Source organism: Oncorhynchus mykiss, chromosome Y (assembly GCF_013265735.2).
Source record: "Oncorhynchus mykiss isolate Arlee chromosome Y, USDA_OmykA_1.1, whole genome shotgun sequence".
NCBI classification, from domain to species: Eukaryota; Metazoa; Chordata; class Actinopteri; order Salmoniformes; family Salmonidae; genus Oncorhynchus; species Oncorhynchus mykiss.
The window spans coordinates 36,904,901-36,967,599 of NC_048593.1; the positions used below are offsets into that span (position 1 = coordinate 36,904,901).

The 62,699-nt window shown below is 42.9% G+C and overlaps 2 protein-coding genes and 1 long non-coding RNA gene across 6 annotated transcripts; all 3 read right to left on the reverse strand.

Annotated features, from left to right (window-relative positions):
- Positions 1-25,372: 25,372 nt before the first annotated feature.
- Positions 25,373-30,434, reverse strand: LOC118945293. Its single transcript, XM_036967718.1, has 3 exons — positions 30,414-30,434; positions 29,010-30,362; positions 25,373-28,901 (listed from the first exon to the last, which is right to left on the reverse strand). The coding sequence occupies exons 1-3, from the start codon at positions 30,432-30,434 to the stop codon at positions 25,524-25,526; spliced, it is 4,752 nt and encodes a 1,583-aa protein (XP_036823613.1). The 3' UTR covers positions 25,373-25,523.
- LOC110510200 (sodium-dependent phosphate transport protein 2A) lies at positions 30,409-45,222 on the reverse strand. 4 transcript variants are annotated; one of them, XM_036967970.1, is made up of 12 exons: positions 45,044-45,222; positions 44,226-44,362; positions 43,870-44,016; positions 43,545-43,688; positions 42,841-42,952; positions 42,522-42,717; positions 41,879-41,974; positions 41,658-41,778; positions 41,293-41,460; positions 39,057-39,173; positions 32,570-32,694; positions 30,409-32,308 (listed from the first exon to the last, which is right to left on the reverse strand). In XM_036967970.1, exons 2-12 carry the CDS (start codon positions 44,359-44,361, stop codon positions 31,541-31,543), a joined length of 2,130 nt encoding a protein of 709 aa, XP_036823865.1. In that variant the 5' UTR covers position 44,362; positions 45,044-45,222; the 3' UTR covers positions 30,409-31,540. The 4 variants fall into 4 exon arrangements, with proteins under 4 accessions (XP_036823865.1, XP_036823863.1, XP_036823864.1 ...); XM_036967968.1 differs by having other exon boundaries at positions 43,855-44,016; XM_036967969.1 differs by having other exon boundaries at positions 44,226-44,842.
- A 2,716-nt stretch (positions 45,223-47,938) lies between these two features.
- On the reverse strand, positions 47,939-57,358 carry LOC110510199. Its single transcript, XR_002471537.2, has 5 exons — positions 56,939-57,358; positions 50,695-50,851; positions 50,517-50,594; positions 48,544-48,597; positions 47,939-48,424 (listed from the first exon to the last, which is right to left on the reverse strand). It is a non-coding gene; the product is annotated as an uncharacterized LOC110510199 (long non-coding RNA).
- Positions 57,359-62,699: the final 5,341 nt, after the last annotated feature.

Sequence of the window (62,699 nt, forward strand, 5' to 3'; positions counted from 1 at the left end):
TATATCATTTTTTTATGTTGTATATATTTATTTTTCTTCGGGAATTGTATCATTCTCCCACGACCGCATTTTCATATCAGGCGACCCCATATGGGATTGAGACCCCTAGTTTGGGAACCTCTGCAGTACTCATACATATAGTACAGATACAGTTGAAGTCGGAAGTTTACATACACCTACATAGACTTAAACTCAGTTTTTCACAATTCCTGACATTTAAACCTAGTAAAAAGTCCCTGTCTTAGGTCAGCTAGGATCAACACTTTATTTTAAGAATGTGAAATGTGAGAATAATAGTAGAGAGAATGATTTATTTCAGCTTTTATTTCTTTCATCACATTCCCAGTGGGTCAGAAGTTTACATACACTTAATTAGTATTTAGTAGCGTTGCCTTTAAATTGTTTAACTTGGATCAAATGTTTCAGGTAGCCTTCCATAAACTTCCCACAATAAGTTGGGTGAATTTTGGCCCATTCCTCCTGACAGAGCTGGTGTAACTGAGTCAGGTTTGTAGGCCTCCTTGCTCGCACATGTTTTTTTCCTACCTCATGATGCCATCTATTTTGTGAAGTGCACCAGTCCCTCCTGCAGCAAAGCACCCCCACAACAAGATGCTGCCACCCCAATGCTTCATGGTTGGGATGGTATTCTTCGGCTTGCAAGCATCCCCGTTTTCCTCCAAACAGATCGATGGTAATTATGGCCAAACAGTTATATTTTTGTATCATCAGACCAGAGGACATTTCTCCAAAAAGTATGATCTTTGTCTCCATGTGCAGTTGCAAACCATAGTCTGGCTTTTTATGGCGGTTTTGGAGCGTTGTCTTCTTCCTTGTTTAGCGGCCTTTCAGGTTATGTCGATATAGGACTCATTTTACTGTGGGTACAGATACTTTTGTACCTGTTTCCTCCAGCATCTTCACAAGGTCCTTTGCAGTTGTTCTGAGGTTGATTTGCACTTTTCTCACCAAAGTACGTTCATCTCTAGGAGACAGAATGCGTCTCCTTCCTGAGCGGTATGATAGCTGCGTGGGCCCATGGTGTTTATACTTGCGTACTATTGTTTGTACAGATGCACGTGGTACCTTCAGGCGTTTGAAAATTGCTCGCAAGGATGAACCAGACTTGTTGAGGTCTGCAATTTATTTTCTGATGTCTTGGTTGATTTCTTTTGATTTTCCCATGATGTCAAGCGAAGAGGCACTGAGTCTGAAGGTAGGCCTTGAAATTCAGCCACAGTTACACCTCCAATTGACTCAAATGATGTCAATTAACTTCTAAAGCCATGACATAATTTTCTGGAATTTTCCAAGCTGTTTAAAGGCACAGTCAATTTAGTGTATGTTAACTTCTGACCCATTGGAATTGTGATACAGTGAATGATAATCTGAAATAATCTGTCTGTAAACAATTGTTAGGAGAATTTCTTGTGTCATGAACAAAGTAGATGTCCTAACCGACTTGCCAAAACTATAGTTTGATAGAAGAAATTTGTGGAGTGGTTGAAAAACGAGTTTTAATGACTCCTACCTAAGTATATGTAAACTTCCAACTTCAACTGCGCATACAGTACACAGCGAGGGTCTCCTTCCATGCATGTTCTATAAAAGCAGTAAGTATACACAGATTTGAAGAATACATGTTGGCGTACTCAGACTTTAGATGATGTGGGGGGTGGGGTATATTTACAGCTCAGGTATGAAAAAATGCAAGATGTTCAGTACAATTTCAGTTAAAAACTATGAATTACTTATTGTTGGGTTTGGACATCGACTAGGTTTGTCTACCCAAGTGGACCATTGTGCTACAGTGGAATGAGAAATGCCTGAGCACATCCCATGGTCAAGTAGACTGCTGGCAGTGTGCATGATGTTTTAATGCATAAATTCCAAATAACAAATATAATTTTCTCTGACTGAAATGAACATTGCATTGAATCAGGCCCCCTAGGGCTGAGACTGATTCTTCTGGCTACTTTCACAGTCACATGGCTGGGCTCTTGTTGTGGAGTTACCCTTCCCTCTGTATAATGCTGAGACATTTACCTCTGTTTCTTCATTCCCCCAGAGAATTTCACCAAATCCATAAATATCTTCTCTGTCTCCCACATCTGAAAACATTAACTATACAAAGAGCTAGCACCACTGTTAATCTCAAATCTCTCCCTTCCCCTCCTTCTTTATCTCTCTCTCTCTCTCTCTCTCTCTTTCTCTCTCTCTCTGTCTCTCTGTCTCTCTCTCTCTCTCTTTCTGTCTCTCTCTCTCTCTTCCTCTCTCTCTCTCTCCCCTTTCTCTGCAAGCTGAGATATTTCAGGCCACACATAAATCAATTTAATGTTCATATAATATTCCCTGTTATTCTGGCAATGACCCAGTCTTTAAAGGCCACCAAAGCAAACAGACTCTCAAACAAAATGAACTGTACAGTCGTGGCCAAAGGTTTTGAGAATGACACAAATATTAATTTTCACAAAGTCTGCTGCCTCAGTTTGTATGATGGCAATTTGCATATACTCCAGAATGTTATGAAGAGTGATCAGATGAATTGCAATTAATTGCAAAGTCCCTCTTTGCCATGCAAATTAACTGAATAATCCAAAATAATTTCCACTGCATTTCAGCCCTGCCACAAAAGGACCAGCTGACATCATGTCAGTGATTCTCTCGTTAACACAGGTGTGAGTGTTGACGAGGACAAGGCTGGAGATCACTCTGTCATGCTGATTGAGTTCGAAAAACAGACTGGAAGCTTCAAAAGGAGGTGGTGTTTGGAATCATTGTTCTTCCTCTGTCAATCGTGGTTCACTGCAAGGAAACACGTGCCGTCATCATTGCTTTGCACAAAAAGGGCTTCACAGGCAAGGATATTGCTGCCAGTAAGATTGCACCTAAATCAACCATTTATCTGATCATCAAGAACTTCAAGGAGAGACGTTAAATTGTTGTGAAGAAGGCTTCAGGGCGCCCAAGAAAGTCCAGCAAGCACCAGGACCGTCTCCTAAAGTTGATTCAGCTGCGGGATCAGGGCACCACCAGTACAGAGCTTGCTCAGGAACGGCAGCAGGCCGGTGTGAGTGCATTTGCACGCACAGTGAGGCGAAGACTTTTGGAGGATGGCCTGGTGCAAAGAAGGTCAGCAAAGAAGCCACTTCTCTCCAGGAAAAACTGGAGGCTGATATTCTGCAAAAGGTACAGGGATTTGACTGCTGAGGACTGGGGTAAAGTCATTTTCTCTGATGAATTCCCTTTCCGATTATTTGGGGCATCCGGAAAAAAGCTTGTCCAGAGAAGACCAGATGAGCGCTACCATCAGTCCTGTGTCATGCCAACAGTAAAGCATCCTGAGACCATTCATGTGTGGGGTTGCTTCTCAGCTAAGGGAGTGGGCTCACTCACAATTTAGCCTAAAGACACAGCCATAAATAAAGAATGGTACCAACACATCCTCCGAGAGCAACTTCTCCTAACCACCCAGGAACAGTTTGGTGAATAACAATGCCTTTTCCAGCATGATGGAGCACCTTGCCATAAGGCAAAAGTGATAACTAAGTGGCTCGGGGAAAAAAACATCGATATTTTGGGTCCATGGCCAGGAAACTCCTCAGACCTTAATGTTATTGAGAACTTGTGGTCAATCTTCAAGAGGCGGGTGGACAAACAAAAACACACAAATTCTTTATTTAAAAAAAAAATTGTAATGATTTTTTACCCCCTTTTTCTCCCTAATTTCATGGTATCCAATTGTTTAGTAGCAACTATCTTGTCTCATCGCTACAACTCCTGTACGGGCTCGGGAGAGACGAAGGTTGAAAGTCATGCGTCTTCCGATACACAACCCAACCAAGCCGCACTGCTTCTTAACACAGCGCCATCCAACCCGGAAGCCAGCCGCACCAATGTGTCGGAGGAAACACTGTGCACCTGGCAACCTTGGTTAGCATGCACTGCGCCCGGCCCGCCACAGGAGTCGCTGGTGCGCGATGAGACAAGGATTTCCCTTCCGGCCAAACCCTCCCTAACCCGGACGACGCTAGGCCAATTGTGCGTTGCCCCACGGACCTCCCGGTCGCGGCCGGTTACGACAGAGCCTGGGCGCGAACCCAGAGTCTCTGGTGGCACAGCTGGCGCTGCAGTACAGTGGCCTTAACCACTGCACCACCTGGGAGGCAAAACCCACAAATTCTGACAAACTCCAAGCATTGATTATGCAAGAATGGGCTGCCATCAGTCAGGATGTGGCCCAGAAGTTAATTGACAGCATGCCTGGGCGGATTGCAGAGGTCTTGAAAAAGAAGGGTCAACACTGCAAATATTGACTCTTTGCATCAACTTCATGTTTGTGAAACTTTGTGAAAATTAAATATTTGTGTCATTCTCAAAACTTTTGGCCACGACTGTAGATGGAAACGTGATCTGTAGTGTACCTGGCTGCTTTTTAAGGCATTTCCTGACCTAGTTTCTGGACTATACATATATTTAATTTGTACTCGTTTCAGTCACTATTACTGTACTTACGAAACAGTGGAAATAAATCATCCTTCAACACTACAGTAGCTGTACCTAGTTTATCTATCTGCTAAGCCTAAGAAGTGGACTCTTTAGCGAGGGCAGAATAACTATGCCTGCATAATGACCACATTTTTAACAAAGAAACAACTTTTCTCCAATCATGAGCAGAGCTAGGCTCTCTATTTGTATTTTGGGATCCAATCACAGTTTCATACAATACAACACAACACATTAGTACACACTACTCTACCAAAAAAAATTCTACAATACAAAATCAATAAAACAGAAAAATAACAATATGAAAATGTGTGTGTGTGTTAGCATGTGTTTGAGAATGCTGTGCGAGTGTGTGTGTGTGTGTGTGTGTGTGTGTGTGTGTGTGTCTCTTCAAAGTCTGCGCTGTTCCATATGGTCTGTTTTTAAATAAGATTTTACTTCTTGACTGAGTTACATGATGTGGAATAGAGTTCCGTGTAGTCACGACTCTATGTAGTAATGAGTGTTTTCCAGAGTCTGTTCTGGACTTGGGGAATGTGAAGAGACCTCTGGTGGAATGTCTTGTGGGGTATGTATGGGTGTCTGAGCTGTGCGCTAGTCACTTAAACAGCTCGTAATTTCAACATGTCAATACCACTTCCAAAGACAAGCAGTGATGCAGTCAATCTCTCCTCCACCCTGAGCCAGGAGAGACAATTATCAGTCATCAGTCATCTATGTTGAATGCCCTTCCCTATAAGCATGCTGAATGTTAGTTGTTAATTTGTTTACTGTGAAATAGCATTGTATCTGGTCAAATACAACTTTTCCCAAAAGTTTACTAAGGGTTGGTAACATGCTGATTGGTCAGCTGTTTGAGCCAGTAAACGGGGCTTTGTTATTTTTGAGTAACGGAAGGACTTTTGCTTCCCTCCAGGTCTGAGTGAGATTCACTTTCCTGTAGGCTTAGATTGAAGAGGTGACAAATAGGATTGGTAGTATAGTCCACTATCATCCTCAGTCATTTTCAGTCCAAGTTGTCAGACCCAGCTGCCTTGTCATTGTTTCGCACTCACTTTACGGAATTCAAAATCACAGCGCTTGCCTTTCATAATTTGGTCAGTTATGGATGTGTACAGTATGTTCAGAATTTGTTGTTGTCAATCATGCCTAAGTTTGCTAATCTTGCCCAATAAAAAAATCTATAAAGTCGTTTTGTGGGCTTTGTGATGAATGAGCCATCTGATTCAATAAATGATGGAGCCGAGTTCGCCTTTTTGTCCAAAATGTCATTTAAGGAGCTCCAAAGCTTTTTACTATCATTCTTTATTGTCCCACCCTGATCTATTTCACCTGTCTTGTGATTGTCTCCACACCCCTCCAGGTGTCGCCCATCTTCACCATTATCCCCTGTGTATTTATACCTGTGTTCTCTGTTTGTCTGTTGCCAGTTTGTCTTGTTTGTTCAAGTCAACCAGCATTTTGTGGTTCAGCTCCTGCTTTTTCCAGTCTCTCTTTTTTCGCCCTCCTGGTTTTAACCTTTGCCTGTCTTGACTCCGAGCCCAACTGCCTGACCACTCCGCCTGACACTGAGCCTGCCTGCCAACCTGTACCTTTGCCCCCTTCTGAATTTCAGACCTCTGCCTTTCCCTGACCCTGAGCCTGCTTGCCACACAGTACCGTTGCCCCACCTCTGGTTTACTGACCCCCGCCTGCCTTAGCCTGTCTGTTGCTGTCACGACTTCTACCGAAGGTGGCTCCTCTCTCTGTTCGGGCGGCGCTCGGCGGTTGGCGTCGCTGGTCTACTAACCATCACCGATCTCTTTTTCCTTTTCTGATTGTTTTGCCTATGGTGCTTTTTCACACCTGGTTTCATTTGCGTTAATTTCTGTGTGTATATATGTACCCTGTTGCCTGCCTAAGTTTGTGCAGGATTGGTCTTTCATTGTGATGTGCTTCGTGAGGTTATGCCGTTATTTGTTTTCACGGATTCTTAAGTGTGTGATTGTCGGAACTTTGTTTGTTCCTCCGTGCATTTGTACGGGTTCGCTGTTGTCGACGGCGTTGTACCTTTTTCGATTGTGCCATTCCTGTGTTGGTGAACTTTCTTATTAAAACATGCTTCTCAGGCATCCTTGCTCTCCTGCGCCTGACTCCTACACCTAACACCTAGACGCAACATTATCACAATTGCCTGCCTCTGTGGCAATATTAAACATATTGTTTATTCAACATGGTCTGCATCTGAGTCTTACCTTCATACCTGATATGTTATATAATTTATCTTTGTTTCATAGTACAGTTTCTTTTTTTTGTTAAGTTTAGTGACATGATTTATCCATTTATTTATTTGCCAATCGGTTGTGCAGCCAGACTTATTTGCCATTCCTTTTGCGACATCTCTCTCAACCATAAAATGATTGAATTCCTTATCAATCCACAGAGATTTAACTGTTTTTACAGTCATTTTCTTAATGGTGTGTGCTTATTCGTAACTGGAATAAGCCATTTCATAAATGTGTCAAGTGCTGCATCTGTTTGATCCTCATTACACACCACATACCAGCAAATATTATTTACATCTTAAACACAGGAATCACTACAAATTCTCTTGTATGACCTCTTACAGTGCCTTGCGAAAGTATTCGGCCCCCTTGAACTTTGCGACCTTTTGCCACATTTCAGGCTTCAAACATAAAGATATAAAACTGTATTTTTTTGTGAAGAATCAACAACAAGTAGGACACAATCATGAAGTGGAACGACATTTATTGGATATTTCAAACTTTTTTAACAAATCAAAAACTGAAAAATTGGGCGTGCAAAATTATTCAGCCCCTTTACTTTCAGTGCAGCAAACTCTCTCCAGAAGTTCAGTGAGGATCTCTGAATGATCCAATGTTGACCTAAATGACTAATGATGATAAATACAATCCACCTGTGTGTAATCAAGTCTCCGTATAAATGCACCTGCACTGTGATAGTCTCAGAGGTCCGTTAAAAGCGCAGAGAGCATCATGAAGAACAAGGAACACACCAGGCAGGTCCGAGATACTGTTGTGAAGAAGTTTAAAGCCGGATTTGGATACAAAAAGATTTCCCAAGCTTTAAACATCCCAAGGAGCACTGTGCAAGCGATAATATTGAAATGGAAGGAGTATCAGACCACTGCAAATCTACCAAGACCTGGCCGTCCCTCTAAACTTTCAGCTCATACAAGGAGAAGACTGATCAGAGATGCAGCCAAGAGGCCCATGATCACTCTGGATGAACTGCAGAGATCTACAGCTGAGGTGGGAGACTCTATCCATAGGACAACAATCAGTCGTATATTGCACAAATCTGGCCTTTATGGAAGAGTGGCAAGAAGAAAGCCATTTCTTAAAGATATCCATAAAAAGTGTAGTTTAAAGTTTGCCACAAGCCACCTGGGAGACACACCAAACATGTGGAAGAAAGGGGCTCTGGTCAGATGAAACCAAAATTGAACTTTTTGGCAACAATGCAAAACATTATGTTTGGCGTAAAAGCAACAGCTGAACACACCATCCCCACTGTCAAACATGGTGGCGGCAGCATCATGGTTTGGGCCTGCTTTTCTTCAGCAGGGACAGGGAAGATGGTTAAAATTGATGGGAAGATGGATGGAGCAAAATACAGGACCATTCTGGAAGAAAACCTGATGGAGTCTGCAAAAGACCTGAGACTGGGACGGAGATTTGTCTTCCAACAAGACAATGATCCAAAACATAAAGCAAAATCTGCAATGGAATGGTTCAAAAATAAACATACCCAGGTGTTAGAATGGCCAAGTCAAAGTCCAGACCTGAATCCAATCGAGAATCTGTGGAAAGAACTGAAAACTGCTGTTCACAAATGCTCTCCATCCAACCTCACTGAGCTTGAGCTGTTTTGCAAGGAGGAATGGGAAAAAATGTCAGTCTCTCGATGTGCAAAACTGATAGAGACATACCCCAAGCGACTTACAGCTGTAATCGCAGCAAAAGGTGGCGCTACAAAGTATTAACTTAAGGGGGCTGACTAATTTTGCACGCCCAATTTTTCAGTTTTCGATTTGTTAAAAAAGTTTGAAATATCCAATAAATGTCGTTCCACTTCATGATTGTGTCCCACTTGTTGTTGATTCTTCACAAAAAAATACAGTTTTATATCTTTATGTTTGAAGCCTGAAATGTGGCAAAAGGTCGCAAAGTTCAAGGGGGCCGAATACTTTCGCAAGGCACTGTATAAACTATATTAGGCCCAGCTTTTGGAACTTTGGTTTTCCAAGTTATGTCTATTATATTATTATCAGACATTTGATGGATTTGGATACTGCCTTAGAGCAGATCAATCAATCAATCAAAGCTCTTCTTACATCGGCTGATGTCACAAAGTGCTGTACAGAAACCCAGCCTAAAACCCCAAACAGCAAGCAATGCAGGTGTAAAAGCAGCATTAGTAAAGATGTGGTCAATGGAAGTGGATGATTTAGTTCCTGTTCTGTTTGTAAATACCCTGGTAGGTTGACTGATAACCTGAACCAGGTGGCAGGCACTGGTTACAGTTTGAAGCGTTTCCATGAGTGGACAGCTATTAAGCCAGTCAATATTAGGTCCCCAAGGAAATATACCTCTCTGTTGAGATCATATACTGTACATTATCATGCATTTCACACATATTACCCATATACTTACTGATAGCACTTCGTGGTCTATAGCAGCTCCCACACAAATGGGATTTAAGTGAGGCAGATGAACCAGTAGCCATATTACTTCAACAGCATTTGACATGAGATCCTCTAAGCTTTACAGGAATATGACTTTGAATATAAACAGCAACACCTCCCCCATTTACATTCCTGCCTCTTCTGTAGATATTATAACCATGTATTGCTACCACTGTATCAAATTAATTATCTAAGTGAGTTTCAGAGATAGAATATGATTGTCATTTGTTACTAGCAAGTTATCGATTTCATGAACCTTGTTTTTTGGGCTACATATGTAGTATAGGGTAGGCTATTTCTTGCACATTTCTGGGATTCTTGATAGTTTTATTGCTTTACTGGGAGGCTTATCAGAGGTAGACATGACAGTCAAATCAAATCAAAATAAAATAACATTTATTTATATAGCCCTTCGTACATCAGCTGTAATCTCAAAGTGCTGTACAGAAACACAGCCTAAAACCCCAAACAGCAAGCAATGCAGGTGTTGAAGCACGTTGGCTAGGAAAAACTCCATAGAAAGGTCAAAACCTAGGAAGAAACCTAGAGAGGAACCAGGCTATGAGGGGTGGCCAGTCCTCTTCTGGCTGTGCCGGGTGGAGATTATAACAGAACATGGCCAAGATGTTCAAATGTTCATAAATTACCAGCATGGTCAAATAATAGGTCTGGTGAACAGGTCAGGATTCCATAGCCGCAGGCAGAACAGTTGAAACTGGAACAGCAGCACAGCCAGGTGGACTGGAGACAGCAAGAAGTCATCATGCCAGGTAGTCCTGAGGCATGGTCCTAGGGCTCAGGTCCTCCGAGAGAGAGAAAGAAAGAGAGAATTAGAGAGAGCATACTTAAATTCACACAGGACACTGGATGAGACAGGAGAAGTACTCCAGATATAACAAACTGACCCTAGCCCCTCGACACATAAACTACTGAGGCTGAGACAGGAGGGGTCAGGAGACACTGTGGCCCCATCCGATGATACCCCCGGACAGGGCCAAACAGGAAGGATATAACCTTATAGGTTATAGCCAAAGTACAGCCCCCACACCACTAGAGGGATGTCTTCAACCACCAACTTACCATCCTGAGACAAGGCCGAGTATAGCCCACAAAGATCTCCGCCACGGCACAACCCAAGGGGGGTGCCAACCCAGACAGGAAGATCACATCAGTGACTCAACCCACTCAAGTGACGCACCCCTCCTAGGGACGGCATGAAAGAGCACCAATAAGCCAGTAACTCAGTCCCTGTAATAGGGTTAGAGGCAGAGAATCCCAGTGAAAAGAGTGGACCCGGCCAGGCAGAGACAGCAAGGGCAGTTCGTTGCTCCAGAGCCTTTCCGTTCACCTTCACACTCCTGGGCCAGACTACACTCAATCATGTGAACCACTGAAGAGATTAGTCTTCTGTAAATACATAAAGGTTGAGACCGAGTTTGCATCTCTCACATGGGTAGGCATACCATTCCATAAAAGTGGAGCTCTATAGGAGAAAGCCCTGCCTCCAGCTGTTTGCTTAGAAATTCTAGGGACAATTAGGAGGCCTGCGTCTTGTGACCGTAGAGTATGTGTAGGTATGTACGGCAGGACCAAATCAGAGAGATACAGTGCCTTGCGAAAGTATTCGGCCCATGTAATGCTTTGTAGGTTAGCAGTAAAACCTTGATATCAGCCCTTGCCTTGACAGGAAGCCAGTGTAGGGAGGCTAGCACTGGAGTAATATGATCAATTTTTTTGGTTCTAGTCATGATTCTAGCAGCCATATTTAGCACTAACTGAAGTTTGTTTAATGCTTTATCCGGGTAGCCGGAAAGTAGAGCATTGCAGTAGTCTAACCTAGAAGTAACAAAAGCATGGATACATTTTTCTGCATTTTTAAACAGAAAGTTTCTGATTTTTGAAATGTTACGTAGATGGAAAAAAGCTGTCCTTGAAACAGAGATAAAGTACTAAAACACTTGAGTGTCTCTCTTGATCCTAGGTCCTGGCAGAGTTGTGCAGACTCAGGAAAACTGAGCTTTGAAGGAATATGCAGATTTAAAGAGGAGTCCGTAATTTGCTTTCTATTAATCATGATCTTTTCCTCAAAGAAGTTCATGAATTTATTACTGCTGAAGTGAAAGCCATCCTCTCTTGGGGAATGACGCTTTTTAGTTACTGTAGCTTTGCGACAGTATCAAAAATACATTTCGGATTGTACTTATTTTCGTCAAATAAGTTGGAAAAATAGGATGATCGAGCAGCAGTAAGGGCTCTTCGATACTGCACGGTACTGTCTTTCCAAGCTAGTTGGAAGACTTCCAGTTTGGTGTGGCGCCATTTTTGTTCCAATTTTCTGGAAGCTTGCTTCAGAGCTCGGGTATTTTCTGGATACCAGGGAGCTAGTTTCTTGTGGGAAATGTTTTTAGTTTTTAGGGGTCCAACTGCATCTAGGGTATTGTGCAAGGTTAAATTGAGTCCCTCAGTTAGGTGGTTAACTCATTTTTGTCCTCTGACGTCCTTGGGTAGGCAGAGGGAGTCTGGAAGGGCATCAAGGAATCTTTGTGTTGTCTGTGAATTTAGCAGATTTAGCAGATTATTTGTTGCAATTGCAAACGTAATAAAATGGTGGTCCGATAGTCCAGGATTATGAGGAAAAACATTAAGATCCATAACATTTATTCCATTGGACAAAACTAGGTCCAGAGTATGACTGTGACAGTGAGTAGGTCCAGAGACATGTTGGACAAAACCCACTGAGTCGATGATGGCTCCGAAAGCCTATTGGAGTGGGTCTGTGGACTTTTCCATGTGAATATTAAAGTCACCAAAAATGTGAATATTATCTGCTATGACAACAAGGTCCGATAGGAATTCAGGTAACTCAATGAGGAACGATGTACAAGGCCCAGGAGGCCTGTAAACAGTAGCTATAAAAAGTGATTGAGTAGGCTGCATAGATTTCATGACTAGAAGCTCAAAAGACGAAAACGTCTTTTTTTTGTTGGTAAATTAAAATTTGCTATCGTAAATGTTAGCAACACCTCCGCCTTTGTGGGATGCACGGGGGATATGGTCACTAGTGTAACCAGGAGGTGAGGCCTCATTTAACACAGTAAATTCATCAGGCTTAAGCCATGTTTCAGTCAGGCCAATCACATCAAGATTATGATCAGTGATTAGTTAATTGACTATAATTGCCTTTGAAGTAAGGGATCTAACATTAAGTAGCCCTATTTTGAGATGTGAGGTATCACAATCTCTTTCAATAATGACAGGAATGGAGGAGGTCTTTATCCTAGTGAGATTTCTCAGGCGAACACCGCCATGTTTAGTTTTGCTAGAGGAGTTAGAGCCCTGTCTATGTTGGTAGATCAGATGAGAGTACCCCTGCAGCTAGGATGGAGTCCGTCACTCCTCAGCAGGCCAGGCTTGGTCCTGTTTGTGGGTGAGTCCCAGAAAGAGGGCCAATTATCTACAAATTCTATCTTTTGGGAGGGGCAGAAAACAATTTTCAACCAGCGATTGAGTTGTGAGACTCTGCTGTAGCACTCATCACTCCCCTTAACTGGGAGGGGGCCAGAGACAATTACTCGATGCCAACACATCTTTCTAGCTGATTTACACGCTGACGCTATGTTGCACTAGGAGACCTCTGGCTGTTTCATCCTAACATCGTTGGTGCCGACATGGATAACAATATCTCTATACTCTCTACACTCGCCAGTTTTAGCTTTAGCCAGCACCATCTTCAGATTAGCCTTAACGTCAGTAGCCCTGCCCCCTGGTAAACAGTGTATGATCGCTGGATGATTCGTTTTAAGTCTAATACTGCGGGTAATGGAGTCACCAATGACTAGGGTTTTCAATTTGTCAGAGCTAATGGTGGGAAGCTTCGGCGTCTCAGACCCCGTAACGGGAGGAGTAGAGACCAGAGAAGACTCGGCCTCTGACTCCGACCCGCTGCTTAATGGGGAAAAGGGTTGAAAGTTTCTGTCAGCTGAATGAGCGACACCGGTTGAGCATTCCTACAGCATTTCCCTCCAGAAACCATGAGAAAGTTGTACAGCTGCAGGGACTGTGCGAGGGGATTTATACTAACGTTACTATCTGTACTTACTGGTGGCACAGACGCTGTTTCATCCTTTCCTACACTGAAATTACCCTTGCCTAACGATTGCGTCTGAAGCTGGGCTTGCAACACAGCTATCTTCGCCGTAAGGCGATCGTTCTTCTGGATATTATGAGTACAGCGACTGCAATTAGAAGGCATCATGTTAATGTTACTACTTGGCTTCGGCTGTTGGAGGTCCTGACGAACCAAGTCCAGATAAAGCGTCCGGAGTGAAAAGTTGAATGAAAAAAAGTTGAGTGAAGGAAAAACTAAAAATATAAACGGTAATTAAAAAGTAAAAATCGTAAAGTTGTCAGGTAGCAAAGTAAGGTTGGCAACAAAACGCACAAAACGCACATCAACACGTAAACAAGTCTGCAAGTTGTGACCGGAAATTAGTGATATTTATGTTTGAGCTGATAGTGCAGGTTGCACTGCTCACAGTGGCTTCCTACTAGGATAAAACGTCTCAGTGCTAACAGTATAACTCAGGTTCATCAGCACATGATTACTGCTGACAATAGCTGTAGGATTGACAGATGCATTTAGAGGAACATAAAATAGGTTACTTACAGTATGACTGTCAACACCCCTGAGAAAACGGGCATTTGCAGTAGCACTAGACAACTCAGTGTCACAATGGTGGGGATTATCTGAGCAGGGTCACTGATAGGTCATTGTCTCAACACAGCTTTGAAATGCAAGGACAGGATCCAGGTACCAATATGATTTAGATGGACTTTCCAAAATGTATCTATATTAATTATGCCAACAGAGTGTGCTAGTCTATGTCAGTTTCAGAGACTTTACTTCCAAATCACTTTGATTAAATCATAGTCAAGTTTATACATCCAGACAACCTTGGCATGACACTGTCCTGAGGGGATTTGCATTCCAGACACACAGCATGTCATCACTAAGATATTTTCACTAGAAAGTTTAGTGTTTCATTCTGCTATCATCAACTAAAGCACAGTCCAACAATGCTGACAGGCTGACAGTGCAGTAAAATGTATTATCATAAGAAGGGAGAGATGAGGAGAAGCATTTGTGATGATTCTACTGATTGATATATTTCAGTGTGAAGAACAAAATAGCCTATCAATCAACCCTGTAGAAGAGAAAGTTGACCCCCATGATTGACAGTCCAGAATGGTCATGAAAGGCCTCAGGCCTAATGTGAGAGTAGAAAATATGGTCCTAGTGAGCCAGCACAGAGTCACCCAGCGCCGCATGAGTTATGTTGCCTGCTGTAGTCTGACACACAGCCCAATAAATTTCTGTGCTTTTTCAGAGAAAAATACATTTATTTCACATAGGCGTGATCGGTTCCAGTGGTGACCATGGAAACGGCTGGGATACTCTCTGCAGACTCAACTCATGCAGACGATAGCTAGGTGCCCCCGCGCCTCAAGGTTTCACATTGATTTAACACACATCAAACCTCCACAATAAAAGCCTTTGATTTGCTGAGGAGGAATCCGAGATGAAAGATTCAGTTGCATTTCAATGGTATCATCTTTTCATTTTAGGCTCTGAAACATATCAGATGACAATAGGAAACATTTTACGGTAACCACAGATCTCTCTCTCTCTCTCTCTCTCTCTCTCTCTCTCTCTCTCTCTCTCTCTCTCTCTCTCTCTCTCTCTCTCTCTCTCTCTCTCTCTCTCTCTCTCTCTCTCTCTCTCTCTCTCTCTCTCTCTCTCTTTAGGACTATAACAGTGCAATGAGGTTCAAACTTTATTGCAGAAAGACACTGCTGTCATATTACTGAGAGAATGAAACTACTGAAAGGCACTGTTCAGATTTAAAATGTTAAACATATCAGCTGAGTGAGATTTTTTTGAACGGGGTATTGCAGTAGGTGCCAGGTGCACCGGTTTGTGTCAAGAACTGCAACGCTGCTGGGTTTTTCATGCTCAACAGTTTCCCGTGTGAATCAAGAACAATCCACCACCCAAAGGACATCCAGTCAATTAACACAACTGTGGGAAACATTGGAGGGGGGGGGGGGGGGGGGGGGGGGGGGGGGGCGCAACTCAATATTAGGTCATTCTTAATGTTTTGTACACTCAGTGTACATTGTATTCCCAGAGCACTAATACTTTATTAAAATAATAGTTTCCAAAGTGTTCCTTGATCACAGTACAGATGATTAAATATTGTACGCTGTGTGATAAGAAGTTGCAGGACAGAACTGGCTGATAGAGAACATGAGGAGGAACATGAGGAGGATGGATGGTTTGGAGGAGAATGTCCCGATCGTTGTTGTAATAAACGGACCAAGGCGCAGCGTGCGTAGAGTTCCACATGTTTATTTAAATGAAACTCACAGAAAACAATCAAGCGTAAACCGAAACGTGAAGCTAATGTAGTGCTCGCAGGCAACTATACATAGACAAGATCCCACACCAAACAGGTGGGAAAAGGCTGCCTAAATATGATCCCCAATCAGAGACAACGATAGACAGCTGCCTGATTGGGAACCATACCAAGCCAACCTAGAAATAAATAAACTAGAATGCCCACCCTAGTCACACCCCGACCTAACCCAAAATAGAGAATAAAGGATCTCTAAGGTCAGGGCGTGACAGAGAATGGATGGTTTGGAGGATGGATGGATGGTTTGGAGGATGGATGGATGGATGGTTTGGAGGATGGATGGATGGATGGATTTATGGATGGATGGATGTATGGTTTGGAGGATGGATGGATGGTTGGTTTGGAGGATGGATGGATGGATGGTTTGGAGGAGGATGGATTGGTGGATGGTTTAGAGGACAGATGGATGATTTGGAGGATGGATGGATGATTTGGAGAATGGATGGTTTGGAGGAGGATTAATGGTTTTGAGGATGGGTGGATGATTTGGAGGAGGACGGATGGTTTGGAGGACGGATGGATGATTTGGAGGAGGATGGATGGTTTGGAGGACGGATGGATGATTTGGAGGATGGATGGATGATTTGGAGGAGGACGGATGGTTTGGAGGAGGATTAATGGTTTTGAGGATGGGTGGATGGTTTAGAGATTGTGCTGCCCCATACACCGTTCACAAATAGCAATAGCCAAAGGCAAAGCATCCTGTGTGTAATTAATGAATTATGCAAGTTAAGAAAAATAACAAAATCTGTTTAGCGTGTAATTTAAGTGGGTAACATCACTAATCCATCCAACAAATATTTTTGAGTTAGGAGCAGAGGATGCAGGCGCGATTGCCGTATTAGAATATTTTCCTCCAATCTCTAATCTTCATGATTATGTTGTCATTTAGTGCTGTCCAATCTGGTGCTTTGTGGATAAGTATGTTTATCAAATGAGTGACAACATAACAAATATTTAAACACATACAGTATGATGATGTGGCCAGTGACACTTTGCTTCTAAAAGTCCAATAGCTTGAAAACTAGACTGCTGACAATGCATAATTTTTTAGGACTGTAACAACAGTGAATGAATGAAAAAAAATATGTATATATTGTTTTTGAGTGGAGTTTCCCTTTAAATCATAGACAGTATAGGGGGTGTAGTGAACAATTATGAGCACTAGCCTTCTGAGTGTTGGTTTCTAAAAACAAATCCACTGGGCCACTAATACGAGTAGGAGGAATCTCATTACGGTCGAGGATGCTTGAACAAACAGCACAAACCACAAAGGTTACCTCAGTAATTACAGTGGATTATGGAGGACAGCATGCTAAATAAAGTGTTCAGTTCTGTATCAAGATGCGTGAGATTATTATAGGTTAATTACAACTGTAGAACCAGAGAAGTGGAAAGACAGTTGAGAAAGGTTCATCTAATTATGTCGACAGAGTCATAATAAAAGGTCATACAGACTTCTAGATTGGAGGTTTTAATTAATACATATATATATATATATATATATATAAGGCAGGCGAAAGGCAGGCGAAAATAAAGCCATTGAGTCACATTCGACATGTTTTGAGTGTCCATTCAGTGACCTTTGAATATGTTTGCACGCATGACTGACTGTAAGTCGCTTTGGCCACTAAATGGACACTCAACATGCTGAATGCGACTCAATGGCTTTATTTTGGCCTGCCTTTCAGTCAACTGAACGGCAGGCACAGCAGTGAGAACGCTTCATGCAAACTGTATCAAACCTTGAAATCAGCATCGCTTCATTCATATGAGATCATCTTTTTGAAAGATTTTACATTCTGGGGCTAGGCAGGCTATAAACATCATGCTCTGAAACGTGCAACAGGAACTGCACAGAGATCTGTCTCTATGGGAAATCAACAGTATTAATCTGTGACTGGGTCTATAGACTTCAATTCAAGGGCAGGGAAAGTTTCCCCCTCGTGTGTAATTACTGGTTTTTGGTTCCATAACATTGCTCTGACTCCACTGAAGGCATAGTGATGGGCACGGTGATGGGCACGGCCATGATGGGCACGGTATTATTTTACATTACAGTTAATGGCACCACCTAACAGTTGAGAGTTGTGATAGGTAACTGTATGTGTGTTGCGTGTAGAAGCTCTATCGTTGTAGCCATAAACGGCTATAAACAATTCTCTGACAAAATTGCTTTTCATTCATAGAAAAGCTAAATTCCCTTCTTAACACAATACAAAAAGCTTTTGGCTCCGTGGGATGGAAAGGTACGCTTGAATAGTAGAATCATGGTATGTGGGCTTTAGAAAGCCTGTTAAATAACCAGAAGGAATAGAATGGATAGATGACTGCAGATACCTTTTCAACCCGGCAGCCAGAAGAGGACTGGCCTCCCCTCAGAGCTTGGTTCCTCTGTAGGTTTCTTCCTGGGTCCTGTATTTCTAGGGAGTTCCTCCCACTGTGCTTCTGCCTCTACATTGCCTTCTCTTTTGGGGTTTAAGGCTGAGTATCTGTAAAGCACTTTGTGACAACTGCTGATGTAAATTGTGCTTGATTGATTGATTGGACCTGTCAGTCACCCCCACTGATATGTCCCCTGAGTTCTGTTATGGGTTATCAGAAGGACATACCTTTATTAATCCTCCTCATGTCCTCCCCTCCTGCAGCTAACTCTTCTCACTCACTATCAGACAGACATAGTTGACCCAGGCAGGTTTAATAAAGGCTGAATGGAGACCAATTCCCTGGTGGAGCTCAGTTGCCATTGGCCAGCAGGAGGACTCTTCATTAACACACATCACATATAACCAGCAATTTAAACACCACTCGCCACGGTTACTGAACCTGCTTGGGCTCAAATTATATGCAAAGCCCAAAAGCCTTGACAACAAATGGATGATCCCAATTTGCTGTTGAGGACTGTCAAGCCTTTTTGACAGTAAAAGGGAACTTGTCCAAGAGAGTCACATGGTCAGCTGCTTCTTTGATTCAAGGATCAGAATATTCTCTGAGTGTGTCTTGAGTTGTTCTTGCTGGCAGCGTCTGCGTTACCAAGTCTCAACCAGGTGGGATTGAAAAGCACTTATCAAGCCTTCTCAATATGACTGGAACAGAGTAAAGGTGAAGGCACACATTCTGCAACAATTTATTTAGCTAATAAATAGTTATTTAAAAAAAAAAGAGAGACGACTAAATGCATTGTCATACTTTCTCTTTGGCGACTCAATAGTAGAAAAACGAGACGACCGGAGTTAAAACGAGACGACCTGAGTTAATGTACCATAGCCCTGGTTTTAACGAGACACTGCCTATTCACACCACTACCATCTAGAAGGTGAGTTCAGTGCAGGTGCATCAAAGCTGGGACCGAGAGACTGAAAAACAGCTTCTATCTCAAGGCCATCAGACTGCTAAACAACAATCACTAACTCAGAGGGAACTTGTCCTTCTGTCTACGTTGAGACCCAATCACTGGCCACTTCAACAAATGTATCACTAGTCACTTTAAACAATGGCACTTTAAATAATGCCACTTTAATAATGTTTACATATCTTACATTACATTACTCATGCCATATGTATACTGTATGTTTATACCATCTATTGCACTGCCTATGACACTCGGCCATCGCTCATCCATATATTTATATGTACATATTCTCATTCACCCCTTTAGATTTGTGTGTATTGGGTAGTTGTTGTGAAATTGTTAGATTACTTGTTAGATATTACTGCATGGTCGAAACTAGAAGCACAAACATTTTTCTACACTCGCATTAACATCTGCTAACCATGTGTATGTGACCAATAAAATTTGATTTGATTTCAAACCTGGAGCAGTCTGTATTAGAGTATTTTATAATGATGTTTAAATCTGTTTCTCTGTGGGAACACAACATACTACAAGACAAAGAAAAAATCTATTTAAGTATTTCTCTAATATAATTCAAAACTTCCATAATTCATAGCTCGCAATGGCTAATGACCAGTGAAAGAGGAATTCATTTTTTATTTTTATATTTTTATCTACAGACAGAATAGATGATTTGCATGTCAAACTGAAAGTTCTGAGGTCAATGTAATTTTCAATCGCTGGGGGGCATTTTGTAATATATTCTATGAAGGAGTGACTATTGTTGTGTGGGAGAGTATGACGACCGTCCTCATAGATATTGTATTCTATACCAGTTAGTACTTCAATTGAGGACTCCTAAATAAGTGAAGCGAATTGACACGAAGGATATACTGCTTTCTCGGGAACGGGCCCAAATCCCCTTCATTTACATGAAGAAAAGATAGAGAAAAAGGGCCTTCTGAAAATTCATAGACGATTGTGTAAACCCCCACTGCCATCCGTTCTATTGGCTAACGTGCTCTCATTGGAAAATAAAATAAAATATTATACTACCAACGGGACATTAAAAACTGTAATATTTTTATGTTTCACCGAGTCGTGGCTGAACGACGACACAGATAATATTTACATTTGGATTTGTATTTATTTGTATTTATTATGGATCCCCATTAGCCAATAGATCGGATGGCAGTGGGGGTTTACACAATCGTCTATGAATTTTCAGAAGGCCCTTTTTCTCTATCTTTTCTTCATGTAAATGAAGGGGATTTGGGCCCGTTCCCGAGAAAGCAGTATATCCTTCGTGTCAATTCGCTTTGCCTATTTGGGGCGGCAGGGTAGCCTAGTGGTTAGAGCGTTGGACTAGCAACCAAAAGGTTGCAAGTTCATATCCCCGAGCTGACAAGGTTGTTCTGCCCCTGAACAGGCAGTTAACCCACTGTTCCTAGACCAGTTAACCCACTAGGCCGTCATTGAAAATAAGAATTTGTTCTTAAATAAAGGTAAAAAGCAGCAGCTACTCTTCCTGGGGTCCAGCAAAATTAAGGCAGTTCATAAAATTTTAAAAACATTACAATACATTCACAGATTTCACAACACACTGTGTGCCCTCAGGCCCATACTCCCCACCCAACCACATATCTACAGTACTAAATCCATGTGTATGTACAGTGCGTATGTTATCGTGTGTGTGTGCATGTGTCTGTGCCAATGTTTGTATTGCTTCACAGTGCCCACTGTTCCATAATACGTTTTTTAAGTCTAATTTTACTGCTGGCATGACTTACTTGATGTGGAATAGTTCCATGTAGTACTGTGTGTCTCCCATAAATCTGTTCTGGACTTGGGGACTGTGAAGAGACCTCTTGTGGCATGTCTTGTGGGGTATGTGTGAGTGTCTGAGCTGTGTGCTAGTCATATGAAAAGACAGCTCGGTGCATTCAACACCTCTCATAAATAAGAGTAGCGATGAAGTCAATCTCTCCTCCACTTTCAGCCAGGAAAGATTGACATGCATATTATTGATATTAGCTCTCTATGCACATCCAAGGGCCAGCCGTGCTGTCCTGTTCTGAACCAATTGCAATTTTCCTAAGTCCTTTTTTGTGGCACCTGACCTCACTTCTGAACAGTAGTCAAGGTGCGACAAAACTAGGGCCTGTAGGACCTGCCTTGTTGATAGTGTTGTTAAGAAGGCAGAGCATCACTTTCTTATAGACAGACATCTCCCCATCTTAGCTACTACTGCATCAATATGTTTTGACCATGACAGTTTACAATCTAGGGTTACTCCAAGCAGTTTAGTCATCTCAACTTCCTCAATTTCCACATTATTTATCACAAGATTTAGTTGAGGTTTGGGGTTTAGTGAGTGTTTTGTTCCAAATACAAAGCTTTTAGTTTTAGAAATATTTAGTAAAGAGCTGGTGGGTTTTGCCATGCACCGGCAGGACAGAGAAGCAACATCTGGTAAGACGAGGTGCAGGGGTGTGTGTCTATTTGTCTATAACAGCTGGTGCACAATGTCTAATACTAAAGAAGTCTCAAGGTCATGCTCGTCAAGGTCATGCTCGTCTGAGGTAGAGTACCTTATGATAAGCTGTAGACCACACTATCTACCAAGAGAGTTCTCATCTATATTATTTGTGGCCGCCTATTTACCACAGCAAACATGACTCACATCAAAAGCATCTTACAGGATACCCTAGACCCCCAACAGATCCACAGCTGACAATCGTACCACAATCGCACCCCATACTGCCCTTTCCCACCTGGACAAAAGGAAAACCTATGTGAGAATGCTGTTAATTGACTACAGCACAGCATTCAACACCATAGTGCCCACAAAGCTCATCACTAAGCTAAGGACCCCGGAACTAAACACCTCCCTCTGCAACTGGATCCTGGACTTCCTGACGGGCCACCCCCAGGTGGAAAGGGTAGGCAACACCATGTCTGCCACACTGATCTTCAACACTGGAGCCCCTCGGGGGTGTGTGTTTAGTCCCCTCGTGTACTCCAGCGACTGCGTGGTCAAACACGACTCCAACACCATCATTAAGTTTTCTGACAACACAACAGTGAAAGGCCTGATCAACAACAATGATGAGACAGCCTATAGGGAGGAGGTCAGAGACCTGGCAGTGTGGTGCCAGGACAACAACCTCTCCCTCAATGTGAGCAAGACAAAGGAGCTGATTGTGGACTACAGGAAAAGGTGGGCTGAACAGGCCCCCATTAACATCAACGGGGCTGTAGTGGAACGGGTAGAGACTTTCAAGTTCCTTGGTGTCCACATCATCAACGAACTATCATGGTCCAAAAACACCAAGACAGTAGTGAAGAGGGCACGACAAAACCTTTCCCCCTCAGGAGACTGAAAAGACTTGGCATGGGTCCTCAGATCCTCAAAAAGTTCTACAGCTGGCATGGCAACTGCTCGGCAACTGCTCGGCATCTGACCGTAAGGCGCTACAGATGGTAATGCGTACGGCCCAGTACATCACTGGGGCCAAGCTTCCTGTCATCCAGGACCTATATGCTAGGCAGTGTCAGAGGAAAGCCTAAAATATTGTCAAAGACTTCAGTCACCCAAGTCATAGACTGGACTGTTTTCTCTGCTATTGCACAGCAAGCGGCTCCTTATCAAATTCTACCCCCATGCCATAAGACTGCTGAACAATTAATCAAATGACCACTGGACTATTTACATTGACACCCCCCTTCCATTTGTTTTTTACACTGCTGCTACTCGCTTTTTATTATCTACGAATAGTCATTTCGCTCCTACCTACATGTACAAATTACCTCAACTAACCTGTACCCCTGCACACTGACTAGGTACTGGTACCCCCTGTAACCGGAAGGTTGCAAGTTCAAACCCCCGAGCTGACAAGGTACAAATCTGTCGTTCTGCCCCTGAACAGGCAGTTAACCCACTGTTCCTAGGCCGTCATTGAAAATGAGAATTTGTTCTTAACTGCCTGGTAAAATAAAATATAGCCTTGTTATTTTATTGTATTACTTTTTATTCTTTTTTACTAAATATTTTCTTAACTCTTTCTTGAACTGCAGTGTTGATTAAGGGCTTGTAAAGTAAGCATTTCACGGTAAGGTTTACACATGTTGTATTCGGCGCATGTGACAAATGAAGTTTGATTTGATTCGGGGCGGCAGGTAGCCTACCAGTTAAGAGTGTTGGGCTGGTAACTGAAACGTCGCTGGTTTGAATCCCTGAGGTGAAAAATCTGTTGATGTGCCCTTGAGCAAGGCACTTAACCCTAATTGCTCCTGTAAGTAGCTCTGGATAAGAGAGTCTACTGAAATGTACATTTTGAAATATATTCACAGACAACGACGCTCTCACATTACTGTCAGTATGTGTGACATAAATCACAGTAATAAGATATAAAACAACAAATATAAGGTTTCCAACCCACATTTAAAAGCTATCAGGTTAATCTGCTGTTCCAAAGTATACTAAAATATATTCCATAAGAGGGCATTAAGCCTCTAACAATACATTATCAGGGGCTGGATTGTACATCAAAGCCCCAAAAGTGACAAAGCGTTATGTTCTGGAATGCCTGTTGCTGAGGGAGGGGCTTGTTGTTGCTGCGTGTAGGTGGTTGGAGTGTACTAGACACTTCACCCTGGAGATTGAGGGGGAGGAGCTCATGGAAGCTCAGAAACAGCAAGCCTACTGATGAGACCAAGTTCAAAAAAGGGCTAAAAGGTAGTGTATGACTCTGTTGAAAGAGCATTGTACAGTCAGAGCATCTGAAATGGAAACTGAATGCAAAGGGCTAAGTAAAGAAGAAATTGAATAATCCCACTGGGCACAAACGTCAGTTTAAGTCTGTTTTCGATTTTATACTTGGTTGAGTTGTCAACTGACGCGAAATCAACAAAATAATTCACAATGACATTGGATTTAGGTTAAAAGTTTGTGGGGAAAAATCCTTGATGTTAATGACTTTTTGCAAATTCAATCAATGTTCCATGCTGATTCAATATCATCACATTTACTTTTTTGTTGATATTACGTGGAAACAACTTGATTCATGTCCAGTGGGATGGCTGTTTTGTTCGACATGTATAAATGTCCAGTCTGCATGTGGGTTTGAGTTTTTAGGGCACGATATCACAGCACTTGGTGTAAAACTACGCATTGTCATTTTTGCTACAGTTTGCTGTGATATTGGCATTTAAACCCATGACTATTGACACAGGAATCAACCGGTTTCAACTAATCCAAGCTGACTGCATTGACTCCAGGTCCCATTTTCTCCTCCTCTGCTGTGACGGTTTGATGACAGGACGTGTGAGTGACAGAAGGAGGCCCAGTGACGCAGGCAGGAGAACATCCTTGGGCTGTGAGCAGAGGAGGCAGTGGCGGGAGTGTTTTGATTCCTTAGCAGTGGCGGGAGTGTTTTGATTCCTTAATCTGCAACTCGCTATAATCCAAAATTTGAGATGCTAATCCCTCAACCGTGCCTTTTTCAATTGGCGCATGATACAACTACCAGCTCCTCAAGGGATATGTGACAGTTTGAGAATATATTGTGTGTACTGTGTGTACTCCCTCGGCATACTGATGTGAATCATATCTATGCATGTTTACTTTACCCCTACCTACAGTACATGTACAAATTACCTAGACTAACCTGTACCCCCGCACATTGACTCAGTAGCAGTACCTCCTGTATATAGCCTCGTTATTGTTATTTTATTGTGCACCTTTTTATTATTTTTTACTTTAGTTTGGTTAAGGGCGTGTAAGTAAGCATTTCACGGTAAGGTCTACCTGTTGTATTTGGCGCATGTGACAAATAAAGTTTGATTTGACATGGTGAATGAGTAAAATAACACATTTAATATATCCCCTGTATATATCCACAAAACTCCTGAGTGGCGCAGTGGTCTAAGGCACTGCATCTCTGTGCAAGATGTGTCACTACAGTCCCTGGTTCAAATCCAGGCTGTATCGCATCCAGCTGTGATTTGGAGTCCCCATAGGGTGGTGCACAATTGGCCCAGGGTAGGCCATCATTGTAAATAAGATTTTTTTCTTAACTGACTTGCCTAGTACAATAAAGAATAAATATAATAAAAAGCGTATCGGAGTAGGAGTGCTGATCTAGGATCAGGTCCCCAACCTTTCCATATAATCATATTCTTTATGATCTAAAAGGAAAAACTGATATTAGATCAGAACTCCTACTCAGAGGCTTTGTGGATAAAACTCACCTGTATGTGCGACCCTGCTCCCCAGACGTCCAGGACGACAACAGAACCAGCCTGACAGACATTGGCATTCAATTAAGCAAAAATAATCAACAAAGTCGTTAATTTAATTTAATGTTACATTCCTACCACAATTTTGGCACAGATTTAATAAAATCACAGAATTCAAGACAAAGACTGCAATTAAGACTTAAATTACATTTGGGTTAAATATCACATCTTGTACATCTTTTACATACTCATGTAAAAATTATACGTTGCACAAGTGCTCACGTAAACTGTAGTGTAGGGCTCTGTACTGTAAGAAGTAGTCTAGGGCTCTGTACTGTAAGAAGTAGTGTAGGGCTCTGTACTGGAATATGTAGTGTAGGGATCTGTACTGGAAGATGTAGTGTAGGGCTCTGTACTGGAAGATGTAGTGTAGGGCTCTGTACTGTAAGATGTAGTGTAGGGCTCTGTACTGGAAGATGTAGTGTAGGGCTCTGCACTGTAAGATGTAGTGTAGGGCTCTGTACTGTAAGATGTAGTGTAGGGCTCTGTACTGGAAGATGTAGTGTAGGGCTCTGTACTGGAAGATGTAGTGTAGGGCTCTGTACTGGAATCTGTAGTCTAGGGCTCTGTACTGTAAGATGTAGTCTAGGGCTCTGTACTGTAAGATGTAGTGTAGGGCTCTGTACTGGAAGATGTAGTGTAGGGCTCTGTACTGTAAGATGTAGTGTAGGGCTCTGTACTGGAAGATGTAGTGTAGGGCTCTGCACTGTAAGATGTAGTGTAGGGCTCTGTACTGTAAGATGTAGTGTAGGGCTCTGTACTGGAAGATGTAGTGTAGGGCTCTGTACTGGAAGATGTAGTGTAGGGCTCTGTACTGGAATCTGTAGTCTAGGGCTCTGTACTGTAAGATGTAGTCTAGGGCTCTGTACTGTAAGATGTAGTGTAGGGCTCTGTACTGGAAGATGTAGTGAAGGGCTCTGTACTGCAAGATGTAGTGTAGGGCTCTGTACTGGAAGATGTAGTGTAGGGCTCTGTACTGTAAGATGTAGTGTAGGGCTCTGTACTGGAAGATGTAGTGTAGGGCTCTGTACTTTAAGATGTAGTGTAGGGCTCTGTACTGGAAGATGTAGTGTAGGGCTCTGTACTGGAAGATGTAGTGTAGGGCTCTGTACTGGAAGATGTAGTGTAGGGCTCTGTACTGGAATATGTAGTCTAGGGCTCTGTACTGTAAGATGTAGTCTAGGGCTCTGTACTGTAAGCTGTAGTCTAGGGCTCTGTACTGTAAGATGTAGTGTAGGGCTCTGTTCTGGAAGATGTAGTGTAGGGCTCTGTACTGTAAGATGGAGTCTAGGGCTCTGTACTGGAAGATGTAGTCTAGGGCTCTGTACTGGAAGATGTAGTGTATGGCTCTGTACTGGAAGATGTAGTCTAGTGCTCTGTACTGTAAGATGGAGTCTAGGGCTCTGTACTGGAAGATGTAGTCTAGGGCTCTGTACTGGAAGATGTAGTCTAGGGCTCTGTACTGGAAGATGTAGTCTGGTGCTCTGTACTGTAAGATGGAGTCTAGGGCTCTGTACTGGAAGATGTAGTGTAGGGCTCTGTACTGGAAGATGTAGTGTAGGGCTCTGTACTGTAAGCTGCAGTCTAGTGCTCTGTACTGTAAGATGGAGTCTAGGGCTCTGTACTGTAAGATGGAGTCTAGGGCTCTGTACTGTAAGATGTAGTGTAGGGCTCTGTACTGGAAGATGTAGTCTAGTGCTCTGTACTGTAAGATGGAGTCTAGGGCTCTGTACTGGAAGCTGTAGTGTAGGGCTCTGTACTGTAAGATGTAGTCTATTGCTCTGTACTGGAAGCTGTAGTGTAGGGCTCTGTACTGGAAGTTGTAGTCTAGGGCTCTGTACTGGAAGCTGTAGTGTAGAGCTCTGTACTGGAAGCTGTAGTGTAGAGCTCTGTACTGGAAGCTGTAGTCTAGGGCTCTGTACTGTAAGATGTAGTCTAGGGCTCTGTACTGGAAGCTGTAGTGTAGAGCTCTGTACTGGAAGCTGTAGTCTAGGGCTCTGTACTGTAAGATGTAGTGCAGGGCTCTGCACTGTAAGATGTAGTGTAGGGCTCTGTACTGTAAGATGTAGTGTAGGGCTCTGTACTGGAAGATGTAGTGTAGGGCTCTGTACTGGAAGATGTAGTGTAGGGCTCTGTACTGGAATCTGTAGTCTAGGGCTCTGTACTGTAAGATGTAGTCTAGGGCTCTGTACTGTAAGATGTAGTGTAGGGCTCTGTACTGGAAGATGTAGTGTAGGGCTCTGTACTGTAAGATGTAGTGTAGGGCTCTGTACTGGAAGATGTAGTGTAGGGCTCTGCACTGTAAGATGTAGTGTAGGGCTCTGTACTGGAAGATGTAGTGTAGGGCTCTGTACTGGAAGATGTAGTGTAGGGCTCTGTACTGGAATCTGTAGTCTAGGGCTCTGTACTGTAAGATGTAGTCTATGGCTCTGTACTGTAAGATGTAGTGTAGGGCTCTGTACTGGAAGATGTAGTGAAGGGCTCTGTACTGCAAGATGTAGTGTAGGGCTCTGTACTGGAAGATGTAGTGTAGGGCTCTGTACTGTAAGATGTAGTGTAGGGCTCTGTACTGGAAGATGTAGTGTAGGGCTCTGTACTGTAAGATGTAGTGTAGGGCTCTGTACTGGAAGATGTAGTGTAGGGCTCTGTACTGGAAGATGTAGTGTAGGGCTCTGTACTGGAAGATGTAGTGTAGGGCTCTGTACTGGAATATGTAGTCTAGGGCTCTGTACTGTAAGATGTAGTCTAGGGCTCTGTACTGTAAGCTGTAGTCTAGGGCTCTGTACTGTAAGATGTAGTGTAGGGCTCTGTTCTGGAAGATGTAGTGTAGGGCTCTGTACTGTAAGATGGAGTCTAGGGCTCTGTACTGGAAGATGTAGTCTAGGGCTCTGTACTGGAAGATGTAGTGTATGGCTCTGTACTGGAAGATGTAGTCTAGTGCTCTGTACTGTAAGATGGAGTCTAGGGCTCTGTACTGGAAGATGTAGTCTAGGGCTCTGTACTGGAAGATGTAGTGTAGGGCTCTGTACTGGAAGATGTAGTCTAGTGCTCTGTACTGTAAGATGGAGTCTAGGGCTCTGTACTGGAAGATGTAGTGTAGGGCTCTGTACTGGAAGATGTAGTGTAGGGCTCTGTACTGTAAGCTGTAGTCTAGTGCTCTGTACTGTAAGATGGAGTCTAGGGCTCTGTACTGTAAGATGGAGTCTAGGGCTCTGTACTGTAAGATGTAGTGTAGGGCTCTGTACTGGAAGATGTAGTCTAGTGCTCTGTACTGTAAGATGGAGTCTAGGGCTCTGTACTGGAAGCTGTAGTGTAGGGCTCTGTACTGTAAGATGTAGTCTAGTGCTCTGTACTGGAAGCTGTAGTGTAGGGCTCTGTACTGGAAGTTGTAGTCTAGGGCTCTGTACTGGAAGCTGTAGTGTAGAGCTCTGTACTGGAAGCTGTAGTGTAGAGCTCTGTACTGGAAGCTGTAGTCTAGGGCTCTGTACTGTAAGATGTAGTGCAGGGCTCTGCACTGTAAGATGTAGTGTAGGGCTCTGTACTGTAAGATGTAGTGTAGGGCTCTGTACTGGAAGATGTAGTGTAGGGCTCTGTACTGTAAGATGGAGTCTAGGGCTCTGTACTGGAATCTGTAGTCTAGGGCTCTGTACTGTAAGATGTAGTCTAGGGCTCTGTACTGTAAGATGTAGTGTAGGGCTCTGTACTGGAAGATGTAGTGTAGGGCTCTGTACTGTAAGATGTAGTGTAGGGCTCTGTACTGGAAGATGTAGTGTAGGGCTCTGTACTGTAAGATGTGGTGTAGGGCCCTGTACTGGAAGATGTAGTGTAGGGCTCTGTACTGTAAGATGTAGTGTAGGGCTCTGTACTGGAAGATGTAGTGTAGGGCTCTGTACTGGAAGATGTAGTGTAGGGCTCTGTACTGGAATCTGTAGTCTAGGGCTCTGTACTGTAAGATGTAGTCTAGGGCTCTGTACTGTAAGCTGTAGTCTAGGGCTCTGTACTGTAAGATGTAGTGTAGGGCTCTGTACTGGAAAATGTAGTGTAGGGCTCTGTACTGTAAGATGTAGTGTAGGGCTCTGTACTGGAAGATGTAGTGTAGGGCTCTGTACTGTAAGATGTAGTGTAGGGATCTGTACTGTAAGATGTAGTGTAGGGCTCTGTACTGGAAGATGTAGTGTAGGGCTCTGTACTGGAAGATGTAGTGTAGGGCTCTGTACTGGAAGATGTAGTGTCGTGCTCTGTACTGGAATCTGTAGTCTAGGGATCTGTACTGGAAGATGTAGTGTAGGGCTCTGTACTGTAAGATGTAGTGTAGGGCTCTGTACTGGAAGATGTAGTGTAGGGCTCTGTACTGTAAGATGTAGTGTAGGGCTCTGTACTGTAAGATGTAGTGTAGGGCTCTGTACTGGAAGATGTAGTGTAGGGCTCTGTACTGGAAGATGTAGTGTAGGGCTCTGTACTGGAAGATGTAGTGTAGGGCTCTGTACTGGAATCTGTAGTCTAGGGCTCTGTACTGTAAGATGTAGTCTAGGGCTCTGTACTGTAAGCTGTAGTCTAGGGCTCTGTACTGTAAGATGTAGTGTAGGGCTCTGTACTGTAAGATGTAGTGTAGGGCTCTGTACTGGAAGATGTAGTGTAGGGCTCTGTACTGGAAGATGTAGTGTAGGGCTCTGTACTGTAAGATGGAGTCTAGGGCTCTGTACTGTAAGATGGAGTCTAGGGCTCTGTACTGTAAGATGGAGTCTAGGGCTCTGTACTGTAAGATGGAGTCTAGGGCTCTGTACTGGAAGATGTAGTGTAGGGCTCTGTACTGTAAGATGGAGTCTAGGGCTCTGTACTGGAAGATGTAGTCTAGGGCTCTGTACTGGAAGCTGTAGTGTAGAGCTCTGTACTGGAAGCTGTAGTCTAGGGCTCTGTACTGGAAGCTGTAGTGTAGAGCTCTGTACTGGAAGCTGTAGTCTAGGGCTCTGTACTGTAAGATGTAGTCTAGGGCTCTGTACTGCAAGGCTCTGTAGGCCTCTGTCACAAGAAAAGTAGTCTACACTTAAAAAGGTCTGCCTCAAGAACTTCTTATGCAATAAAAACATGCCATCTCATGGCTGTTCTTCATCTATCGTCCTTGGCTATTATGGATGATATCAAACTACCTTTCTGCCGACTGTTAGATGTGGTATATTCTGAATTATTACTCAATTCTATTCTAGCTTCTAGTTTCATGACACTGGCAACTGTCTTGTCTGTCTCAGCTCGGTTGGAGAAACTGGTCTGGTGAAAAGCCCTGCTCCGCTGTGTCTTTTAAACAGGAAAGACAGATGAATGTCTATCTGTGTTACACACAGTGGACTTGATACATTTAGCATATATAACAATTGCTTCCCATCTCATCCCAAATATGAAACTCCTATATGTACAATAATTGTGATTTTGAACAAAATGATCAAATCATCTCATTTTAACTCTCTGGAATATGCATGTGGTTAAAAGTACCAATTGTTCAAAGAGTAGCGAGGAGACGTTAAGCCTAAAATGTATTGAAACTGGGGAAATCACTTGCCATTATGCCACCAAATGGATGTTTAATCAACCATTCAGAGCCCCGCTGCGTTATAATTAGCGTGTGGAGGCGCCCATTCCCTCCTATATAGCTTCAATTACGCAGCCATTCATATGCATAACTTGTATTCTTTTTTTTAAGGCCTTTTAATTGGCTGAGTGGTTTTTGTCGTTCTATTCAATCAGACTTCCTGCATTTTCAGCAGAGAGACAGACATTTACTAACCTCTCCTGACTGAGAGCAAAGAGGAAGAAGTGTTTGTTTTGACAGAAAGTGAAATGCTATCCTGATTGTGGGAAATTATGATATAATACATATGTCCTGTAGGCGATAGGCCCAAACATTTGTCTGGAAAGAGAGTTACTGTGGGTAAATAATAAACTCTCATTGATTCCGTGGCTTCGAAGTACAGTACATGACATAACTCAACTACAGTAAACATTGTTTTGTAGCTGCTGGCATCATGCATGATTTACGCAATCCATAAAGGAACTGACTGTGAGTGGAGTCACGTTTTCATGCAACCATAAGCTCCTACAGTTTTCTGCTTCAGTCTCGTTGTTCCATAACATTAGATCATCACTGCTCATTTCTTGCAGTCCACAATGCTGCTTTCACAAGATATTCTGCTCTGTCTCCCTGTTGTTCCAGTGTCATAAGATCTACAGACGTGTGCTCCTGACCCTGTCCACCCCCTGGGACATTACCACTGTGGGGGCTTTGTCTGCCCCCTGGGACATTACCACTGTGGGGGCTTTGTCTGCCCCCTGGGACATTACCACTGTGGGGGCTTCGTCTGACCCCTGGGACATTACCACTGTGGGGGCTTTGTCTAACCCCTGGGACATTACCACTGTGGGGGCTTCATCTGCCCCCTGGGACATTACCACTGTGGGGGCTTCGTCTGCCCCCTGGGACATTACCACAGTGGGGGCCTCGTCTATGTAACACAGAACAAGGTTGTCCAAAGCCATGTGGCTCCTCTTCTGAGGACCATCATGGTCCATGGAGCACTGTATCAAACCAGGCTCGCTGGCTCCTTTAGCACAGCACAGGGTCACCTTGGTGAGTAGAGTATCCAGGGGTTGAAGGGAATGCATCCAGACAGGCAGGAAGTCCCAGCTCCGCAGCCTCACTGGCAGACAGCCTGGCCTGTGTACCTGCAGCATGTTCACCACAGACACCAAGAGGAGGGCCGCAGCGACGGGCACGCCCACCCCAGCCATTATCTGCCAGCCTGCCATGGAGAGGGCGAAGACAAGCGAGGGCAGGAGCAGGAAGCACAGAAGCAGGTAGAGTACAGCGAACCAGCGATACTTGGCCGTGCGCTGCCCCAGAGTCCTGGCCATTCGGATAGGCAGGCGGGTGGTGGGCACAGGGTACCACAGCAGAATGCCCAGTATGTTGAAGAAGAAATGACACAAGGCAACCTGTAGAACAGACCAGGGTAATGTAATGAGAGAGATATGATGGAACAGAAGACCCTGTAAATAGACACGCCCCCCCTCCCCCCGTGCTTCTACATCTGCATTGCTTGCTGTTTGGGTTTTTAGGCTGGGTTTATGTACAGCATTTTGTGACATCGGCTGATGTAAAAAGGGCATTATAAATACATTTGATTGATTGATTGATTGATTGGAAAGGATAACAAAAACATTAATGTAAAGTTCCAGTGTAAAAGGATGAGATACCTGGAAAGCTGCGGCCAGCTTGTCCCCTGGGCTTGCCAAGGCTGCCAGGATAGCTGTGGTGGTTGTACCAATGTTTGACCCCAGGGTCAAAGGGTAGGCACGTTCAATGCTGATAACACCAATACCTGAGAGCACAAAGTACAATGGCATCACAGAGCCATGTGATGGGGCTGCAATTCCATAGACTGAAGCTTTATTTAGTAGAGGAATCACATGGTTGGTGAGGAGACAGCATTATCTAGTTCCAGGTAAGGAACTGCTGGCTGGAGCAACAACACGTCTGATAAGTTGATCCTCAACACTGGGGCCCCTCAGGGGTGTGTACTTAGTCCCCTCCTGTACTCCCTGTTCACCAACGACTGCGTGGCCAAACACGACTCCAACACCATCATTACATTTTCTGATGACACAACAGTGACCCCCACCCACATGTACATGTACCAAGAGGCTCCTCAACCTGATCACCGACAACGATGAGACAGCCTATGGGGAGGAGGTCAGAGACCTGGCAGTGGGGTGCCAGGACAACAACCTCTCCCTAAATGTGAGCAAGACTAAGGAGCTGATTGTGGACTACAGGAAAAGGTGGGCCGAACAGGCCCCCATTAACATCAACAGGGCTGTAGTGGAGCGGGTAGAGACTTTCAAGTTCCTTGGTGTCCACAGCACCAACGAACTATCATGGTCCAAACACACCAAGACAGTCGTGAAGAGGGCACGACAAAACGTTTCCCCCTCAGGAGACTGAAAAGACTTGGCATGGGTCCCCAGATCCTCAAAAAGTTCTACAGCTGCACCATCGAGAGCAAATGCTCGGCATCTGACCAAGGGTAGTGCGAACGGCCCAGTACATCACTAGGGCCAACCTTCCTGCCATCCAGGACCTATATAATAGGCGGTGTCAGAGGAAAGGCCATAAAATTGTCAGAGACTCCAGTCACCCAAGTTATAGACTGTTTTCTCTGCTACCCCCAGGCAAGCGGTACCGGAGCGCCAAGTCTAGGACCAAGAGGCTCCTCAACAGCTTCTACCCCCAAGCCATAAGACTGCTGAACAATTCATAAAATCGTCACCAAACAATCCCCCCCCACTCTTCTTGTACACTGTTGCTACTGCTGCTCGCTGTTTATTATCTATGCATAGTCACTTCATCCCTACCTACATGTACAAATTACCTCAAACCTGTACCCCCGCACACTGACTCTGTACCGGTACCCCCTGTATTTAGCCTCGTTGTTGTTAGAATATTGTGTTACTTTTTATAATTTTTTACTTCAGTTTATTTAGTAAATATTTACTTAACTCTTCTTGAACTGCACTGTTGGTTAAGGGCTTGTAAGTAAGCATTTCACAGTAAGGTCTACACGTTGTATTCGGCGCATGTGACCAAAAAAGTTGAATTTCATTTCATTTGAATAGCAGTAGCTATTCTGTGTGAAAGACTTTGTCTCCGTGCCTGCACAGCAGATCCTAAACTCCAGGGGATTAACCAGCCCAGAAATAAGGATTCCATGGAGCCACAGCTCACTCCCATGCTCCGTGGGAGAGTCCAGCCACTGTGCAGTTAATTATTGCTGATCTCAGAACACTGAGGTAGATCTATCCCCCAGAGAGTGCCGGGGATTAGACAGCATGAAACGGATCCTCCACTCTCTAGCAAATAATACACCTGGCTCTATCATCAGACACACATAATTAATTCCCAAACAAAACCAAACTTAATTCATATTAATATAACCTCTTGTTTCTCCTGTAAGTGTTTCATCAACAAATAGAACAAAAACAAGCCCTGCATTATTCAATTGGGTTAATGCCCCCCCACATAAAAAAAGTGAAATTCATGAGAAAAGTAATACCTCACCAAGGCTTAAAGAGAAACTAGTGCCACCACCTCATGAACTCATGTGTCACTATCACCACCAGAGGAATGAGTCATTTGATCTCCTGCTCAGGTCAGCTGGCTACAGAATACCTTCAGCTTGGAAGATTACAGGGCCCGTATTCTTAAGCGTCTCAGAGTAGGAGTGCTGATCTAGGATCAGTTTTGTATATTAGATTATAATGACTAAGATTACATAGACGGGGGGCTGATTCTAGAGGATTCAATCAGATTCGCTCTAGCCGATTCCTGTTGTTTAGCTGATTAGCTGTTGTTTTGACATGTCGGAGGTGGAACTGTTGAGCTGTCAAATCCAGAAGCGGCGCTATACCTAAAGCAAACATTGCCATTGGCTGCACGGAGTTACGTTAAAAGAAATCCCTGCCATTGGCTCACGTTAAAATAAATCCCTGCCATTGGCTGCACGGAGTCACGTTAAAATAAATCCCTGCCATTGGCTGCACGGAGTCACGTTAAAAGAAATCCCTGCCATTGGCTGCACGGAGTCACGTTAAAAGAAATCCCTGCCATTGGCTGCACGGAGTCACGTTAAAAGAAATCCCTGCCATTGGCTGCACGGAGTCACGTTAAAAGAAATCCCTGCCATTGGCTGCACGGAGTCACGTTAAAAGAAATCCCTGCCATTGGCTGCACGGAGTCACGTTAAAAGAAATCCCTGCCATTGGCTGCACGGAGTCACGTTAAAAGAAATCCCTGCCATTGGCTGCACGGAGTCACGTTAAAAGAAATCCCTGCCATTGGCTGCACGAAGTCACGTTAAAAGAAATCCCTGCCATTGGCTGCACGGAGTCACGTTAAAAGAAATCCCTGCCATTGGCTGCACGGAGTCACGTTAAAAGAAATCCCGTGCTGCCTTGTTTATAAGTTCTAACCCTGGAAAAGAAGTAGTAGTTTATTACAGTTTTACAGGTGGGCCGTGCTTGGGAGCTAAAAAATTCAGACCCCTTGACTTCATGCACATTTTGTTACGTTACAGCCTTATTCTTAACTTGATTTTTTTTTATATCATCAATCTACACACTATACCCCATAATGACAAAGGAAAAACAGATCCCATTACATAAGTACTCAGAATACTTTACTCTGTACTTTCTTTAAGCACTTTTTGGCAGCGATTACACCCTCAAGTCTTCTTGGGTAAGACACAACAAGCTTGGCACACCTGTATTTGGAGGGAGTTTCTCTCATTCTTCTCTGCCGATCCTCTCAAGCCCTGTCAGGTTGGATTGGGAGCATTGCTGCACAGCTATTTTTAGGTCTCTCCAGAGATGTTCGATCAAGTTCAAGTCCGGGCTCTGGCTGGGCCACTCAAGGACATTCAGAGACAACTCCTTCAGAGACCACTCAACACAGAGGGCACTCCTGTGTTGTCTTGGCTGTGTGGTTAGGGTCGTTGTCCTGTTGGAGGGTGAACCTTTGCCCCCGTCTGAGGTCCTGAACGCTCTGGAGCAGGTTTTCATCAAGGATCTCTGTACTTTGCTCCGTTCATCTTCCCCTCGATCCTGACTAGTCTCCCAGTCCCTGCCGCTGGAATACATCCCCACAGCATGATGCTGCCACCACAAATGCTTTGCCGAAAGGATGGTGCCAGGTTTACTCCAGATGTGACGTTTGCCATTCAGGCCAAAGAGTTCAATCTTGGTTTCATCAGACCAGAGAATCTTGTTTCTCATGGTCTGAGAGACTATAGGTGCCTTTTGGCAAATTCCAAGCGGGATGTCATGTGCCTTTTACTGAGGAGTGGCTTCCGTCTAGCCACTCAACCATAAGGGCCTGATTGGTGGAGTGCTGCAGAGATGGTTGTCCCAACTCCACAGAGTAACTCTGGAGCTCTGTCAGAGGGACCATTGGGTTCTTGTTCACCTACCTGGCCAAGGCCCTACTCCCCCGATTGCTCAGTTTGGCCCAGCGGCTAGCTCTAGGCAGAGTCTTGATGGTTCCAAACTTCTTCAATTTAAGAATGATGGAGGCCACTGTGTTCTTGGGGACCTTCAACACTGCAGAATATTTGTGGCACCCTTCCCCGGGTCTTTGCCTCAACACAATCCTGTCTCAGAGCTGTATGGACAATTCCTTCAATCTCATTGTCGCGACCTGATCGGTTTCACCTGTCCTTGTAATTGTGTCCACCACCCTCCAGGTGTCGCCCATATTCCCTATTATCCCCTGGGTACTTAGAGTTGAAGTTGGAATTTGACATACACCTTAGCCAAATACATTTAAACTCAGTTTTTCACAATTCCTGACATTTAAACCCAGTAAAATGTCCCTCTCTTAGGTCAGTTAGGATCACCACTATGTTTTAAGAAGGTGAAATGTCAGAATAACAGCTTTTATTTCTTTCATCACATTCCCAGTGGGTCATAAGTTTACATACTCAATTAGTATTTGGTAGCATTGCCTTCAAATGGTTTAACTTGGGTCAAACATTTCGGGTAGCCTTCCACAAGTTTCCCACAATAAGTTGGGTGAATTTTGGCCCATTCCTCCAGACAGAGCTGGTGTAACTAAGTAAAGTTTGTAGACCTCCTGGCTCGCACATGCTTTTCAGTTCTAACAACACATTTTCTACAGGATTGAGGTCAGGGCTTTGTGATGGCCACTCCAATACCTTGACTTTGTTGTCCATAAGCCATTTTGCCAATACTTTGGAAGTATGCTTGGGGTTGCGACCAAGCTTCAACTTCCTGACTGATGTCTAGAGATGTTGCTTCAATATATCCACATAATTTTCCTCCCTCATGATGCCATCTATTTTGTGAAGTGCATCAGTCCCTCCTGCAGCAAAGCACCCCCACAGCATGATGCTGCCACCCCCGTGCTTCACGGTTGGGATGTTGTTCTTCAGCTTGCAAGCCTCCCCCTATTTCCTCCAAACATAATGATGGTCATTATGGCCAAACAGTTCTATTTTTGTTTCATCAGACCAAAGGACATTTCTCCAAAAAGTATGATATTTGTCCCCATGTGCCGTTGCAAACCGTAGTCTGGCTTTTTATGGTGGTTTTGGAGCAGTGGCTTCTTCCTTGCTGAGCAGCCTTTCAGGTTATGTCGATATAGGACTCATTTTACTGTGGATATAGATACTTTGTACCTGTTTCCTCCAGCATCTTCACAAGGGCCTTTGCTGTTGTTCTGGGATTGATTTGCACTTTTCACTTTTCGTTCATCTCTAGGAGACATACCGTCTCCTTCCTGAGCGGTATGGCGGCTGCGTGGTCCCATGGTGTTTATACGTGCGTACTATTGTTTGTACAGATGAGCGTGATACCTTCAGGCGTTTGGAATTTACTCCAAGGATGAACCAGACTTGGGCTCTACAAAATAAAATCTGAGGTATTGGCTAATTTGTCTGGATTTCTTTTGACTTTCCCATGATGCCAAGCAAAGAGGCACTGAGTTTGAAGGTAGGTCTTGAAATACATCCACAGGTACACCTCCAATTGACTCAAATGATGCCAATTAGCCTATCAGAAGCTTCTAAAGCCATGACATAATTTTCTGGAATTTTCCAAGCTGTTTAAAGGCACAGTCAACATAGTGTATGTAAACTTCTGACCCACTGGAATTGTAATACAGTGAATGATAAGTGAAATGTTCTGTCTGTCAACAATTGTTTGAATAATGACTTGTGTCATGCACAAAGTAGATGTCCTAACCGACTTGCCAAAACTATAGTTTGTTAACAAGAGATGTGTGGAGTGGTTGAAAAACGAGTTCTAATATTTCCAAACTAAGTGTATGTAAACTTCCTACTTCAACTGTATACCTGTGTTCTCTTTTTGTCTGTTGCCAGTTAGTCTTGTTTGTCAAGTCAACCTGTGTGTTGTCTCAGCTCCTGCTTTTCCTCTGTCTCTTTGTTTCTTGCCCTCCTGGTTTTGACCCTTGCCTGTCCTGACTCTGAGCCCGCCTGCCTGACCTCTCTGCCCTGCACTGACCCTAAGCCTGAATGCCGTCCTGCACCGTTGCCCTCTACTCTGGATTATCGACCCCTTCCTGCCTTGACCTGTTGTGAGCTTGCCCCTGTTGCTTCAATAACCTTTGTTACTTCAACACAGTCTGCATTTGGGTCTTACCTGAAACCTGATACTCATGGATTGTTTTATTCTCTGACATGCACTGTCAACTGTGGGACCTTAAATAGACAGGTGTGTGCCTTTCCTAAATCATGTCCAACCAATTTAATTTACCACAGGCGGACTCCAATCAAGTTGTAGAAACACCTCAAGGATGATCAATGGAAACAGGATGCACCTGACAATTTCAAGTCTTATATCAAAGGGTTTTTATTTTTATTTAATGTGCAAAATAAATGTAAAACCTATTTTCCCTTTGTCATTATGGGATATTGTGTACAGTTTGCTGAGGATTTTTTTCAAATGTAATCCATTTTAGAATACATAACAACATGTGGAAAAAGTCAAAGGGTCTGTATGCTTTCTAAAGGCACTGTATGACCTAAATAAAAACAATGATATGCTTTGTAGGTACCGGTAAATGACTTTGAATCTAGTCCTAGATCAGCACTCCTATGAGCCCAGAACTTACAAAGTGATCTGCATGGTAAATAGTATTCGTAACACTCACCTATGAGAGGAGTGATGGCAGAGGTGAACACTGAGCTGCTCTGAACCACAAAGGTCATGCCAGCCCCCACTAGGATGGCCAGGTAACCTGCCAGCCAGCCAAACGGGTAGGGGAAGTCTGGAGGAGGGGAGAGAGGGGAGATTCAAATGATTTACAATATGTGGAGTTTCAGTAAAGAGCTTTCAAGGGAAATACAGTGGGGCAAAAAAGTATTTAGTCAGCCACCAATTGTGCAAGTTCTCCCACTTAAAAAGATGAGAGAGGCCTGTAATTTTCATCATAGGTACACTTCAACTATGACAGACAAAATGAGAAAAGAAAATCCAGAAAATTACATTGTAGGATTTTTAATTAATTTATTTGCAAATTATGGCTGACTAAATACTTTTTTGCCCCACTGTATGTCAGATGCTGGGATTGTTATTTTATGCTGCCAAACATACCCTCGTAAAACTGACTATCCTACCGATCCTCGACTTTGGCGATGCCATTTACAAAATAGCCTCCAACACTCTACTCAGCAAATTGGATGCAGTCTACCACAGTGCCATCCATTTGGTCACCAAAGCCCCATATACAGTACTACCCACGACTGCGACCTGTATGCTCTTGTTGGCTGGCCCTCGCTTCATATTCGTCGCCAAACCCACTGGCTCCAGGTCATCTACAAGTCTTTGCTAGGTAAAGCCCCTCCTTATCTCAGCTCAATGGTCACCACAGCAGCACACACCCGCAGCACGTGCTCCAGCAGGTATATTTCACTGGTCACTCCCAAAGCCAATTCCTACTTTGGCCGCCATTCCTTCCAGTTCTCTGCTGTCAATGATTGGAAGGAACTGCATATCTCCCTCACTAGCTTTAAGCACCAGTTGTCAGAGCAGCTCACAGATCACTGCACCTGTAAATAGTTCATCTGTAAATAACCCATCCAACTACCTCATCCCCATACTGTTATTTATTTTGCTCCTTTGCACCCCAGTATCTCTACTTGCACACTCATCCTCTGCACATCATCTCATCATATCACTCCAGTGTTTTAATTGCTAAATTGTAATTATTTCGCCACTATGGCCTATTTATTGCCCTGCCTCCCTTATCCTACCTCATTTGCACACATTGTATATATATGTTTTTCTATTGTATTATTGACTGTATGTTTGTTTACTCCATGTGTAACTCTGTGTTGTTGTTTGTGTTGCACTGCTTTGCTTTATCTTGGCCAGGTCGCAGTTGTAAATGAGAACTTGTTCTCAACTTGCCTACCTGGTTAAATAAAGGTGAAATAAAAAAATAAAAATACAAAATATTTTACTGACTGCATAATCTACCTCTGTGTTTAATTACAGCTTTGTTTTCCTCACACAACCGAAGTGTATCTATGCTTACTAAATGGCTACGTAGTGCTTATGTAAAAGCTGTGCAGAGCCTATGGGCATCACCTCTAATAAGCTATGCAGAGCCTATGGACACCCCCTCAAATAAGCTATGCAGAGCCTATGGACACCCCCTCAAATAAGCTATGCAGAGCCTATGGACACCCCCTCAAATAAGCTATGCAGAGCCTATGGACACCCCCTCAAATAAGCTATGCAGAGCCTATGGACACCCCCTCAAATAAGCTATGCAGAGCCTATGGACACCCCCTCAAATAAGCTATGCAGAGCCTATAATGGGCCCCACCTCTAATAAGCTATGCAGAGCCTATGGACACCCCCTCAAATAAGCTATGCAGAGCCTATAATGGGCCCCACCTCTAATAAACTATGCAAAGCCTATGGACACCCCCTCAAATAAGCTATGCAGAGCCTATAATGGGCCCCACCTCAAATAAGCTATACAGAGCCTATGGGCCCCACCTCTAATAAGCTATGCAGAGCCTATGGGCCCCACCTCTAATAAGCTATGCAGAGCCTATAATGGGCCCCACCTCAAATAAGCTATACAGAGCCTATGGGCCCCACCTCTAATAAGCTATGCAGAGCCTATGGGCCCCACCTCTAATAAGCTATGCAGAGCCTATGGGCCCCACCTCTAATAAGCTATGCAGAGTCTATGGGCCCCACCTCTAATAAGCTATGCAGAGCCTATGGGTCCCACCTCTAATAAGCTATGCAGAGCCTATGGACACCACCTCAAATATATATTATTTGCAATCATACACAACAGGGAGGGAAAAAATAAATCAGAACTATGTTTTCTGATCTCAATCTTCCAGTCACATTTATATTACACCCACCTGTGTTGATGATCCTCTGGATGGCCTTAGCCACCTGGCCTTGGAGCAGGGAATTGAGCAGCTTGACCAGCAGCAACAAACAGGTGCACAGGAGCAGAAGAGAGCAGGCTAGCAGAATGAGGCCTACCGCCAGGTCGGACAACCACGAGTCCACAAACAGATGGCTGCCTAGGGACATCAACAGAGGACTGGTTCAGTCTTTCTTTTTATCTGTCAAGATGATCTGTCACTAAGGCCCCACTACGGGTCCAACTAGGGCCCGCAGCCCCAGGACTGTAGCAGAAGCAGTATGACTGTCACGTACTTCCCTGTGACAGTACTTTGACACTCGCTCAATTCCAAGAATGAAAATTACATTGATTTACATTTTTCTATATTTACAAGCAGAGTCATGTTCTGTGTTGTCCAGGTTGTTGCATTGCTTTGCCAGCAGGGTTGTACTGACGTACAGTTGAAGGAATCACCAACAGAAACATTCACAGAGGACTGCAGGGGGATGAGAGAGAAACATCTGTCTCTGAAACCACCAAACCAGTGACTCCAGATATTTTGCATATCAAGAGAGGCCTGTGGCATTTGGTCTTACCGTTAGGATGTGATTCTTACACCATACCCTCACCAGACTCCTGTTACTCATGGCCTCATCTCCCATGGCGATGCCTGTGATGACAGACTTGTCCAACTGTAAGGAAAAACGGGAATAAAACATGATATCGCGAGGTGATCAAAGGAAGGATGAATGATCCAAAGACAAGCTCATAAGTCTTTCTACATTCCTGGACATGTGACTCATGTTTGACCAAAGACACACAGTGCAGACCCACACATTTTGCCCAACCCAGACAGTACCTGATGAGTTTGGTGAGTGGTTCAGTGCCTGAATGATGAGTTTTGTGAGTGGTTCAGTACCTGAATGATGAGTCTGGTGAGTGGTTCAGTACCTGAATGATGAGTCTGGTGAGTGGTTCAGTACCTGAATGATGAGTTTGGTGAGTGGTTCAGTAACTGAATGATGTGTCTAGTGATTGGTTCAGTACCTGAATGATGAGTCTGGTGAGTGGTTCAGTACCTGAATGATGAGTTTGGTGAGTGATTCAGTACCTGAATGATGAGTCTGGTGATTGGTTCAGTACGTGAATGATGAGTTTGGTGAGTGGTTCAGTAACTGAATGATGAGTCTGGTGAGTGGTTCAGTACCTGAATGATGAGTCTGATGATTGGTTCAGTACCTGAATGATGAGTTTGGTGAGTGGTTCAGTCATGACCTTGAGCATCTCTGGGGCCTTATCTCCAGAGCTGATGTGGAAGGTGTCAACTACAGCCTGAGACAGTCTTCTCAGCAGGCCTGTGGTTGCCTCCAGGGGCAGTAGCACCAGCACTGACAGCCAGTTAAAACAGTCATGCACCGTCGCTCCAGCAAATGCCCTGTAATGAACAGGCCATGTTATTATAAATCATGCATGATGCCAAACTGTGGCGACACTTGGTATAGGGTTTGCTTAAATCCTTAGGAATTACAGGAGAGGAGGATACACAGCCATTTCTTACCGTTCAAACTCATCCCTCTCTCCAGCCTGCATCAGAGCAACGATGGTGTTGGTGACAGACGTCCCAATGTTGGATCCCATGAGGATTGGGATGGCAGACCTCACATTGAGTACTGCACAAGCAAGGAGTAAAACCATAAACCACTACTCATCTATATTACAAAGTCAATCTTTTTTATAGAAATACTCTTTCATCTTCTATTGAGGCAACATGTCAATAAATACCTTTCATCTTGTATTGAGGCAACATGTAAATAAATACCTTTCATCTTGTATTGAGGCAACATGTAAATAAATACCTTTCATCTTGTATTAAGGCAACATGTCAAGAAATACCTTTCATCTTGTATTGAGGCAACATGTCAATAAATACCTTTCATCTTGTATTGAGGCAACATGTCAAGAAATACCTTTCATCTTCTATTGAGGCAACATGTCAAGAAACACCTTTCATCTTCTATTGAGGCAACATGTCAAGAAACACCTTTCATCTTCTATTGAGGCAACATGTCAAGAAACACCTTTCATCTTCTATTGCAGTTGCTCCTCCAGTAATCCAGACCTATTGTGTAGTATAATGCAGTACAGTAGAGGTTTTGTGTGTGTGTGTGTGTGTGTGTGTGTGTGTGTGTGTGTGTGTGTGTGTGTGTGTGTGTGTGTGTGTGTGTGTGTGTGTGTGTGTGTGTGTGTGTGTGTGTGACTTACGGCCCGAGGAGACGAGGCTGACGACAATGGAGGTGGAGGTAGAGGAGCTCTGGACCAGAACCGTCACCAGGATTCCCACCACCAGCCCTGCCACCGGGTTGGACAGTATGGCATTGTCGTTGAAGATGTCCCCAGCCACCTTACCTGTCCGCCCAGTGGGGAACACACCACTTACATTTACAGCTGTGCGGTAAAGGCTAATGATTGTTATTTTTTTATGCCAATCTATAAAGTTTTGTCTCATGTAGTCAGAGATTGAGGGGAGAGTAGTCATACATTAATGGACTAGGATGGATGAACCTGAATGAACCTTGAGGAAGGATACCTCCTGCTAACTGGAAGGCAGAACTCAGGACATCCAACGAACAGACGAACATGTACAGGAAGAGGAAGAGCAGGGGGATCTTGGAGACGTTGATGAAAACTGATCTCATTCTCTCTGCCTGAGTCTGGGACATTGACGAAGCAATATCTGCAGGTTAAAAATAACAAGTTCCCGGCATCTCAGATAAGCTGTTGTCATAGTGAGATGAACTATTAGTTGGTTAATAGATAACCATGCATGAAAACAAAACATTCTAAATTAAATGGTTTACTTTCAACATTATGCCTGGAGTGTTGCAGGTAAATCAGTCACACTATATTCCATTCCTGAGTGTGTCAATCCTCTCCTCCACTTACCATGTGCTTTTTTGAGTGGGGATTCAGGCCAGGTTTTTGGGGGGTCGGGAAGGATGTCTCCGTCTCCGTCCAGGTGTGACTGTTGTCCCAGGTATTTCCTCTTCACCAGAGCACATGATGAGTCCTGGAGGGGCATGCTGTCATGGAACACGACCAGTTGAAGTAATACATGTCCAGTTGAAGTAATATAGAAATGACATTAGTGACCACAGTAAAGTCAAATTACTGCTTCGGCGAGCAATCGTTCTAAAGAATGGACCCCACAGAACCTTAGGAATATGACAATAAGCCAGTTGGATCAGTTGACTGAGGTCAGGTGAAATAAGACTTTAATGATATAAATATTATTTTGTATAAAGTAGTCAACATTGCATTCATTCTTGATTTATTTATTTGTTAATTTAAAGGGTGTAGATTTTTGTATCGTAGTGTGCACCTTGTGGATCTACAGCTTTTAAAATACAGCTCGAAACGCTGTTTCTGCAAAGCATAGCGGCACTATAAAGCCTGGTGGTAGATGAAAGGTTTAGATCCTGTTTTCACTGTCTCTGGGGCTGCTGAGGAGGCTGAACATCAAGCCAGTAGTCTTCCACTTCAATAATTCAAAGTCTTTACATCTGTGGGTACAAAAAGATCTCCAATGCCAGTCGAAAGCTCTCTAATCCCTTTGATTAAAAATACACATCTAGATAGCACATGCTAGCTCACATCCCAAACAATGGATAATGTTAACAGGGCCCACAGAGAGAGAGACAAAATAATTTGGTCATGAAAACATCGATTAGATTAGTGACAGCTAATAGATAGACTTGTCTTACCGTCTTATGCCCAACACTTTACCACCAAACAATGACAGTATACTCCTCTTTTGACAATGTGTTAAGGAGAAAGACCTGGAGTCTGAGGTGCAAAGTCTAAAAGTAGCACCTCACGTGTTTAACCACAAAACATTGAATGTCTTCCAGGTGGTTAAATAATACTTAGTGCAATATGAAGAGAGAGTTCACTGATTATGTGGCAAATGCCCAAAGGCTACAACTTTCATAAGGAAAGAGATGGGGAGCATTATTTCAGCATTACTCAGTCTTTTTGAGTGCTGGAACAGAATGCAGAGGGTGACACCCTGTGGTGAGACCTAGAGAAACAGGCAAACGTTGCTCTCTATGGAGCTGGCTGCCCACTACTTGTGTGGTCGCTCAGGACAGAAACGGTTGTTGGTGAATGATGTCATATCCCCGGCTGTGAATGATGAATCTGCTTCCTGGACAGAAACGTCCGATTTCTGTCCCACAGATAAATATGATGATTCACACAGATATATATGCCATGTAAAAGACATCATTGATTACACACACACACACACACACACACACACACACACACACACACACACACACACACACACACACACACATACACACGCATATACACACACACACACACACACACACACACACACACACACACACACACATGCACACACTCGGACTCTCACGCGCACACACACACACAAGTCATATAGAGATGTAGGATCTTAATTTGAATTTGAATGTATTAACCTAGAAGTGCTTTAAATATGTATAGGGGTTATATAGGGGTTGGTAATGTTCTCTAGTTGTGCCGTGATTGGCTCAGTGTTCTGTCACTCATGACGACACCATGTCAGCGCAAAATCTAACGGTAGATCTCGAAAATTCAATTCCCTTGGGTGCTGCTATAGAGTTAAATTAGAAGTGCCCACCCAAGAAGGCTCAAGGATATTGGCCACAGATAAGATGAAGTTAAATCACGTTATATCTATAGTAGCTTTGATTGGACTGCTCATGTCAACATCATACTTTCGAAATATTAGCTAGCAAGCTAGCAGTCATCATCATGAATCAAGTCAACAATCTGCTGGCAAATCCTTTTTAATCCTTGTCATATGAAGAGAAATAAGGAAGAGAAATTATAGATAAAATGTATCTGTGCTCATTGACCATTGGACATAAACATTACACAACAAGTCGGAAATCGCAAATTCAACAATGAGTGGTTTGGAAGGAATCAGTGGCTAACTGCAAGCATTGCAAAGAAATCACTTGCCTGCTATTCAGTGGAGAGGATGTGTGGTCCAAGTCTGGGTATAAGGGTCTCTTTTCCAAGCTTAAAAGGATAAACATTCAACATTGGCCATGCTGTCAATCCAGCATGATTTCTCCTGCGCTCAAAACAACTGGAAATTTCAGTTTCCCAGAACTGGGAAATCTGACTACAGTGCGTTCAAGACAACTGGGAACTCTGAAAAAAACAATCTCCGACTGGGAAAATACATTTATAACTGTCATCCAACTCAGGAACTCGGGCTTCTTTCTAGAGCTCCAACCTGAAGATCACTTTTTTCTGAGTTCCCAGTTGTCTTGAAAGCACCATAAATCCAGAGAATGACAGACTTTGGTTACAAAGTTTAATAACAACATTTTCCCACGAAGGTTCTCCGAGCCACCTTCCTGTTCAAGTGAATACAGCACAACAAGGTGAGTCCAAAAATGTATTTATACTGCTGCATAAATGATGTAATATGCCAGGGAGATATGTATACTGTAGCTTAGAAGTAATACTAAGTGTATGTTGTGGGTGGTGCATATGTAGCCTATAGCCTGTTTTAGAGAAATGCCATCATCGAATATTGTAAAGAGCTGTCATTGTCTGCTTATGTGCCCCCTTTATTTATCCTATGGTTCTGACTTGGTGTACACTGTAACAACGGCCCATGTTCTGAATTCTGTTGCTGTAAAAGTGCTGAACAAATTGTTATATTGACTGCGTCCGTCCTAGCTCGCTCATTAATGTCTTAATTGAAATTACGGATTTCCTCTTGTCCTCTCGTCGTCCCCTTATGCCATAGTTTGTACATCTCAATTGTTAGTAGAAACCACGTTTGTTTAAGCAAGTCAGCAATATCAGCTATGTTTTTTTAAAGGCAGTAAATGAGGCTGAATGAATTGTTTCGCTGCCAGACAAGGCTCTGCTGATAGTCAGGTATAACAATGATAAGGTGTTGGGCCCTGAGAGTTTGTGGGCACCGTTTTTCACCGTTATAGTGCAATTAATGTATTGTTTAGTGTTGTGTTGTGTCGAGGCTTTGCTGGCATATATAAAACATATATATTTTTGGAGGCTCCACCAAGATTTACATACTGCTCCTTTTTAGTCTTTGTCTCATGGGAATGAGTGTTAATCAGGGACCTAAGCCACGCCCCCAAACCAGGAGCATTGGGGCTAACGAGCTGTCCCTGCACAAAGGCAGCTCTCAGACGTTGTTCAGGATATTGAAGTCAGCCACGGGAGTGGACCCGTGCCACAAACTGTGCTCAGCCGCACCACTACTACTGCCGGGGAGAGGGCAAACCTATGGTTTCCAGTACGTTACTGTATGTTAATGATGAGGCTTTCTCCACCCTCCCCAAACGTGGCCTGTTACAATGATACTGCTGAGGCTGCGACTTCCGCGTCGGAACCCTATGATGCCGACGTGAAGAGTGTTCCATGCCGAACAACTGTGGATTCTAGCATGTATGTGTTGTGAGTGTTGCCGGCTCTGGCCTTGTGTTATTGTTCTGTTGCTTTTATCCTGTAAACAAACACATTTTGATACTAAGAACAGAGAAAAGGAGGATATTAAAGAATACCTGTGTGTGGTATTGGGTATTGGGATTCACACAACTTGTTTTTTGAACATACACAAGGTTTATTTACAGGCTCAATTGCTTCACATTTTCAAAGTGGCATACTGACATTAATTCTGACATAAGTTCCAAAAAATGTAATGTTTTAGGAGAGTGTACATAACAAATCCACTATACCTCATACTTACACACATCCCAACTGGCACATGCAGATATGTTTTCCACTCGCTTTAGTTACAGCTTTCTATTAAGTGCCTGTGTTTTGTAGAGTAAGTCTCTAGTCATTCTTTGAACATTATATCCTCACAAACAATGCATTTTACACTTTTTCTTATTTAGTAAACAACCACGTTCATAAGACGTTTACAAAAAAATGTACAGCCTTTTTGTCGTTATGAGAATACAAACTGCAGAAAACTGAATAGATTTCCAGAGGAATGATTGATGTAGCCCATGACTCTGACTCTCTGCCTGGTGCTGTCTGCCCCTTCATTTCAGTTCTTCTGATGAGGATGGACTCTCTGGGGGCTCCTGGCAGATGTGGAGAATAAAATATTTTAGCAGTATCGGCAGGGAATGTGATCAGGCAATGGAAAGGTCATGTGGTCTATGGCTCGGATGAAGAAAAAGATAAAGTGTGTTGTATCCACCTTATTCTCAGTCTCCGGCTTCCCTGGCAATGATTTCTGTGTCGTGTGAAAAGCCTGGAGAAAGATTATCATTAGCAAACCAACAAAAGGAAACCAGCCCAAAGTTATCTGATTAACACTAGTTCCATCACTAGTTTAAGGAATTGGCAGCCATCTCTCTCTCTCTCCTCCTCTCTCCGCCATAACATGCCATGTGTTGTAATGAAAGAAAGACCTGCAGCTCAGGTGGTTTAAACACACCAGCAAGGGGCACTTCCAGCTGTAAAACAATGAGATGGATCAAGGGGCACTCCCAGCTGTAAAACAATGAGATGGATCAAGGGGCACTCCCAGCTGTAAAACAATGAGATGGATCAAGGGGCACTCCCAGCTGTAAAACAATGAGATGGATCAAGGGGCACTCCCAGCTGTAAAACAATGAGATGGATCAAGGGGCACTCCCAGCTGTAAAACAATGAGATGGATCAAGGGGCACTCCCAGCTGTAAAACAATGAGATGGATCAAGGGGCACTCCCAGCTGTAAAACAATGAGATGGATCAAGGGGCACTCCCAGCTGTAAAACAATGAGATGGATCAAGGGGCACTCCCAGCTGTAAAACAATGAGATGGATCAAGGGGCACTCCCAGCTGTAAAACAATGAGATGGATCAAGGGGCACTCCCAGCTGTAAAACAATGAGATGGATCAAGGGGCACTCCCAGCTGTAAAACAATGAGATGGATCAAGGGGCACTCCCAGCTGTAAAACAATGAGATGGATCAAGGGGCACTCCCAGTTGTAAAACAATGAGATGGATCAAGGGGCACTCCCAGCTGTAAAACAATGAGATGGATCAAGGGGCACTCCCAGCTGTAAAACAATGAGATGGATCAAGGGGCACTCCCAGCTGTAAAACAATGAGATGGATCAAGGGGCACTCCCAGCTGTAAAACAATGAGATGGATCAAGGGGCACTCCCAGCTGTAAAACAATGAGATGGATCAAGGGGCACTCCCAGCTGTAAAACAATGAGATGGATCAAGGGGCACTTCCAGCTGTAAAACAATGAGATGGATCAAGGGGCACTCCCAGCTGTAAAACAATGAGATGGATCAAGGGGCACTCCCAGCTGTAAAACAATGAGATGGATCAAGGGGCACTCCCAGCTGTAAAACAATGAGATGGATCAAGGGGCACTCCCAGCTGTAAAACAATGAGATGGATCAAGGGGCACTCCCAGCTGTAAAACAATGAGATGGATCAAGGGGCACTCCCAGCTGTAAAACAATGAGATGGATCAAGGGGCACTCCCAGCTGTAAAACAATGAGATGGATCAAGGGGCACTCCCAGTTGTAAAACAATGAGATGGATCAAGGGGCACTCCCAGCTGTAAAACAATGAGATGGATCAAGGGGCACTCCCAGCTGTAAAACAATGAGATGGATCAAGGGGCACTCCCAGCTGTAAAACAATGAGATGGATCAAGGGGCACTCCCAGTTGTAAAACAATGAGATGGATCAAGGGGCACTCCCAGCTGTAAAACAATGAGATGGATCAAGGGGCACTCCCAGCTGTAAAACAATGAGATGGATCAAGGGGCACTCCTAGCTGTAAAACAATGAGATGGATCAAGGGGCACTCCCAGTTGTAAAACAATGAGATGGATCAAGGGGCACTCCCAGCTGTAAAACAATGAGATGGATCAAGATGCTTTTGAATACACATGACATTGACATTTTTTTTTAACCTTTATTTAACTAGGCAAGTCAGTTAAGAATAAATTCTTATTTACAATGACTGCCTACTCTGGCTGCTGGGCCAATTGTTCGCTGCCCTATGGGACACTTTATCACGGCTGGTTGTGATACAGCCCAGGATCAAACCAGGGTCTGTAGTGACGCCTCTGGGCACTGAGATGCAGTGCCTTAGACTGCTTCGCCACTCCTGAGCTCAAAATGAGCAGACTGACGGACGGTATAATGTCGTCCACCTTTTTGGCTTGTTGAATCTCATCTGTTGACTTGGACCTGTTCTTCACTGTATGTTTATGAGGAGAGGTTGGTTGAGCCTACATGGGAAACAGGAAAAGGAAATTGTTCAGACAGGATGATGTCACCAATTGACATACTTAAGTCTCCCCCCCAAAAAAATGTTAAAGATACACTAACTTTATTCTGTGCTGACTCCATAGTAGTCTCTGCTAGCCCCAGGTTTTCTACGGTCTGTAGTTCAACGTCAATCTCTATCCACCGGTGACTGGAAGAGGAAACAGGACACCAGCTCAGTAAGGGCGCAGACTGAGGCTTCTCTCTGATCAGGGGCTCTCTGTGGTCCCAAGCAGGAAATTAAGAGAATACATTGTTAGTTTTGTTATGGAGCTTTCTCAATTGCAATAGACTTGGTCTGAAATAGCCTACTAATTTGGAGGCTTTAATGGTCGTAAGTGTTTTGCTGAGACTGTCAGACTGACCTTGTATAAACCAAAATGAGTGGTGCAAAGTCAAGGAAACTTATCCCATCACAGTGACAGCCCATAGTGTACTATTAATGTCTCATATAGGGAGGAGTATATTGACTTTGAATAGGAACTAGAGTTATAGATAGTTTGCAGTACAGACTAGATGATATAATATCCACTTCTGTGTCACACACCTCTCTAACCCCTCACGTGCATGCGTATGTGTTTGAATGACATTTCCCATCTGGCTCCCATCAGGTTGTATGTATGATGTGTCGAAGAGGAAGCCAGAAGCAAATGGTGCTGCTTTTTAATAGAAGACAAACAGTGAGTCATACATAATATACCTCTCCGGCTATGGGTTTGACACTAAAAGCTAATGGGTTCTCTCTCTCTCTGTGTGTGTGTGTGTGTGTGTGTGTGTGTGTGTATTCTGATTCTAGCTTTGAGGAGAGCTCTGAAAGGCATCAAAGATGAAAACATACTTTACTCATACTTTTTAAGAACAATAACATCATACAGCCTTGCTTATCATCCCCGAAAATAATATAATAAAAGTATTGTCCAAAATACACACCGCCATAACATGCAGGAACTAAAGACAAAATGACAGTTCAGAAAGCATCACCATGGCAACAACATTTCGGCAGGAGCCTAGTGGGCTAACTGAAGGAGCCCAACTGTCTGAGAGATACCCCCTTGGGGAAAGTCTTCTGCTACACATGACTGACTGACAGTCACTCATTCAGTCACTCACCCACTCACTCGGTCAGTATATCAGTCAGTCAGTCTCTCACTCACTCACTCACTCACTCACTCACTCACTCACTCACTCACTCATCAAATCAAATTTTATTTGTCACATACACATGGTTAGCAGATGTTAATGCGAGTGTAGCGAAATGCTTGTGCTTCTAGTTCCGACAATGCAGTAATAACAAGTAATCTAACTAACAATTCTAAAACTACTGGCTTGTACACAGTGTAAGGGGATAAAGAATATGTACATAAGGATATATGAATGAGTGATGGTACAGAGCAGCATAGGCAAGATACAGTAGATGGTATCGAGTACAGTATGTACAAATGAGATGAGTATGTAAACAAAGTGGCATAGTTTAAAGTGGCTAGTGATACATGTATTACATAAGGATACAGTCGATGATATAGAGTACAGTATATACGTATGCATATGAGATGAATAATGTAGGGTAAGTAACATTATATAAGGTAGCATTGTTTAAAGTGGCTAGTGATATATTTACACTATATTTACACTTATTTACACTCACTCACTCACTCACTCACTCACTCACTCACTCACTCACTCACTCATTCAATCACTCATCAATCACTCGGTCACTCACTCACTCCCCACTGGGCACACTGGTGGAATCAATATTGTTTCAACATAATTTGTCAATTGTGTGATGTGGGCTCAACCACTACCGTTTTCATCTAATTTCAACCAGCACTGTAAACATTGAAATGACAGTAAAACTTAAACTTAAATACACTGACTTAACCTGACTAAGAGGTTGCTAAATCAATGTCATTTCCATATAATCATCAGAACAATGTACTTATTCCACATTTTGCTGTTACAGCCTGAATTCAAATTCTTAATTAATTAAATAGATATTTTTTCTCTCACTCATCTACACACAATATCCTATAATGACAAAGTGAAAATATGTTTTTAGAAAAGTTTGCAAATGTATTGAAAATGAAATGCAGAAACTTCTCATTTACATAAGTATTCACACGCCTGAGTCATTACTTTGTAGAAGCACCTTTGGCGGCGATTACAGCTGTGAGTCTTTCTGGGTAAGTCTCTAAGAGCGTTGCACACCTGGATTGTACAATATTTGCCCATTATTCTTTTTTAAATTCTTCAAGATCTGTCAAGTTGATTGTTGACCATTGCTAGACAGCCATTTTCAAGTCTTTCCATAGATTTTCAAGACGATTTAAGTCAAAGCTGTAACTCGGCCACTCAGGAACATTCAATGTTGTCTTTTTTAGGTTATTGCTGAAAGGTGAATTTGTTTCCCAGTGATGTTTGAAAGCAGACTAAACCAGGTTTCCCTTTAGGATTTTGCCCGTGCTTAGCTATATTCTGTTTATTTGCATCCTAAAAAAAACTCCCTCGTCCTTACTGATAACAAGAATACCCATAACATGATGCAACCAGCACTATACTTGAAAATATGAAGAGTGGTACTCAATGATGTGTTGTGTTGGATTTGCAACAATTTAGTTGGACATAAAGTGAATTTCTTTGCCACATTTTGCAGTATTACTTCAGTGCCTTTAAAAAAAAACATATATATATATTCTGTACAGGCTTTTTTCTTTTCACTCTGTCATGTTAGGTTAGTGTAGTGAAGTAACTACAATGTTGTTGATCCATCCTCAGTTTTCTCCTATCACAGCCATTAAACTCTGTAACTGTTTTAAAGTCACCATTGGCCTCACCTGAGTGAGGCCAATGCCTAACACCTGAGTGTTTTCATTCCTCTCTGGGCAACTGAGTTAGAAAGGACACCTGTATCTTTGTAGTGACTGGGTGTATTGATACACCATCAAAAAGCCTAATTAATAACTTCACCATTCTCAAAGGGATATTCAATGTCTGTTTTTTTTTTCTTCATATCTACCAATCGGTGCCCTCCTTCGAGGCATTGAAAAACCTCCCTGGTCTTTGTGGTGGAATCTCTGCTTGAAATTCACTACTCCATTGAGAAACTTACCGATAATTGTATTGTAAGGGGGTACAGAGATGAGGCAGTTATTCAAAAATCATGTTAACCACTATTATCGAACATGGAATGAGTCCATGCAACTTATTATACAATTTATTTATACAACTTATTATACAACTTATTACACATTTTTAATCCTGAACTTATTTAGATTTGCCATATCAAAGTGGTTGAATCATTATTGACTCAAGACATTTCAGCTTTTATTTTACAATTTTCTACAAACAAATTTCAACTTTGACATTATGGGGTACTGTGTGTTGGCCCGTGACACAGAATCTCAGTGTAATCTATTTTAAATTCAGACCGTAACACAACAAAATGTGGAAAAAGTGAAGGGGTGTGAATACATTCTGAAGGCACTGTACCGTACATGTTGAAATTGCGTTGAAAATTCCACATAACAATGTTAAGAATATTTCATTCTATATTCCTATATTGGGTGGTTCAAATTATGTAGAATTGTATATTGATTAGACATATTTTATTTGACCTTGTTTCAATGTTGATAGTAAAATGGTATGTTTGAATCAACGTCATTGTATTTTAAGAGGTATATTGAAATAAGATGTGAAGCCACAGTCCAACAATTCCAGGCTGAACATTGAGTCATTTTGGGTATATGAGGGGTAACGCACTTCAGTGAGAACGAGTCCACCATCCCGATGCCTACCTCTATGTACCCTGCTTAGCTTTACAAACAAGCTTGTGTTTGATTTAACTGACATATCATGTCAACACATTTAGACAGTGGTTGTCAGCTTCCATACTCATTTGTGTAGACTTCCTATATAACATTGAAAAGTTGAAAGTAACTAACTTTTCTTACACAAGCTGTACGTGAAAGTAAAATAGGACTGAGGTTGGGTTTATGTAGGCTACAATGACATCTGATTTGCCAAACAAAGGACACCATCATTTGAACGTGAAGCTAGGTTTACTATTTGCATTTGTATTTATTAAAAAAGAGGACCATGTCTCGCCAGTAACTTGTACAGAAATGGTTGACAAACGCTTTACTGTACTGTCTGTGTTATATGTCAGCACTACTGCCTGTGTCTAAGAAGGGGGTGTAGACTCTCTGTGTGTGTGTGTGTGTGTGTGTGTGTGTGTGTGTGTGTGTGTGTGTGTGTGTGTGTGTGTGTGTGTGTGTGTGTGTGTGTGTGTGTGTGTGTGTGTGTGTGTGTGTGTGTGTGTGTGTGTGTGTGTGTGTGTGTGTAGTTGATGGTGAGCGCAGTGATGTGGGCTGGTGTGGATAAAATGCCAGGGCTGCATTCTTGTCCCAGTCCACCTCTGATGCAAAGGGTTAGTTCAGGGGTTAGTTAAAGGGTTAGTTCAGGGGTTAGTTAAAGGTTAGTTAAAGGGTTAGTTAAATGGTTAGTTAAATGGTTAGTTCAGGGGTTAGTTATAGGGTTAGTTCAGGGGTTAGTTCAAGGGTTAGTCATATGGTTACTTCAAGGGTTAGTTCAAGGGTTAGTGCAAGGTTTAGTTATAGGGTTAGTTAAATGGTTAGTTAAATGGTTAGTTCAGGGGTTAGTTATAGGGTTAGTTCAGGGGTTAGTTCAGGGGTTAGTTCAAGGGTTAGTCATATGGTTACTTCAAGGGTTAGTTCAAGGGTTAGTGCAAGGTTTAGTTATAGGGTTAGTTAAAGAGTTAGTTAAAGGGTTAGTTAAAGGATGGAAGGTAAGGGGACAATAAAATAAAATAAATCCTAAAATGGTTTTAACACTCATGTGCAGCATATTCTGCACTATAGTGGTTTGTATGACTCCCAGTGGAAGCTGTGAAATTCACGGTCCACCCGTTGAGTCTATCAAAAAAACTGAACAAACCAGTTCCAGTGAGATGTCACATTCCTTGACCTAGAATGGCAATGGTTATTTCCCAAATTACACCCTATTCCATATGTGGTGCACTTCCCTATGTAGTGCACTACAGGGCAGATAGGGCTCTGGTAATAGGGAATAGGGTGTCACTAGGCACAAAGCCGATGTCTAACCTAGAGGGGGTTCATGACCTTATGACAGTTTAGTGCCTTAGACTATGACACATCACCTGACAACAGTCATAGTGTCTTAGACTATGACACATCACCTGACAACAGTCATAGTGTCTTAGACTATGACACATCACCTGACAACAGTCATAGTGTCTTAGACTATGACACATCCCCTGACAACAGTCATAGTGTCTTAGACTATGACACATCACCTGACAACAGTCATAGTGTCTTAGGCTATGACACATCACCTGACAACAGTCATAGTGTCTTAGACTATGACACATCACCTGACAACAGTCATAGTGTCTTAGGCTATGACACATCACCTGACAACAGTCATAGTGTCTTAGACTATGACACATCACCTGACAACAGTCATAGTGTCTTAGACTATGACACATCACCTGACAACAGTCATAGTGTCTTAGACTATGACACATCCCCTGACAACAGTCATAGTGTCTTAGACTATGACACATCACCTGACAACAGTCATAGTGTCTTAGGCTATGACGCATCACCTGACAACAGTCATAGTGTCTTAGGCTATGACGCATCACCTGACAACAGTCATAGTGTCTTAGACTATGACACATCACCTGACAACAGTCATAGTGTCTTAGACTATGACACATCACCTGACAACAGTCATAGTGTCTTAGACTATGACGCATCACCTGACAACAGTCATACTGTAAAACAACTCCACTAGCCGGTGATGTGGGCTTACTTCCTCGTGTCTTAGACTATGAGGCATCACCTGACAAATCCAATCAAATCAAATTGTATTTGTCACATGCGCCGAATACAACGTGTGTAGACCTTACCGTGAAATACTTACTTACAAGCCCTTAACCGACAATGCAGTTCAAGAAATAGAGTTAATGAAATATGTTTTAAAAAAACTAAAGTAAAAAAAATCTAATCAATCAAAAAGTAACGCTATTAATTTACATAACAATAACGAGGCTCTATACAGGAGGTACTGGTACCGAGTCAATATGTACAGGTTAGTCGAGGTCATTTTACACTGTGACAACAGTCATAGTGTAAAACAACTCCACTATCGAGTGTTGTGGGCTGCTGTAAGCTGTTAAAAATACAATGACAAATGTAGAGATACTGTAAATTAGCTAACCTCCTCAAGCTTTACAATACCGCAACAAAGCCATGCAAAGGAAGCTTACCTTGCTGTTCTGTATGAAGTCCAGCCCCGGGAAATGTAAGAGTTAGAGTGGGATGTGCAGAACAGTACAAAGACGGTGTTTTCTTTGAGAATCTGTAGCCTACTTGTACTCTCTTCTACAATGAGACACAGAACTGCTAAGAAACACGCCTGAGGATGGTTAAGTGGGGTGGCTAAGACTTCTTCTCTATCTCTCCTCCCCTCTGTCTCACTTGTTCTTCTTTCTCCCCTCTACGTAGAACCTGTTAGAGTGATTACTCCAAGTTATCAGTCCTCACCTCTTTATTTCTCAGTAAATGACACGTCCAGTACTGTATGAAGAGAAGCACAGATCAAAATATTATTCTCTGTGAGCATCCGGTGTGCCGTGTGGACCAATCACGTCAAGGTATGTGTTTGAGTGTGTTTGTTTGAGTGTGTTTGTATGAGACAGGAGAGAGAGAGAGAGAGAGAGAGAGAGAGAGAGAGAGAGAGAAATAAATAAATATTTGTTATTGTTTATTTAACTTTCGTTTATTATCTACATCACTTGCTGTGGCAATGTTAACATATGTTTTCCATGCCAATAACGCCATTGAATTGAATTGAGAGAGAGAGAGAGAGACAGAGTAACGTTTACTGTTCATTTTTATTGTTTATTTCACCTTTGTTTATTATCTACTTCACTTGATTTGGCAGTGTTAACATATGTTTCCCATGCCAATAAAGCCCTTGAATTTAATTGAGAGAGAGCGGCAGAGGCACAGAGATAGGGGGGTATTCAATTGGGTGAACAGCAGTTCCAGCTCAAGATCGAAAGGCTAGAAACTACGTCATTAATCCTCCATTATCTCCACCCACCCCCCACACCCCCACACTCACCACTGAGGTCTTTCCCCTCCCTTTCTGTTCTCTCTCTTCTCCTTATCACGAAAGCATTATGGTCATCCTCCTTTTTTATTTGAAGGCGTATGGAGTGAATACTAACAACCCAACAAAGGAGACTGAAGATAAAAGGCTACCAAATACGGAGGCAATCATCATCCATTTAATACTCCACAGTATTTCTTCACCCAGCGAGAGAGTAATTCATTCCAGAGATTACACTGTCAGAGATGACATTGTCAGAGATTACATTGTTGTGGCAAACATTGTATTCCAATGACAATATAATTGTATTTACACTTTACACTGTAGGTCATCAATGCATGCATTTATTTTCCCCCACAAAATAAACAGCAGAACAGCAGCACAAAACACATGTAACTGTTCATATTTTGCATTTAAGTATATTAGTATACATCCGGTAAATATCATGGGGCAGTAGAAGGCACTGCACTGTAAATCAGCTGAATAAATTCATAACTAGCCTGTGTACCAGCCTGTTTAGCTAACATTCCAGTAGCCTGGGTACCAGCCTGTTTAGCTAACATTCCACCAGCCTGGATACCAGCCTGTTTAGCTAACATTCCACTAGCCTGAGTACCAGCCTGTTTAGCTAACATTCCACTAGCCTGAGTACCAGCCTGTTTAGCTAACATTCCACTAGCCTGGGTACCAGCCTGTTTAGCTAACATTCCACTAGCCTGAGTACGAGCCTGTTTAGCTAACATTCCACTAGCCTGGGTACCAGCCTGTTTAGCTAACATTCCACTAGCCTGAGTACCAGCCTGTTTAGCTAACATTTCACTAGCCTGGATACCAGCCTGTTTAGCTAACATTCCACTAGCCTGAGTACCAGCCTGTTTAGTGAATATTCCATTCCTTGTAGTCTGTGTCATTGCTAAACAGACTGGTACACAGGCTAATTCAAAACCGGTTTATCGACAGCATGTCTCCCCTCCCTCCCTCACACCACAGTCTCCCTGCCAGGGTCAGGGTCAGGGTCTGAAATCTGTCTGTCTCCAGCTCCAGCTCTGTCTCAGTGAGCCTAAATCAATCCTGACCCTGTAGTTCCGCCAGTATCCTTCTTCCTGCTCTCCTCCAATGTTCCTTCTCCTGGTCCTCCACATGTGCGCATCCTCCAAGGGGAGCTATAGGAACTGAGCAGCTCAGCTGAGCTTCTCCTTCTCAGCTGAGCCCTCTCTGGTTGTCCACAGGGCAGCACAGGGCTCTGGATAGAAGCTCCATCAGAAATACAGACAACAGACAATTCTTGTTAACATTTTATTTTCAGCTGAAATGGTGGCGCGGGGAATTCAAAAATATTATTTCGAAATATTTAACTTTCCCACATTAACAAGTCCAATACAGCAACTGAAAGATAAACATCTTGTTAATCTACCCATCATGTCCGATTTTTAAAATGTTTTACAGCGAAAACACAACATATATTTATGTTAGACCACCACCAAATCAAAAGAAAAACACAGCCATTTTTTCCAGCCAAAGATAGAGTCACAAAAGCCGAATTAGAGATAAAAATGAATCACTAACCTTTTGATAATCTTCATCAGATGACACTCATATGACATGTTACACAATACATTTATGTTTTGTTCGATAATATGCATATTTATATCCACAAATATTGGTTTACATTGACGCCATGTTCAGAAATGCCTCCAAAATATCCGGAGGAATTATAGAAAGCTACGCCAGATAACAGAAATACTCATCATAAACTTTGACGAAAGATACATGTTCTACATATAATTAAAGATGCACTGGTTCTTAATGCAACCGCTGTGTCAGATTTTTTTTAAACCTTACGAAGAAAGCCTACCATGCAATAATCTGAGACAGCGCTCAGACGTAAATATATTTATCTGCCATGTTGGAGTCAACAGAAATACGAAATTACATCGTAAATATTTCCTTACCTTTGATGATCTTTCATCAGAATGCAGTGCAAGGAGTCCTAGTTCCACAATAAATCGTTGTTTTGTTCCTTAATGTCCAATACTAGTGTCCAATTAGCTGCATTTGCTAGCACTTTCAGCTCACGTGCCCAAAAGCTGACGCTGGTCAAGGAGAACTCGGACGAAAACTTCAAAAAGATATATTCCAGGTCGAATAAACTGGTCAAACTAAGTAGAGAATCAATCTTCAGGATGTTATTTTCATATATATCCAATAACGTTCCAACCGGATCATACGTTTTCATTTGCAGCCAAATGGAACGATGGTGACATCAACAGACAAATGCGTCACAGGGAAATTGCATTCTGCCAAGACAGTGACTATTTCCCCTCCCATTCGGTCAAAGTTCACACCAGAGGCTCCATTCCACGTTCTACTGAATGAGGACATCTAGTGGAAAGCGTAGGAAGTGCTAACATATCCATATCTTATTTGGAAGGGAAGGGGCAATGACGTCAAATTTGACCCACATTCAGAATTTCACTTCCTGTTTGGAAGATTGCCTGCCCTATGAGTTCTGTTATACTCACAGACATAATTCAAACAGTTTTAGAAACTTCAGAGTGTTTTCTATCCAATAGTAATACTAATATGCATATATTAGCAATCTAGGACAGAGTAGGATGCAGTTCACTATGGGCATGCAATTCATCCAAAGTGAAAATACTGCCCCCCATCCCCAACAAGTTTGAACCTTTCTTTAGACAGATGTAAAAGTATCTCAAAAAGACTAACCTGGTTGAATAAAGGTACAACAATAAAATAAAAATAATGTTAGGCTCATGCCATAAACTAATTGCTAGATACCAGCTGATCATAGCACTAATGTCCAGTAGGTTCCCAAACCACTACCTTACCATCCATGTTATAGGTTTTTCTAACAGCAGGGTTTCTCAGCCTGGCGTTGGTGGGGACTATACCAACACTACAGAGGGAGCTAGTGTCCACCTCTACAACAGCTGATCTTCTCATCTAAACAACACACAGTCAGACCAAGCAGACCAAGCAGACAGGCATACAATCAGACAGTCATACCAAGCAGACCAAGCAGACAGACATACAATCAGACAGTCAGACCAAGCAGACAGACATACAGTCAGACAGTCATACCAAGCAGACCAAGCAGACAGACATACAATCAGACAGTCATACCAAGCAGACCAAGCAGACAGACATAAAATCAGACAGTCAGACCAAGCAGACCAAGCAGACAGACATACAGTCAGACAGTCAGACCAAGCAGACAGACATACAGTCAGACAGTCAGACCAAGCAGACCAAGCAGACAGGCAGACAGGAAGACCAAGCAGACAGACAGACAGTCAGACCAAGCAGACAGACAGACAGACAGACAGACCAAGTAGACAGACAGACAGACAGACAGACAGACAGACAGACAGACAGACAGACAGACAGACCAAGTAAACAGACAGACAGACAGAGTAGACAGACAGACAGTCAGACAGAGTAGACAGACAGACAGTCAGACAGAGTAGACAGACAGACAGACAGACAGACAGACAGACAGACAGACAGACAGACAGACAGACAGACAGACAGAGTAGACAGACAGACAGACAGACAGACAGAGTAGACAGACAGACAGTCAGACAGACAGAGTAGACAGACAGACAGACAGACAGACAGACAGACAGACAGACAGACAGACAGACAGACAACCCAAGTAGACGGAGTAGACAGACAGACAGACAGACCAAGTAGACAGACCGTCAGACAGAGTAGACACAGACAGACAGACAGACAGACCAAGCAGACAGACAGAGCAGTGCTCCAGTACCACTCACCCTTGTGCCGCTGCTCTGCTTGGTACCTGGGAGGACTATTATGATCAAATATTCTCAAACTCGAACAATGAAACTATACAGAACAATTTAGAGGTTTAGACTAAATATAAGAACAGCACAGCGAAATGTGTTGATGGACTTCAACATAAACAAACTAGAGAAGTTCCTGCTCTTTAAAACTAAAAGAGAAATTGTCAAAAGCATTATTCTCTATTTGTTATACATTATAAATTAATTCCTTGGTCAGTAATGGTTGTGATACAGTCAGTTCAGTAGATGCAAAGTGATGGAAGAGCTACACTGGGGAGGGGTTGCACAGTCCACAACAACATAAATGTGACGAGACATTTGCTCAGGAGGAAACACTGTTTTGCTCACTGATGCACATAAGCAGAAGATAAAGAGAGTGTACATGAGAGTGTACATGAAACAAGTACAATGACATCTACAGTACTAGATGTAGAATCTTCATCAGAAGATGTATTTTACTTCTGAGAAAATATATTTCACTTATAAGAGAATTACATTTTAAAGTTGTCTATTTATCTGGTGTTTACATTGAAATCACATGGTAAAATGGTAATTACTAGCTTTGTTCCGGATATGTTTGTGCTCTTGCCAGCTCCATTGTTGTCAGTGTCAAGCCAAACATGACAATTAGTGACAGTGTGTTTGCTAGGTAATTACAGTGCCTTCAGAAAGTATTCATACCCCTTTCCCGTTTCCACATCTTGTTGTGTTACTGCCTGAATTTAAAATGTATTAAATTGAGATGTCGTGTCATTGATCAACACACAACACCCCATAATGTCAAAGTGGAATTACAGTACCAGTCAAAAGTTTGGACACACCTTACTCATTCACTGGTTTTTCTTTATTTGTACTATTTTCTACATTGGAGAACAATAGTGAAGACATCAAAACTATGAAATAACACATATGGAATCATGTAGTAACCAAAAAACTGTTAAGCAAATGTGATTCGTCAAAGTAGCCAGCTTATTGCCTTGATGACAGCTTTGCACACTCTTGGCATTCTCTCAACCAGCTTCACCTGGAATACTTTTCCAACAGTCTTGAAGGAGTTCCCACATATGCTAAGCACTTGTTGGCTGC

Bases quoted from the DNA above. Each gene is read 5' to 3' on its own strand.
- LOC118945293 (XM_036967718.1), bottom strand. From the start codon at position 30,434: ATGAAGAACAGCCATGAGATG. The intron at 30,363-30,413 runs GCATGTTTTTAT...TTTTAAGTGTAG, and splicing joins TGAAGAACAGCCATGAGATG to ACTACTTTTCTTGTGACAGA. The intron at 28,902-29,009 runs ATCTTACAGTAC...GCCCTACACTAC, and splicing joins AGTACAGAGCCCTACACTAC to ATCTTCCAGTACAGAGCCCT.
- LOC110510200 (XM_036967968.1), bottom strand. From the start codon at position 44,361: ATGCCCCTCCAGGACTCATCATGTGCTCTGGTGAAGAGGAAATACCTG. The intron at 32,695-39,056 runs GTGAGTGTTACG...TTGTGCTCTCAG, and splicing joins TGCCATCACTCCTCTCATAG to GTATTGGTGTTATCAGCATT. The intron at 32,309-32,569 runs GTATCTCATCCT...TCTGTTCTACAG, and splicing joins AGCTGGCCGCAGCTTTCCAG to GTTGCCTTGTGTCATTTCTT.